This window comes from Ursus maritimus, unplaced genomic scaffold (genome assembly GCF_017311325.1).
Source record: "Ursus maritimus isolate PB19 unplaced genomic scaffold, ASM1731132v1 scaffold_3, whole genome shotgun sequence".
Classification (NCBI taxonomy): domain Eukaryota; kingdom Metazoa; phylum Chordata; class Mammalia; order Carnivora; family Ursidae; genus Ursus; species Ursus maritimus.
In genome coordinates, this window is record NW_024425563.1 from 86,757,292 (window position 1) to 86,829,380 (window position 72,089).

The window sequence follows — 72,089 nt, forward strand, 5'->3', positions numbered from 1 at the left end:
ACTGACTTGACCATCAAATGCCCCACCTATACTTCATCCTATTCTTAGACTCATAAGTCCCATGAGGTTAGATTATACTGAACATCATTTGTTTCTTGCAAAGCAAGATGAACAGTTATCCCCAGAATTAGTTTGTAAGGCAAGCCCTTGCCCAAAGAAAATGAAAACGTTAATTCAAAAAGATCTATGCACTTCTATGTTCATTGCAGAATTATTTACAATAGTCAAGATATGGAAATAAGCCAAGTCTCCGTAGATAGATAAACGGATAAAGAAGATGTGGTATACTGGAATATTACTCAGCCATAAAAAGGATGAGATCTTTCCATTTGCAACAATGTGGATGGACCTAGAGGGTATAATGCTAAGGGAAATAAGTCAGGCAAGGCAAATAAAATATACTATCACCCACGTGTGGAATTTAAGAAACAAAGTAAGCAAACAAAGAAAAAGAAAGAAAAAAAAAAACGGACTCTTAAATGTGGAGAACAAACTGGTGGTTGCCAGAGGGGAGGTAGGTGAGCAGATGGGTGATAGATAAAGGAGATTAAGAGTACACTTATCATGTTGAGCACTAAGTAATGTACAGAATTACTGAATCATACCTGAAACTACTATAACACTGCATGTTAATAATACTTCAATTTAAAAAAATAAGTAAATAAAAATTTTTTAAAATCTTTAATCAGTGGCACACCTGGGTGGCTAGGTCAGTTGGGCATCTGACTCTTGATTTTGGCTCAAGTCATAATCAGGGTTATGAGGTCAAGTCCTGCATCGGGCTTTGCTCTCAGCATGGAATCTGCTTGAGATTCTCTCTTTCTCCCTCTGCCCCCAGCACTCACACTCTCTAAATAAATAAACAAACAAATAAAATCTTTTTAAAAAATAAATAAATAAGAGTGTCCGGGTGGCTAAGTCGGTTAAGTATCTACCTTCGGCTCAGGTCATGATCCCAGGGTTCTGGGATTGAGTCCCACATCAGGCTCCCTGCTCAACGGGGAGTCTGCTTCTCCTTCTCCCTCTGCCCCTCTCCCCTGTTCATGCAGTCTCTCTCTCTCTCAAATAAATAAAATCTATCAACTAAATAAATAAAATCTTCAACCAGCCAAAAAAAAAAAAGTACATTACGTGCTATGACTGGTCATACAGTTGAGGTCAAAATAGACAGTTCCAGATGGTGACACAACCACAGAATAAGAGTTAACTATTTGTCAACAGGGGCAGAAACAACGACCTTAAAAGATGGGAGTTTAGCTGGTTATGGCAGATGTTGTCAATAACCCACTCATATCCTCTTGGCCCAACCACCCCCCCAACCCAGGTCTTCAGGAAATGGTTCCCACAATATCAACAGCTTCCAGCCTCAAGCGCCTGTGTCTCTCTTCCGAACGGCATGCACAGGCCAAGCCCAAGAAGGGCCAGAAGTGCAGGAGGACTTATGCAGCCAGGAGCAACCCCCCACCAATGAGGGATAAATAATCAACATCCTCCCCTGTCGGTAGGCTATTCCTGGGGCTGCTGCACATATTTTTTTTGGAGTATCCCAGAGGGATTGAGCCCCTGTGCCCACAGTGGTCATCAAATAGCCTTTATCGACCTTCCCCCACTCTCTGTCTCTCCATCTAATTCTATCACTCTGCTTCCTGGGATCCTTTTCCAAATAAACTTCTGGCACCCAAATTCTTGTCTCAGTTTGGAGGCTGTTGTTTTGAAGGAACATAAACTAAGACACCAAACCTTCCATTCCCAGTTTGTCCTCTCCTACATCTCAGTTTCTAAAGCTGAAATCTTTAAATCAACATGGCATCGTACTCCCCAGAAGAGCCGCGTAATAGTCAGCGCTTTGAGTCTGCCATTTGGGGAAGCCACCCAATCGTGCATGACGCTGCTTGGTAAGACTGTGTAAGTACACATGTATACACATGCACATAGAGAAGCAGCAAAATCACATGGGCCAACATTTCCCAAAATATATTCCAGAGAATAGTATTTTCATAAATTTTGCTTGAAAAATCGTTTTAATGTCAAATTAAATTTTTAATGACAAATTAAATTTTTTAATGTCAAATTAAATTTTGGGCTGGGTTGCTTAAAGGATAGAGAGGTATATTGTACATACCATGATTCTGTTGTGCAAAGACAAAAATGTATCTATTTGCTATAACAGACTTCTCTTTTTCTTGAGCCTCTAGTCTCACCAACAGGGAAGAATTAAACATACCAATTAGAAGTTCCTCAGTCTTGTCAATTTTTAAAAGTCTCTTTTGGGGGCGCCTAGGTGGCATAGCCAGTTAAGCGGCCAATTCTTTGCTTTGGCTCAGGTCATGATCTCAAGTTCGTGAGACTGAGCCCCATGTTGGGCTCCCCGCTCAGCACAGAGTCTGCTTGAGATTCTCTCTGCCTCTGCCCCTCCCCTCCACACTCTCTCTCTCACCTCAAAAAACAAACAAACAAACAAACAAAAAAAAAAACAAAAAAAGAAAAAGTCTCTTTGGGGTAAATATTCAGTTAACTCATAGTTCAGACTTTCTATCAGAAGTTTCTCTCTCTCTCCCTCAAAGGATCTCACCATCTCACATCCTAAGTGGTTTAGGGGCACAGAGGCAAGCACACATATCCTCACGGCCAAGAAAGGATGGAGACGGCATACTGCCCTCTGGAGGGACCCCTATGGCCTTGGCTGAAGTGGACCCAGCCGCCCACCAGAATTAACTGTAGAGATTTATTAAAAATGCAGATTCCCAGGTCCTCTCTCTGGAAAGTGTTGATTCAGGAGAATGGAGTAAAACCAACGATCTATGTTTTTGATAAGTTTTCCAGAGGGTTCTAACGTAGCCAGAGCGAAGCCTGGTATTTGGGAAATGCAAAGGTAGCCCGTCCTGTTGCCCACCAAGGTTTGAGCTTCCTGCCATACTATAAAATAGGAAAGACTTACAACCTATTGTCTCACACCGAGGTATACGATCAAGCACTGTTGTCATCTTTATTCGTCACGAGGCATATTGGGGCAGAGGATGTAAGGTTTCCATGTGAGTGTTGGCCCTGGTGGTAAATATACTGACACTGTAATTTAAATATGGTAATCATAGAATTTTTAAAGCAGAACTGAGGAAATAAAAGGAGAAAAAGATCCTCTGGTTATTAATTCCAGTCATTTCAAGACCATTAAGAAGGAGTGAGTTTTGGGGCACCTGGGTGGCTCAGTCAGTTAAGTGTCCAGCTCTTGCTTTTGGCTCCAGTCATGATCTCAGGGACCTGGGATAGAGCCCAGGCTCTGTGCTCAGCTGGGAGTTTGCTTGGCAATTTCTCTCCCTCTGCCCCTCCCCCCTGCTCGAGTGCACGCTTACATGAACTCTCTCTCTCACACACTCTCTTTCTCTCTATGATAAATTTAAATATCTTAAAAAAAAAAAAAAAGGAGTAAGTGCTAAGAAAAGCCACACAAAATCCCTGAGGGGAAAGAGGAACAGTTTTATGAACAAAGACCAAAAAAAAAAAAAAAATTATGTATAATTTACTTAATAAAATTTACATCTAAAACCCTGAAAATTACATCTCATTTAAAATCTGCTAGAAAAAGAAGTTGGATGTTATTTTTTCTATAAATGTGTACTTTAAAAAACAGATAAAATGCTGTTTCTTTGGTATTCTTTATAATAAAGAAGTTTATTCTTCTTTTCATCACTGTATTATCACTTTATCAGCACTTTTGAAGTTATTTTTAAGTTGGATATTGTATCTTAATAAATACATAGGATTGGTTTATACCACTTAAAGTTCCTATCAACAAAATCTTTCACCCAAAACAGCTTTGCATTTCAAATTCCCTAGAGTGAAATTTAACCTTTTAAAATCTGATCCAGAATATCATGTCAGCCTGTTTTTTCAAGGCCAACCTTTACCTGACGGAGCAGTGAGAACATGCTAGGTTGGATTTTGGTTATAAACAACTGCAAGATTTCAGTAGCCTGACCCACGAACAGTGCATTCCCTGCCCATGTGCGCACTCAACGTGAGTGAACTGGGGAGCTCTGCTGGTCCCAGCCTTCACAAGGTTGCATTTCGATGTGAACTCATGTGTTCCAAGTTTTCCACAGCAGAGGGGAGGAAACATAACGCTTGTGAAGCAGTTCTGCTCACATTTCATTGGTCAAAGCAAATCAATGATCATCTTCACTTCAAAGTGGGTGGGAGAATACGGTCTTGCCCACCGCCTTTTAGAACTGAAGACTCTGTCACTGGCCCTACTGACTGTCACTTCTGCTTTGTGTCCTACTCCTCTGCACATTGGCACCAGATAACAATCCACACTATCTATCCCTCTGTTTGGGACTCATAACAAACTTACATTATCAATCCAACAACAGCAAAATATTTCATCCTTTTAGACCCATCCTATTAAAAGCAAAATCTTTTTTCTCAAAACCAACATCCTTCGTATATCACATTTGGGTAGAGCCAGGGTACGTAGGTACGTTTTAAAAAAAGAGAAGTTGGTAGCCCCGCTGTGGCAGAGATGACTAGCTGGTCACCAGAGATGGATGACCTTCCCCATCACCACCACTGGGAGGTCACTGGTGAGTTGCAACAGAGGCTGTATTTCTCAGACTCCTGCAATAGGCGTAGTTACATGACTCAGTTCTGGTGCATGAAATGTAGATGGAAGAGTCATTTCCCACTTTCACGCCCTGCCCATAAAAATCTCCCGTCCCATATGCCACTCTCCACTTCGGCTGGATGCTGGCGCATGCGCACTCTAGAAAGCCGCATGTTGAAGACGGTAGAGCCTCTGTCAGCCTGGTCTCCAAAGGACAGCGTGACGCACGCTGCTGATGATACATATAAACGTTTTACTAAAAATAGTTTTATTTTTTACATGTATAAAAATGAACTTGGGTTATGATAAACTTTAAGATGGGTAGTATAATAACTGACAAAATACTCTAAAAGTATGATTTTTAAAAGTTTTGGTTGGCCTCGACAATGACACGATCAACTAATGTAACTCCTTAGCTATTTAGGAATCTCTCTCCGTTCTCTGATGCGTATTCTCAGGATAACAGCACCGCCTGATCAGAAGAGAACATCCCAGCAAACGCAGGAAGAACTGCACTGTTTTTGATGGTCAGGAGAAGGCTACAGGGGGACCGCCAGTGTCTGGTTTGGGAAAAGCCTTTACTTATCACTTAGCACTTCCCGTAGAGAGGAGATACCATCGAAACATCAGTGACGGTCCAGCGCGGATGGGCCACATTCTAAGTGTCTCATGACAGAATCCGTTTAACACGTGAACTGAGATACACGATACTACTTAAATTCTATCCTGCTGCTCAAAGCCCTATAGACGCTACCACGTTGCTGCAAACAGAATGCTGTTTCTTTTCCCCCCAGGGCACACAGATAGGCTGTGTTCCCCCAGCCACCCTTGGTGGTTTGGTGGGTCACGTGACAGAATTCTGACCAATGAGGTGACGACACAAGAGCTGTGAGCCCTTCTCAGACCCCATGGAGGCCTCAAGGCCCAAGGGGAGAGCAAACTGCTAGCTGGACGGAGCTGGTTCCCGAATGAACGCTTGGAACAGCGCCATCCGCACCCGACCAGCTCGGGGCTGTGAGGAGAGAAAGCAATAAACCACTGAGATTTTGTTCTGCGATTAGCACAGTCAGCACACCCTCCTGAATGTATTAGGACTGTTGCCTTTGCCCCAGAGAACCACGAGCAAGGTTAAAACTAAGGGAATGGCATGTAAATTATACCTCAATAAAGCTGTTAATTTTAAAAAGAAAGTTCAGGGGTCCCTAGTGATGTATTCCAACCTGGCCCCTACTTTAGTTTGGCTCTTCCAAACTAAAGTTGAACAACTCCGACAGAATGCTGCTTACCGCCACTGTCAGGAATACCAGGCCTTGGCCACAGCCCACCCTCTCTTGTCCTCCTCTTGCATTCTAGGCTACTTAAGGAAATTTCAGTTTTCTGAACTTTGCCTGCCTATATTGTGCCCTCTGCTAGAATGCTCTTCCCCCCTCACCTCTGCCTGCCCAACTCCACCTGTGCTCCCTGCCACCCCTACTGAGGCCTTCCCTCTGGAGGGCTCAGATGGGAAAGACAGCTCTGAACTCCTACAACCCTTTTTTCTGGACAGCTTTGAGGGTTCACCTATGTTCCCCCCATCTCATCTATGTGTGATGACAGTAGGTGGCCATCTCTGCCCTGCTAAGGGGCAAGCTCCCTGCAGACAGGGACTCCATCTGCCAGCACACGGACGCTATTCAATAATAAACATTAAACGAATGCATGCTTCGTGGGAAGCAGACGTGACTGATGGTCCCGCACTGGCCCCCACCCGGAACGTCCAGATTCACAAAGCAAGGAGTCTGCCACGAAGGTGGAGAAAAAAGAAGAAAAACACTCTTAATTAAGAAAGTATGGAATGTAGCTTAAATTTTAGACATTTTTAAAATAAAAATGACCTTAGGTAAATACTATTTTTGATCTATATTGATGTGTAACATGCACACAGCAAAGTGACCATCGAGGGTAGAGCTTGATGAATGCGCAACAAAGCGGTCGCCCGGAGCAGCCCGCGCATCAAGAAACAGAATGTTCTCAGCAATCCAGAAGCCCCTCCCCGCTCAAGTCAGTAAATACTATTTTAAAAAAAAGGAAGGAAGGGGAGGGGGGCAGGCATCCACTTAAAAAGAAAATGAGAAACACTGCGACAGGCAGGGGGTGGGGGCGACTCACGCCCTCTTGGAGACACGCCCATCGGGGCTTTTCCGGACCCGTGGAAAATTCTCACGGGATTAAACAAACCCACAAGGTGGGTAATAGCAACGCGGTGGGCGGAGCTTTGGAGGCGAAGAGGATTCCTCATAGGCGCCCAGGCAGAGCGAGGCCGCGGGGGCCGCCCAGTCGGGGCGCCCAGCAGGGAACGGAGTGCGGGATGGGAGGGCGGGCACGTGACCCCGCGCCCCAGGTCCCGTCCGCTGCCCAGGAGGGCGGTGGCCTCGCTGCGTCCCCAGCCGGGAAGGGCTTGGCTCGGGGCCAGCGCTCCCGCCCCACTCTGAACCTGGAGAGGCAGGGCATCGTCTGCGCTTCCTTCCAAGGGGATGTGCCTGCGCCAGATCCTAAGCAGAGAACCCAGGGCTTTGGAAGGAACAAAGTCCCCTATAAAAGCCTGAGAAGCAGCTTCTGTTACAATGTCACTGCAGGCCTGGACCAGCGCTGGAGAGCAGGCTCTGTTCAAGCCTGTCTGCCGAGCCTCCCCTGTGCCCTGGAGCAGGGAAATCAGGAATCATCTTTGGTTTGGAAGCTTCGCTCCCTGTTGCCGTTTTGTCTGTCAGGACCTCGGTATGTGAGATAGAGACAGGCGTGTGATGAGAGAGTAGATAGGTGTGTAGGTAGTTAGATAAAAATTCTAGACTGTCTACAAGTAATTCTGAAGGCAAGGTCCCAGGGCTGGGGCTGGGCCACCACGACATAGATTTTTTTGGTTTACAAAGATGGGTGGTACAGGCAGTTTGGGGTCTTATATTTCAGTTCCTTATATTAAGGGAACAACAAAGAGAACTCATAAATTGGATCAGGCAGAGGGGCAATAAAGGGGATGTTTCTAAAGCATTATAGTTCCTTACAATCTTAAACTGGGTTTCTTCCCACTTTCCACAGTCTGCACACCATTTTCCTCCCTTATTTCCTGTTCTGAAGTTTCCAGAGGAGGCTTTGGGTTACTTGGTTAGATGGGAGGAAGGGGATGCCTGGGTTTTGTTGATTCGGGAGACTTCAGGAGGATCACCCAATACTCCTGTTGCATCCTGTAAATGCAAGGGAATCCACTGATTTCCTCCTCCTCCTTTTTTTTTTTTTTTAGGATTTTATTTGTCAGAGAGAGAGCAAGCACGAGCAGGGGGAGTGGCAGGCAGAGGGAGAAATAGACTCCTTGATGAGCAAGGAGCCTGATGCGGGACTAGATCCCAGGACTCTGGGTCATGGCCTGAGCCAAAGGCAGACACTTCACTGACTAAGCCACCCAGTCATCCCTCCACTGATTTTCAAAACAGAGATATTCTACACAAATTATCCATTCCACAGATATTTATCAAGGCTCTTGCTTTGCATGTGTCAAGCACTGTTTTAGGCCCTGGGAAATTCAGTGATGAGGAAAGCAGTCACTGTCCCCAAGAGCTCACAGTCTGGTAGAGGAGACAGCGCATTAAAACAGTTATCGTTCCCTGGAAGAAGCACTGTGACAGCTGCCACTTCCCAGCTGTGGGACCCGGGGCAAGTCACCTAACTTTTCCGTGCATTATTTTCATTATCTGTGAATGCGGATAATAGGAGTGCCCCTCCTTGCGATGTTATGAGGATTAAATAAAGTAATGTATTTAAAGTGCTTGGGATAGGGGCTCCTGGGTGGCGCAGCCGTTAAGCGTCTGCGTTCAGCTCAGGGCGTGATCCCGGCGTTCTGGGATCGAGCCCCACATCAGGCTCCTCCACTAGGAGCCTGCTTCTTCCTCTCACACTCCCCCTGCTTGTGTTCCCTCTCTCACTGGCTGTCTGTCTCTCTGTCAAATAAATCAATAAAATCTTTAAAAAAAATAATAAATGAAGTGCTTGGGACAAAGTAAGTCACAAAGCAAGTGGTATGGGAGAGTTTGTTCTTGTGGGTGATGATAGTATTGTTATTCTGGGGTGCTTACTGATGGAGAGAAAAGCTTCCGTCACTCTGTGCTTTCCTAAACCAGAGAGCCCTCTCCAGGGAGATCAGGCAAATGGGGTACTGAAGAAGAGGAGTTGGTCAAATGGCTGAGGGGATCAGGGGACAGGGAAAGAGTGGGGAGGGAAGACCAAGGGGAAGAGATACAGCAGAGAGGACAGACTGGAAAGGCACAGAGGTGTAGAGAGCACAGCAAGTATGAGAGCAGAAAACGGTTTCATTCACATGAGAGCGGATTTAGAAGATAAGGCATCAAGTTCAGGTTAGACCCTAAGGGACAGATCACAAAGGGTCTGATGCATCCTGCTAAGGAACTGGGATTTTACAAAATCCATTTACAGAAAAACCTTTTCTAGAAATTTGTGACGTGCTTACTCAGCTGTATCAGCAAAAGTGAGTGCCCTCCAGGGCCAGTTTCTGATAGTAAGAGTGGAAAGTGCGTGGAAGGGCCCACAGGTACCTGGCTCTGCTTGTAGATCCTTGGGTTTGTGTTGACTGTGATGAGTTCCCGTAGCTTCTTTTCTGTACACCTGGAGTGGCTTCCCTCTACGCACATGGCATGATAATAGCCTACCTCCCTAATGGCACTCAAGGCTCTGACAGACCCTCCTGCTGTCCTTCCCAGCACCCCTTTGTCCTTACTGTCAGAGCCCTGACATTTTGTTCTGGTGTCCACACTTCTCTGCCATCCAGGAACTCAGCAGAGAAAATCCTGATTAGCTGAGGGATAGGTGGGCACTTGCCACAATTCTGGCCAGGGACAAGAGGGAAGCCAGAAGCTTCTGGGAAAGTTCTCTCTCTGAAAAAGAAATGCAGACGCGGGCATACCTCTTCTTCCTCTGTGTCGGTTGAGTGACACCTGGAACTGTGTGTCCTCCAGAACACCCAACACAATGTGTTGCATAGTGTAGTTCGATGAGTTTATCTTCCGTTGAGATGTGAAGATTTACAACAACTTCCTATGAGATAATTAGCGTAGTTGTTATCCGTTTGGTAGATTAGGAAGCTGAGAGAGATGAACGAGTAAATATCAGGCCCAGAGAATAAGCAGGAATGAACCCAGGTCTCACGATTGCTAGTGTTTCTACAACACCAGGATGCTTCTCTCCCATCTTACCAGACATGGGCCAAAAAGCTTCACAAAGATTGGAATTTGTGCCCAGACACCAAAACAAGGTATCGAAGGAAAGTAAATTGCTATAGTAAAATGACTTTTGCATTTTTGCTCACATTGGATAAGCCATCTGAGGCTGAACTAAAACATGTGAAAAATGGATTCTGGTACTTTTTCAAGCCAAAGAAATACCCACGTGTCTCCATCAGAGAGCTGCCCCAACCAGGAACAACAACTAATAACAGAGCTTGCCAACGAATGTGCCCCCAAAAGTACTGAGGCCCTTGGGAGACAGGAACTGTCTCATGGTTTGAGAAGCCTCTTTGCTTGACCTCAGTGGCACAGTCAGTTTGAGCTGCTATCACCAAGTACTATAGACTGGACGGCCGATAAACAATCGACATGTATTTCTCACTCTTCTGAAGGTTAGACATCCAAGATCAGGGTACCTTTTGCTCAGGTTCTAGTGAGGGCCCTCTTCCAGGCTGCCATATTCTCATGTGTGCTCACAAGGCAGAAGGGGGCCAGAGAGCTCTGTGGGGTTCCTTTTACAAAAGCACGAATCCCCAAAGGCCCCCACCTAATACTACTACATTGGGGGTTAAGATTTCCATACCTGAATCGCCAGGGGGACACAAACATTCAGTCCATCGTACCCAGTGCGCCATACAAATGTTGTTACTATTCACATGTGCCAGGATATGAAATATGTTTGGGAAGCACATGCCAGTCTTCCCATGTCTTTCCCCAAATCTCTGCATGTCCCACTGCTGTCTTTCATAAACCCCCCCATTTCAGCAAACTGATCTATTCACTGTCCCCCAAATACTTTGAGGCTTGGAAACCTTCCCCTCTGATTCCTCCTCCTACCTTAAATCCTAGGCTTCCCTCTGCATATTAAGAAAATTTTTAAAATCCCATCCCAGGTGATTTCCTCCCTCAAACGGTTGTATTTTTGTAACAAACATTATATAATGTACTTAATCTGACCTATATGTACTATCATACTGTGCATCTTAGCTTTGCTTCTGTACATCTTCTCTCTCCAACTAGACCGTAAATAATCTCTCTGAAGGCTATCACAATGAGCTTTCCTCATAGCAAATGATTCATTCTTAATCTGTTTATTGACCACTGACAGATCTTACTGGGTTTTTTTCTCATTGGTTCTACCTTCTCATTCCTGCGATGGTTGGAAGCGATATAGAAGGTCATGTATGTCTACTGATAATGAAACATGGTTCTAGATGCATGGAGATCCAAAGAAGGGGGGGGGGAAGAGAAGAGAAACATATCAATAAAGCAGGTTAATGATGAAGCCTAGGGGTCTTATGAGGATGAAAGAGGCCCTAACTTGTAAAGGATTCCTCTGCAAGGAGGAAGCATCCACAGAAAGGAAGGAGACATTGACCATGTCTTCTGCCTTGGAACGCTTATGACATATAGTCAAATTTTAGTGGCTATATTAGGATTTGGGGAAGGGCATGGTATTTTTAATCTCAAACCACCAATAAAGCCTGAACTGTTTGCGAGTTTAGTCATAGAACAGACAATATTTGCATAATCGGACTTAGCTGAGTAGTTCTTCAGCGGCAAGGAGACCCAAGAGCCAGCGTCAAGCACTTCGGAATAACTAATGTGTGGGTATGGGGCACGGGGCACAGGGTGCGGGGGTGGGGGTGAACAGGTTGGGATGTGGCCCCCTGAGTGTGACTGAGCCAGGGCTAGGAAGGGATCTATTGAATGGTCTGGGAACAGAGCTGGCCAAGCTCGTGGTCCCTCTGTGGTTAGCTCACCTGCCCCCATCAGCCCCTCCTTTGACACTCTGGGTGAAGCGCAGCTTGGACAGCTCCTCCAGATGGGTCCTTGGACAGAATCAACCAGAAGGGCCAGCTCTGAGGCTTCTAAATGCCACCCTCCTAAGAGAGTATTCCTAAGTAGGAATATACTTTGGGGAGCTGACAAGATCCTTCTAAATATTTGGGAAGTAGTCTTTGAATCAAATGGTTTGCCTGCTGCTGTCAACGATTATAGGTCCTATTTGAGGGTTTGTAGAGACTATTTGCAGAAAGCTAAGACCCAAGGGGTCTATGTGAAAGGAGATCGATCAGATCAACAGTAATTTATCTTGATGTCAGGGTAATTCAGAGAACCTCTCAATTACATACCTCCAAGAAAGCTGTGAGACCAGCGCCATCCTCCCTGTTGTTCCTGGGGCTCAGCTGGCATCCAGAAGAGCCCAGATTGGGGATGAACTCTAGTCTAGGAAACCCTGGGTTAGAGGAGAGGGGACACTGCTTCAAGATCTGAGTGGGCTCAGGGGTTACAGAAGGAAATGAGGTCCCCTGGAAAATATAGAACTGCTCTAAAAATTATTTAGGATGGCTTTTCTATGGCTTCTCTACTCCCATGGGACTCAGGAGCGATCTCTCAGTGACTATCTGATGGTGTGACAGTGCTCTGCTCGCCAATTCTCCCATGACACCAAGAAACCTATTTTTTCTGCAGCCAATCATTGCTCACAGTAAGTCTCCCCCTACAACACACATGGACACACACACACACACACACACACACACACACACCAGTGATATTTTGGACCCTGAATGCTCTGACAACATATAGAAAGGAAGCAAGCTCCCAGACCTTGTCTTTGAAAATGTTCAGCTTGATAACTCAGGCCTTTAGATCACTAGGTTTCTCTACCCCCCACCCCTCAGTTATAGCATATAAACAAGGGTTCATTTGAATTCCCATGAAAAAAAAATTAATTCAATGAGCTTTGCAGGACTAATGGGTTTAATTTGGCTCTTAAAAGTCTTCTTACCAGGCTGTTTCTCTAATACTGTGGCTGTTAGGCCTTTTCTTCTCCAAAGTATCTAGAAAGAGTATTTCTGTCTCATGTGTATATGTCTTATGAATGTGTATTTTAATTTGTTTCAGTCTCTCTCCTTCTAAAAAGTTCGTTCAAAGAGGAGAATATATATATATGGTAAACATTGTTCACTCTCGTGCTTCACTCTGTGCTATAACAGGAAATGCATTTCTGACACTTTTAAAATGAGCAATCACACGTATAATCAACTCGGTTAAAACTTCCTTCCTGGTAACTGCAACACTTCCTCTGCATCTGGATACGAAGGGAGACCCAGAAAAGCAGAAGAGTTTAGAGGCGCACTGGGTAGATTAGAATTTGTTTTGTTTTCAAAAATTAAACAAATGATCCTTCAGCATCATCACCTCCGCTGCTTTATCAGGTATTACTTCCTTCTATTTTTTGCCCTTTGTTGGGTCTGACTCAGAATAGTGACACTTCCGTCTCAGCTAGAATATTGTTATCTGGAACGGTTGTCGGTTCTTGCGACACCGCTGAATGTCTCCATTTCATTGTCTAGTCCAACCTAGACGTGTGGATATCCACAAGGTTCCGGCAAAAGCTTTTGCAGGTGCATCTGTACTTTTTGTTTTGTTTTGTTTTGTTTTTGTTTGGGAGGAAGGGGGAGGGCACTGGAGCTCGTGCCAGCCGGGCTCCAAGTTCTTACAAGTGCATGCTTAGTGCCTGCTGTGCCTAACGGTGTTTCTGACGCCTTCTCTTAAGAGCAGAAAGCTCCGTAGCCTCAGCCATGAAGGAAAGCCGTGAGTATTTAGCCAGCCGGTTTTCTTCTGCATCTTGTATCTTGTAAGATTGTTTGGTATCACTGAGGCAGAAGGGATGGCTGTGTATTTGTCTTTTGCCTCAACTTGGACTTGGTGTCAATATAAATATATCTTAGGTTCTTGTCTTTGGCAGTTAATCTATAATGTAGCAACAGCCCAGACAGTGAATTCAAAGCTGCAAGAGATAGTCCTTTGGGACAATTGATTTTGTGTCTTCACTAAATATAACTTCATTGTATTTGAAGAGAGGGAATATTGACTTTAAAAGTAAGTTTAGGTCAAGATTTGAATAGAAGTTTGGAACAAATGAAACTTGTCTTTCTTATCTTTTAATCAAACTCTCCTTTTTGGTATATATCAAATGGCCCGCTATTTCTTGAGGAAATAAGTAGTTATGAATCTCACTAACATTAGTCATTTAAGAGAATAAATGGTATTTTCTGAAACATTCATTTTTGTTTCAATATTTGATTCTTATTTGGAATATATCTTACAATGCAGTGATACTAAATATTAAAATCAAAACCCCTCGTTTGTATTCCAATTTTAATATTTTTTTGTATTTGAAGTATTTCCTATTGCATTCTGTCACATTTATACTGAAGTGCTTTGGAAAGCGTAGGTACTTATTAAAGATTTAGGAAAGAGTGAACTGATGAGAATAAATTGGTGAATTCTCATTACAGAAATGAAAATATGAGGGCAAAAAAGAAGTTAAATTATCTACTGGGGTCCAAACAGCAGGTCAGTGGAATCCAGAAATCCTTCCTTCCATCCTGTGGCTTCTCCACTATGGAAGGCAGAGCAGATGGAATGAATTGGTGCAAAATTACAAACATCTGAAAATTCCTACTAGACGCGTACGGCCTTGGGTGACTCCCCCAAGATACTGCCTTAATGTTGCCGTGACAGCCGGGATGTGTACACGTTTCCCAATTCAGAAACTTAAATACCTGCAAATGTTCTTACTTTGCAACTTCACCCATTCTGATGGTTTTGAATATCATCAATGAAATTACCACCTTTCCTAACTAGAAAGGAAAAAAAATGAAAAGAAATAGACAGGAAGTTGGCTAGGGAGTAGATACCTAATCCAGACAGTTTGAAAATCAAGAATGTGCAGGGTGGTTGGGTGGGGTGTCTGGGTCCCAAGGAGAAGTGTAAGACTGAACAAAGAGGAAACAAGTTGAAGGCCTGTTTTCGAAGTGGGGGGTTTCAGCATCTCACACTGCACCTTGTAAATTAGAACTCGGCCCTTTAACTGGCTTTTACTCCTCTATCCATTTCAGTAACTTAAGAACAACAATTACCACCTGGAGCCATTGTAACATGTCAGGGACCGTGCGAAATGAGTGCTTTCCATCTCCCTCGCTCTTTTTAATTAAAATTTCAGACATAATGAAAGTACATGATTAATGAACCCCCATATACCCATTGCCCATACTGAACAAAGATATTACCTTATTTAATCCTTACCTCACCCTCCGAGGTAGTCCTAACCCCAAATGACAGGTGGGAAACAGGCTCAGAGATTATTGAACTAGCCCCAAGGAAGCCGGATACTAAGTGGCGAAATCATGATTCATGGGCCCCGAATCCAACCCCACCCCCCATCCTCTTGCGCGCATCATTGCCATTCTTCGCCCTTTTCCTTCTGCCACCTCGTCGAAAAACGCAAACAGAAAGTGCCTTCCCTGTGACAGAACCCTCTGTGTCTCTGCTCCCAGGTCGCGTAGGGCATGGAGCTGGAGAACTATGAGCAGCCCGTGGTTCTGAGAGAGGACAACCGCCGCCGGCGCCGGAGGATGAAGCCGCGCAGCTCCGCGGCCAGCCTGTCCTCCATGGAGCTCATCCCCATCGAGTTCGTGCTGCCCACCAGCCAGCGCCACAGCAAGACCCCCGAGACGGCGCTGCTGCACGTGGCCGGCCACGGCAACGTGGAGCAGATGAAGGCCCAAGTGTGGCTGCGCGCGCTGGAGACGAGCGTGGCGGCAGACTTCTACCACCGGCTCGGTCCGGACCACTTCCTCCTGCTCTACCAGAAGAAGGGCCAGTGGTACGAGATCTACGACAAGCACCAGGTGGTACAGACCCTGGACTGCCTGCGCTACTGGCAGGTGCTGCACCGGAGCCCGGGCCAGATCCACGTGGTGCAGCGGCGCGCGCCCTCGGACGAGACGCTGGCCTTCCAGCGCCAGCTCACCGCCCTGATTGGCTACGACGTCACCGACGTCAGCAACGTGCACGACAACGAGCTCGAGTTCACGCGCCGCCGCCTGGTCACTCCGCGCATGGTCGAGGTGGCCGGCCGCGACCCCAAGCTCTACGCCATGCACCCATGGGTGACCTCCAAGCCCCTCCCGGAGTACCTGCTGAAGAAGATTACCAACAACTGCATCTTCATCGTCATTCACCGCAGCACCACCAGCCAGACCATCAAGGTCTCGGCCGACGACACCCCGGGCACCATCCTCCAGAGCTTCTTCACCAAGATGGCCAAGAAGAAGTCTCTGCTGGATATCCCCGAGAGCCAAAACGAACAGGATTTTGTGCTGCGCGTCTGCGGCCGGGACGAGTACCTGGTAGGCGAAACGCCCATCAAGAACTTCCAGTGGGTGAGGCATTGCCTCAAGAACGGAGAAGAGATTCACCTGGTGCTGGACTCGCCTCCAGACCCGGCCCTGGACGAGGTGAGGAAAGAAGAGTGGCCGCTGGTGGATGACTGCACGGGAGTCACCGGCTACCACGAGCAGCTGACCATCCACGGGAAGGACCACGAGAGTGTGTTCACCGTGTCCCTGTGGGACTGCGACCGGAAGTTCAGGGTCAAAATCAGAGGCATTGATATCCCTGTGCTGCCCCGGAATGCTGACCTCACAGTTTTTGTGGAGGCCAACATCCAGCACGGGCAGCAGGTCCTGTGCCAAAGGAGAACCAGCCCCAAACCCTTCACGGAGGAGGTGCTCTGGAACGTGTGGCTTGAGTTCAGTATCCAAATCAAAGACTTACCCAGGGGGGCTCTGCTGAACCTCCAGATCTACTGCAGCAAAGCTCCGGCGCCAACCGGCAAGGGCTCCGCAGACACTCCGGGCTCGGAGGGCAAAGGCAAAGCTCAGCTGCTCTATTACGTGAACCTGCTGCTGATCGACCACCGCTTCCTGCTGCGCCACGGGGAGTACGTGCTCCACATGTGGCAGATCTCGGGAAAGGGAGAAGACCAGGGGAGCTTCAATGCCGACAAGCTCACGTCGGCGACCAACCCAGACAAGGAGAACTCCATGTCCATCTCCATTCTTCTGGACAATTACTGTCACCCAATCGCCTTGCCCAAGCATCGGCCCACCCCTGACCCCGAAGGGGACCGGGTGCGAGCAGAGATGCCCAATCAGCTTCGGAAGCAACTGGAGGCGATCATAGCCACGGATCCACTTAACCCCCTCACGGCAGAGGACAAAGAATTGCTCTGGCATTTTAGATATGAAAGTCTTAAGCACCCAAAGGCCTATCCTAAGCTGTTTAGCTCCGTAAAATGGGGACAGCAAGAAATTGTAGCCAAAACATACCAACTGTTAGCCAGACGGGAGGTCTGGGACCAAAGTGCTTTGGATGTTGGGTTAACGATGCAACTTCTGGACTGCAACTTTTCAGACGAAAACGTAAGAGCCATCGCAGTTCAGAAGCTGGAGAGCTTGGAGGACGATGATGTCCTGCATTACCTGCTACAGCTGGTCCAGGTAGGGATGCTTCTGTGCTCCACGGAGCACTCTTCTCAAACGGGTTATTTGCATGTCCGCGGGCTTCCCATGCAGTTGTCCTCAAATGCCCTTTGTCCACAGTGTCACAGTCAGTCACAGTAGATCTGATGAAGCCATGTCAGAAAGCAGTCAACTGTCCCATTTACCTTTTTACTCTCTTGGAGGGGTTGCCAATAAGCATTTTGAAAACGTAAGTAATTTTGCTTTTTAGGAAAACTAGCCCTACAGGAGTACTTTGTTCTCATTCACTGTATGAGTGACAGAGCCAATTTATTGAAGGATCCCTTGTGCCCAGACTCTGAGGCTCCAAGTGATTTGCATCTTTTCCTGTATTCTTGCATTGAATTCTCCCACCAACTATGATAGAGGTCAAATTAACATTTGCATTTTATGTATAAGGACGCAGAAGCGTGGAGAGTCTAAGTAATGTGCTCCAGGTCACATACTTGGAAAGAATCAGACCAGAAATCAAGCCCAGGAGGTCTGATTCCAGACCCTGCTCTTTTCACTGCCTCCAACATCCTGCATCAACCCCGTGTCAGGATGGTGTGTCCTGGAAAGAAAAGGTCAGCCTCTCTGATCACACTCCTCACCATGCATAGAATAACATCTCCTCTCTGAGTGGCACCTCAAAAGCCCCTCTCGTTAGACAGGTCTGGTCCAGGGTTTCCACTCCGGTTCTCACACCTTTCCTTGTAGTCCAGAGGGGCTAAGCGATTTGACTACGGTTTACCTAGGAAGTTGAAAGAAAAGAGACACGGTTCTGCACACAGCAGTTCCCAGATGGTATTGTGCTGCTTAACATGGAAGAGGAAGTAAAGGAATTGGAAGAGAAATGTTTATTTTAGAGTGCAGACATGTCCCTTCATTAATTCAACAACACGTACCGAGTGTTTCCCCCGTTCTGGATGCTAGATATAGAGCGGTGATCACAACAGAGCCCGTCTCTGCCTCTCCCTCCCCCGCCCCCTATAGCTCGTGGTGCCATGGAGAATATCGACAGTAAATGTATACACATACAAACAGATATTTCATAACAAATTGTGCACATGCTTTGGGGGAAAACTGCAGAGTATTATGAGAAAATAGGCAGGGGTCCTGGGGCTACTCGATTTAGCTGGAGGAAACCAGGGACAGTTCTGAGTAAGTGATGTTTGACCTGAATCTTTAGGATTAGCCAGGCTAAGTGTTAGACACTAAACTGTCAAATCATTAGCTATCATTAGAGGAAGGCCCTGGAGTTTTCTGATGGGCATTTTGGATATCCTCAGTCTTAACTCTGAAGCTTCACCTTCTCATTAGGCAGATACTTGAAACATGACACTCGACCTTTGCCTTCATCTATTAAATGTACCTAATACTGTTCTCTGCCAACTGGTTCAGATACTGACATAACACAAATGAAAATTAAGGAAATTTAATTCACCGATGAATTATTTTTCATTGTCATTTTCACAAGTCAATTTTGCGGAATTGAAAAATGAATGGCATTCTTCTTGGAACTGTTTTAAATGAAAAGAGGTCAATAAGTAATACTAACATTGAATTTGTGGTCGTAAATCTGAGAAAGAGTCGTCATTTGTAAAACTACTTGAGACATTTTCAGATATGGCGGAATGACTCATTCCTGATGAAAATGGTCTGCTGGTTGAGATCTGCATTGTGTTTACAGAAGTGAAACACGAATAAGGGCGAAAAGACTCACGTTCGAGCTAGAAACTTACAACTGATTCTGAAGTCAGGACCGTGGCTAAATAACCACATTCTCAGAATTCAGACCTTCACGGCAGCTACAGACCCCTACTGGCCCACAACCATGAGAAGCGCCTTTGACAGCATGGGGATAAGAGATTATCACGTCAGTCTCGGTCATTTCCAAACTGGAAAACCAGAGTACGGACTGGAAATTGTACCAAGAACCCCACAGGCCTGAAAACATAAAGTGGAATGGGAATTTCTTTGGCTCCTTGGGGGAAAAAAAGATAGGCCATTTCTATTTGTAAGTGAAATACTAAGAGTATTTCTAATTTCATTTTAAGCCTCTGTGCCTACACGTGATATCCACCCTCTAACTTTTTGGACACATCTTCTTTGCTTGTCTTACGGCTGCTGAAATGATGAGCTTCTGCAGACTTACTGTAAATACAGAGAATGACATAACAAATATACACACCCACCATCCCTAGTTATTTTTTCCATTTTATTGGGGCTTTTCCTTCAGTCATAGAGCTGTCTGCCACCCGAGTCAGTGACCCTGTGACAGCCAAGGGATATGAAAGCTACTAACCCCGAAGGAGCATCTACCATCAGAGACTTTCCAGACAAAAAGCTCTGTCTACACTGCCACATGGCAGGGGGTAGTGATCACTCTGTGTGGACGGTCCAGGCCTGCTGTTTCCTTGCAGGAAGGGCCCGCGAGGCAGCTCGGTGGCTTGTCAGTGCGAGGCCAAACACACATCTTGAGCAAAAGGGGAGTGATAGGTTTTTAAGATCTTCACATCGAACAAATGTTTTTCTCCTTACCTGCACTATTATCTCCACTGTCCATTTTCTTTCCAACAACCTCTTTCACATTCCACTTTTGCAGACTTGTTACAGCCATCCCCCTACGTCCCCTCTGTCCTTCCAGTAAATCAAGTAAGCCCTTAATGGGAGCTTACTTGGGAAGCCCTTACCACTTCACCTTTGAAGTTATCAAAAGCATGTAACGGTGAGTAGAGAGTTCTGGCTTCTAATCCCAGGCCCTAAGCAAGTGGTTCACTCGGACCCAAAGTGTCCTCGAAAAGAAAGGGTGGACTTGAGTGACTGGTAAGATTCTCATCAGCCTAGCCCAGAGAGACCCGGGAAGGCAGGCCGTGTCCCCTGCATTCCCTTTTTCCTGATTAACCAGCACAGAATGCGGTCGTACCAGTGCCCATGTGTTCCTCTTTCAGGCCGTGAAATTCGAGCCATATCATGACAGCGCCCTGGCCCGATTTCTGCTGAAACGAGGCTTAAGGGTAAGTCCTTCCACTTTGGTCATAGTGGGACATTTCAAAAGTTAGCAAGAATTGACTGACGGAGCACGAGTCACAGTCATTTCACCCTTCTCGTTCCCACCCTCAGAACAAAAGAATTGGCCATTTCTTGTTTTGGTTCTTGAGAAGTGAGATAGCCCAGTCCAGACACTATCAGCAGAGGTTCGCCGTGCTCCTGGAGGCCTATCTGAGGGGCTGCGGCACGGCCATGCTGCACGACTTCTCCCAACAAGTTCACGTGATCGAGATGCTGCAGAAGGTCACCATTGATATTAAATCGCTCTCTGCAGAAAAGTATGACGTCAGTTCCCAAGGTACCGTGGCTGTGTTTTCGTGCTTCCCTTTCCAAAGGCCTTCATCTCCAAATGCCATCATCCCTGTGATTCTTCTGCCTCAGGGAGGCAAGTCACACCTTCCTAAAGGGAACCAGGGACCCATTTTTTAATCCTCTGTCTCCGTGGAATAAGCAAATTTAAAACTCTTCCTTTTACACATTCATATTTTTTGAACTATACACGTATACATGCTAACGATGAATTTATGATAATAGATATTAAACTCTTTGAAAAATTTGAAAAGCATTATGCTGATGTAAGATGTATTAAGAACAATCGCACGCACGCAAAGATTAGTTATTTGCAAATATTTACCTTTTTCTTCCCTTTCAATATATGTGTATAATTTTCAAATTTTCAGTCTTTTAATGAATCATTGAGAAACTAATTAAAAATTTGTATATACATATTTATATATGTCAATGTACTTAAACACCTCCTCTCTGAAGTCATTTCCAATATGATCCTCTTATCCCTAAGAAATCCTGCCCCTGCCCCTAGGAAAATCAATCACTCTTTCTCTGTATTCCCATAGCTTTGGATTGATACTGTATTAAATTATAGTCATTAACAAGTCTTTCTGGTCTGGTAAACTGCATGAGCCTTGCAACTAGGGGATATTTTTTATTCATTTTTGTATACCTAGTCCCAGCACTTATGGACCCTAATAGACACACTCTAACATACTCAGCCAGTACCTTAAACTTTTGAATATTCTGAATTTCCACTTTTTCCCTTTAATTCTTTTCCAATACACCAATAGTGCTCTCTCCTAAAAAATAATCATGGTAATAATCATCTTACTTTTATTTGTATTATAAGTGAGAAAGGGAAACACATGTCCTGGCCTCCAGTATGGTATCCAGGAAGTAATTTTTAACCTACATTTTTTGCCTTAGAATTTAGAATTCTGAAGAACGCTTTAATTTTCAGGCTATCATGTTGTCTCCACATAACCTAACTTCCCCTTTTGAAAAGAATTTACAGAACCCTAACCAAATGGCATTTAATACGGTCTTCAAATGTCTGTTCCCCAAACCACATGGCAGTTCAGAGTTTCACGTTGGAATGAAAACTACAGTATTCATTCCTCAGCATTACCCTCAAAATACCATCCCCTACGTGACTGGCTTGAGATTCCACAGATTTCGCTCCCACGCTTCTGTCCTCTGCTGTGTCACACGTCATGGTCGTATTGCTCCCAGTAAGCCTGACTAAGCCTGCCACCTCTATGGTTAGTTCCTCAAAGACAGAAACCTACACCCTGGGCTCCTGCTCCACATCAGACCATATGGATAGAATGTTATAAAGAGATGTGGCCTCAGGGAATGTTCTAGATAATATCGGTGGACTTCTTGAACTCACGTAACTTTTGTGCACTTTTGACCATTCCAGTTATTTCACAACTTAAGCAAAAGCTCGAAAACCTGCAGAATTCAAATCTCCCAAAGAGCTTTAGAGTGCCGTACGATCCTGGACTGAAGGCAGGAGCGCTAGTGGTAGGTATCACCCTGACGTCTGCAAGTGGTCTTTGTGTCTTGAAACTGTCTGTGCGCGCTTTACGGGGCCCAGTGGGTCAGAGCTGACGTGTACGTAGAGACAGAGAAGCTGGAAAGTCCCCAAGAGGGCTCCTGTCAAGGCCTTCTCGAAGCACTAGCTACTAGAAGCCTCCACACCAGATAATCTCCCATCCACTTGGTTTTAAATCAGCTCTCTTAAGGAATCATTCATGTACAATGAAATGTGTTCATTGTAAGTGTGTATAGTGCAATGAGTTTTGACAAATCATACAGGCACCACCACAATCAGGATAGAGAACATTCCCAAGGAGATGCCGCAGGAAAGGTTCTCTCATGTGCCTTTGCAGTTTGTGCTTCCCTCCTTCCATCCCCCATCCTTAGACAACAGATCTGCCTCTGTCACGTCATTTTACTTTTCCTAGAATTTCATGAAGTGGAATCATACAATATGTGGTTTTTGTATCTGGATTCTTTTCCTTTGCATAGTGCTTTCGAGCTCCATCCACGTCGCTGTGTGTGTCAGCAGCCTGTTCCTTTTTTTTTTTTATGACTGAGTGGTATTCCCCTATGTGGATATACGACCATTTGTTTTCCATTCACCTTTTGAGTAAATAATTAACAGCGAGAGAGTGGACTCATGGTACGTGTAGGTTTAATTTTATGAGACGCTGCCAAACTGTTTTTCCAAAGTGACTGTACCTTTTATATTCTAGCAATGTATGTGAGTTCCAATTGTCCCACATCCTCATCAACGCCAGTCTTTAATTTTAGCCATCCAGTGGTGAAGTGGTATCTCATGTTGCTTTTATTTGCATATCTCTGATGATGTTGAGTATCTTTTATGGGCTTTTTTTTTTTTGAGAAGTTTCTGTTCTCATCTCTCATTCATTTTTAATGTGGGTTGCCTTCTTATTTTTGAGGTTATTTATATATTCTAGACACAAATCCTTTACCTTTTTTTTTTTTAAGATTGTATTTATTTATTTGTCAGAGAGAGCACAAGCAGGGGAGCGGGAGAGGGAGAAGCAGGCTCCCCACTGAGCAGGGAGCCCGATGCGGGACTCGATCCCAGGACCCTGGGATCATGACCTGAGCTGAAGGCAGATGCTTAACCGACTGAGCCACCCAGGCACCCCACAAATCCTTTGTCCTTTATCAGGTATACATTTTACAAATACCAGTCCATGGCTTGCGTTTTCATTTTCTTAGTAGTGTATTTCAAAGAGCAGAGTGTTTAATTTTGATTAAGCCCAACTTACCACTTTTTTTTGTAGTTTGTTTTTTTGTGTCCTAAGAAATATTTGTTTAATCCAGTAATTCTCAACTAGGGGTGACACCCCCCCACCCAATACACACACACATGCGTGCACGTGTTAATGTCTGCAGCTCTTTTTCATTGTCACAACTGGGACAATTCTGGCATCTAGTGGGTGGAGACTAGGGATGCTGCTAAATATCGTACAATGCACAGACCAGCCCCCCAACAACGATAAATGATCTAGCCCAAAATGGCAACAGTGCCAAAGTTGAAAAATACTAATTCAACGTGACATACTTTTCCTAGAAGTTTCATGGATTTCACTTTTATATGTAAGTCTTTGATCCATTTTGAGTTAATTTTTGTGTACAGTGGGAAGTAAGGATCAGGTGTGGATTTTTCAGAATCGAATATCCAACTTTTCTGGTACCATCTGTTGGGAAGACTAACGTTTTCCTGTTGAAATACTTTGGCACTTTTGTCAGGTATCAGCTGACCATACATAAGTGGGTCTATATCTAGATTCTCCAGTCCACTGCATTGATCTAAATATCTATCCTTGGGGTGCCCGGGTGGCTCGATTGGTTGAGCTTCCGACTCTTGATTTCAGCTCAGATTATGATCTCAGGGTCATGAGATCAAGCCCTGCATCAGACCCCACACTCAGCGGGGAGTCTGGGATTCTCTCTCTCCTCTGTCCCTCTTCCCACTTGTTCTAAAATAAATAAATAAACCTTTTAAATAAATAAATAAATAGATACCCTTACATCAATACCACATGCTCTGGGTTACATTCAGATGATAAACCAGTTCATGTTTGCATAGGAATCTTACAACAGTGTACTTCCATTACACTCCTCCTATCCTTTGTACTATTTTTGTCATGCCTTTAACTCCCACATATGTTATAAACCCAATAATAATAATAGTTATTATTATTGCTTTAAACAGTTAAGAATAGATTTAGCAGATTTAAGAGATGAAACATTTTTTATATTTACCCACACATCTGCCACATTTGGGACTCTTTATTTCTTTGTATAGGCTCGTGTGTCCATCTGGCATCATTTTCCTTCAGCCTTAAGTACTTCTTATAGTGCAAGTATTCTGGCTAGAAATTCTTTCAGCTTTTGTTTGTCTGAGAAACCTCTTTATTCCACCTTCATTTTTGAAAGATGTTTCCCCTGGATATCGAATTCTAGGGTGATTTTTGTTTTCTCCCTTTCAGCAGCATTTTTTTCTGGTTTGCATATTTTCTGATGATAAGTCTCCTGTCATTCTTATCTTTGATTTCTGTACATGTCTTTTTTTCCCTAGGCTGCTTTTAAGATTTTCTTTTTAGCACCGTGGTTTCTAGCAATTTGATTATGATGGGCCTTGGTATGGTTTTCTTTATGTTTTGTCTACTAGGGTATGTTGAGCTTGGATAAACGGCAGAGTTGCTCTGTATTAACGGGCCCATGGGAGTACCAGGGCCCTGTAGGAGGGGGGTGCACGGAGGTTTGGATCTGCCCTTGCATCTTGGGTACCTCCACAGACTCTTAGGGTTCCTTGGAACACAGTTTGAGAATCCTTGCTTTTAGGTGTTGCAACCTGCTCTCATAGAGCATTTCCAGATTTGGTAGCAAACGCTTTCTGTATTTTCACCCAAATCATTAAACATCGTTTTCCAGCTAGGGCTTTGTAATACTGGTTGTTTATCGTCCTGCTGGGCAAGAGGATGTATGTCTCCACATTATGTATTCATTATGTGTAGGAAACATGTGACTATTTCCTTACAGATTGAAAAATGTAAAGTGATGGCCTCCAAGAAAAAGCCCCTGTGGCTTGAGTTTAAATGTGCTGACCCTACAGCCCTATCCAATGAAACGATCGGAATTATCTTTAAACACGGTGATGATCTGCGCCAAGACATGCTCATTTTACAGGTACGTTACCGTTCAGGAATTTTTCCTTCAATTACCCAAAAAAAGAATTCCATGTTAGATCTACAAAAATGCCTCCTACTGATTCTCCTCCCATTCTCCTATTCCGTCCACACGCGGTGATCAAAGATTGAGTAACAGAGAATTTTCACGGGGGAAACATGGCTGTGGACTCTTAGATGTGCAATTAGTGAGCATCCCAGTTCCGGCCGTCCCTGAGAAGAGGCACAGCCAGCCTTCCCCCATAGCCAGATAGGTGCCCCTCCCCTAACCCCTCTTGTACACACCCCGTTCCTCGTATGGTAACATAAAATACAGACCTGTTCGCCCCCTGGCATCCACCTTGTGTGTATTTATAGACGAGGCTGTGTCCCCACAGGTGCCCTCCTTAGACACATCACCTTGATATACATCCACACACAGACTCAAGTGAGTGATTTGACAGGAAGGAGAGCAAGAGAAGATGAACAGGCAGGTGATTTCAGAAATCGTCCAGTTAAGTAGCGAGAGTGAACGGCTTACTAGAGCAGAAGGTGCATGGTAATCGACGGTAACCATCTTCCGTATTTCCTAACATTTCTGGGTCACTTTCAGCTTTGCAAACCGGTAATGTTCTCCATATTCTAGCTCACCATTGTAGAAATACCATTTCTAATGTTTTTAAAGATTATTTAAAATAGGCAAACCCCATTGATTGAAATGTGGCCTATTTAAAAACTGGTCGTGTTTTCCATTCTCTGTTTCTGCTTGCACTTATTTCTAATATGGAAACAATAATACCTTTTGCTCTCTTTTCAAGAATCCTATGTGTATTGTCCCAGAAGTATTAAAAAGAAAGAAAGAAAAATAAATCCTTCAAACCTTTTGGAGGTTTGTTGCACTTCCCATAAATCTGTAGACTCCTTTAAATTATTCAAAGCGCTTCAGAAACACGGGGCATCACTGTGTCATTCCTCTCACTTTGCGGGGAGGTTTGCACTTGCCTTTTATGTCCTTGTTTTGATGCTGAGACACACTGCTTGGCAGGCGAGGGCAAGGTACGAAAGCTCGTGAAGCCTTTGTCTCTCCACCTGCAGAATGGGAATGATAATCACACTCACGTGATAGGGTAAACACAACGGATGGACATGAAACAGTGCTTGGTAAATGAGCCAGCATTCTCATCCCTGTTAGTGTTGCCTTGGGTTAGCCCAAGAGTGCCTTATGGGTAAAAACTCGTAAGAACATCAGAGCAGAACAGTTTTTGCCGTGGTGATAAAATACACATAACTGGAGTGGAACCCCTGAGCAGCTGAAACGTGGTTGCCACCTCTCCCCACACCAAATCCATTCATCCTCTTTCCCAGAGAACATCTCCAGGCCCAAACTTAAGAGGCTCCCAAGGAAGGAGAACTTCAGGGCACCCCACTGATAACTAAAGAATAGCGTTACTTATAGGGTATACATTAATGTATATATTTCGTGTTTCCAGATAAGACTGTCGGGTTTTTTTTAAGAGGAAAAAAAATACATTAAAATATGTATTTCTAATGGAAACGTTTTTTGTGTTCGATGTCTAGATTCTGCGAATCATGGAATCCATTTGGGAGACTGAATCTTTGGATCTGTGCCTCCTGCCATATGGTTGCATTTCAACTGGGGACAAAATAGGTATGTGGTCGCCTCGGGAGCTGAATGTACCGCTCAGCTCGTCGTAAAGGATCCTAAGTCCTTTAGGGTAGGCATTTAATACCTGAAAAATCACAAACATAATCCATATAAAAAGGAAGGCGATGTTCCAAGGCTGGTGCACGTTACTCTTGATTTAATGTGGATCTGTTGAAAATACAGAAATGTGGGATTCCAATCCTGTGACTATACATGGCAGTGATTTTAGTAAGAACTTGTTCCCTCCTCTCTGCTTCTCCACATCTCAGCTGTAACTCGTTTCACTGCACATTAAACTTCTCTCTCACAAATAACTTTTAAAAATAGACAGAAAGACCTGTCACTTACTTCAATATCTTAGAATTCACATTATTGAAGCGATTACATACTCGACTCGTAGGTACTTTTATAGACATTTAACATTTTTGTTTCAGCCACACATCGTTTTATTCAAGCTTCTGATCCGAGAACTGTATAAAACCACTTCCATTTGACCCTGTGATTCAAAAAAGGAAAAGGCGCTGTTTGCCAAGCACCAGCGCTTATCACCTTTCAAAACCAACCTCTCCCTTTTCATCCAGGGACACTGAAAGCATGTCCCACAGAACTTCCACATCCTCCTCCTTCCCTTTCTGTCCCTCTTAAGAAAACCACCAGCACAATCCTGGAAAATAGCCCCCTGGTTGAAAAGCCCTCTGCCCTCCCGTCAGCAGAGACCCAGCCTTTCACCCTCTGGTTCAGGCACCAGGCCCCAATTTACATCAGATTCTGTGCCTCCTCCCACAGGAATGATCGAGATCGTGAAAGATGCCACAACAATTGCCAAAATTCAGCAAAGCACAGTGGGCAACACGGGCGCGTTCAAAGATGAAGTCCTGAATCACTGGCTCAAAGAAAAATGCCCTATTGAAGAAAAGGTGAGCTCCTGCGTTTCGCAGCGCGGAAGGCTCCTTGCAAGCTTGTCATGTATGTAGCCATAGTGGGTTCACGTTTTCAAAGGATCTACCAGTGTCATGCCTCCAGATGTTGGGTGAGAGCCCTTCCTTGCAAGGCCGAGGGGTTTTAAGTGCCTTCCCATGGGACACGGCAATCTGTGTAGAACGCGGGTGCTACGTTCAGAATGCCGCGAGCATTTGCTTCTCCTTTGGTTATCAGGCACGCTTTGCATGAAATTTGGTTCTATGAAATAATGTGTTGGCCCTTTTTGGGACAGTCTGTTTTTGTTGTTCAGAAAAATTTAGTCACCATGTATAAAGCCCTTCCTACCTGGGAAATGCACGTATCCTATAAGCGAACTTGCCTGCCAATCTAAACGGTGAATTATGGCTGCGGGAAGCGTCAGTGCCAGCACCCTCCTTCTGAGGGACATATGCTGCATCCTTGACAAGCTGCGTGGCTGGGCCGTCTGGCTGTCGTTTCAAGTTCTGCACAGGATTAGTACTACTCATTTGCATGGTTAGCGGCCTTTTGGGGAGGAAATATAACTAGCGGCCTTTATTAGGCTGTTATACATGTGGATTTGTGAACCCGTGCATACTTGAAGTGGTCACAAGCAAAACATACGTGCACCGACGAAGGAGAAATGATTACGGGTTCTGTGGAGTTGTTGGCAAGCGATGCATGGAGCGGAAATGAACCCTTTGATCAACTGCTGCTCTTTGACTCTTGTTTCCTCCTCCTGCTCTTGCGCTTCACTGAATCTTCCCCTAAAACATAAGGAGAGCAAAGAGAAAGTCGGCACTTAGTAGATAAGATGTTAACGAAATCAGGCGCAACGCTCTTGCTCTGAAAATGGTTCCCAGAAGGGTGCCTTTTCGGAAGTCCTCTGTAATTGACTCACGCGCTCTTTGCAGTTAGAACACGGCTAATATTCGAATGCCTTTGACTTAGTTTCAGGCAGCAGTGGAGAGATTTGTTTATTCCTGTGCTGGCTACTGTGTGGCTACCTTTGTTCTTGGAATAGGCGACAGGCACAACGACAATATTATGATCACAGAGACAGGTGAGTTTATTACTTTTTTATTGTGGTAAAATATATAGAAGAGAATTTACCATTTTAACCAGTTTTAAGTGTATACTTACATGGCATTAAATACATTCACATTGCTGTGCTGCCATCACCACCATGCCCAGAACTTTCTCACCTTCCCCAACTGAAACACCGTCCCCGCTGAACTAACTCCCGCTTTTCACCTTCCCGCAGCACCCAGTAATATCTAAACGGGGGTCAAGGTGGGAGCACACATCTAGAAGTCATGACCGTGCACTATGCTAGGACCACCCCAGGGAGTAAGGGAAGAAGATGCCAGAAATGAGACTTCAGAAGGAAAAGCCAGAGAGTCGCTAGAGAGCTGGGGTCAGGGCATATCCCAGAAGCTGGTGAAGGCGGGTGTGATCCCTAGTGTCCGACGTGGCAGAGAAGTGATGACAAGAACTCCCAGATGTCCTTACATCTGAAACGCTCTGCCTTCCTAACCTACCCCTTGTCACTGGTTCGCTGATGGCCCTGACAGTGGTCAGTACTGGCCACCGTGCCAGGAAAGGGTTCTCTAAGAAATCTGGACCAATTCAAGAGTGGAGCCTGGAAAAAGCACCAGATTGGGGTAAATCGCTTACTCTCTGTGAGATGCAAAAGACAGAATGTATTTATGGACTGTGATATGGACATGTGATACGGGCTATCTAACGAGAAGAGATGATGGTAATCGTGGTGGTAAAAGTGACAGTGGTAGAAATGGACTCAAAAGAGATTTGAAATGGTTTATTTCTATGGTGCTACTCAAAAGCAAAAGGTGAATGTCCTTCCCTGAAGCAGCACGAACCATCCGTCTCTCCTGAGTCACATAAAGGGCATAAGAGAGTCCCAGGCATAATGATGACAGACTAGCCAGAGAGTTTGGGCTTACATTTCTAAGAATAATTCTGAGACGAGTCGAGAATTTTTTTTTTTAATGGCACTTGGCTGTCATTTAAAGAACACCAGAAGGATATCAAAAACACACTTGGTTCAAAGAGTGCTTTGTGGTTACTACTACACACACCTGCTAAGCCGAAAAATATCACAAGCTGATAAAACAGGGTAAAAATAGCTCTCTCACCCAAGATAGCTCATTTTCAGGCAACTTAAAAAAATATTTCAGGAAATAAACAAACCAGAGTGTTGTTACGAGCGATTGTGCCAGTGTAATGATGTCAGACATTTTCTTCTCTGAAGGAAACCTATTTCATATTGACTTTGGACACATTCTTGGGAATTACAAAAGTTTCCTGGGCATTAATAAAGAAAGAGTGCCGTTTGTGCTAACCCCAGACTTCCTGTTTGTGATGGGAACTTCTGGAAAGAAGACAAGCCTACACTTCCAGAAATTTCAGGTAACTGGCCTCCTCCTTCACAGCCTCCGGGAACACCCACCAGAGGGTACTTACCAGGCACAGCAGCCCTTCCCTCCTCGGCTCCACTAAGGCTTTTCTGCCCACCCTCTCTGGCAGGACCATCCCCCCCTCCTCCCTGTGTCCTCCGTTCCATCCCCAAGTACAAAATGCCACTCCTCCGTCACCTCCCACCTCAAACCAAACAACAAGCAAAAGCGTTCTGTCATCAGTGGGCCAGGCAGGTACAGAACACCAGGAAGGCCTATGTAATGAAGAGGGGCTTGATGGAGGAGCACCTCCGAACAGTTCTTTCTCTGTTCAAGGTAGGGCTTAGAAAATCCAAATTTTACCTGTTCCTTTCAGGACTCTCAAACAGGTTGAGCTTCTCTTGATGTTTGCTACAGGTGTGTCTTTATCAAATTACTGACAGAGGGCATAGGGGCCATGCCACTGGACTCTTGGTGAAGGACAGAACATTCTTTCATTTGAAATCCTGTCAGTGTGTCTACAGGTGGTACACCCAGCTCTGGCGTGGCCTGCTTACTGGCCAACGAGCCCTGACACGGGTCAACCCATCTCCCTAGGGGTGTTCACATCCTCCTTTCTTTTTCATTCCTTCCTGGTCTCCATCCACTTTTGACTACCAAATATCTCAAACCCCCAAAGAGCAAAATTTTCACACTTGCAAATTTAATAACTGCGAATGAATAGAAGTGAAAATTATTACCTAATTGTTACATAAAATACCTACATGGTACCCCCTACAAACACAAAACAGATCAGTAGAGGTGAAGAGTGATTACTTAATCTGCACCTGTGCCTTGGGTCCCCTTTAAAGAGCCCCCTCACCCCGTCCCCCAGCCTTAGGGCCTCTTCAGCACAGTTTGGTTTGCAATGAGCATTTCAGGAACCAGTCTTTTTTCCAGGCTCTCTTCTTGAGTCCCTGTGATCCTTGGGAGGCGGCCTGGGCCCTGTAAATTCCATGGAACAGGAACTGGGAGATACATATTGTTTTGAAAGCCGTCTGTTCTTGTTTGTTCTCCTGGCTGATTTCGATTTGATTATAGGACACGGTTCCAGGAGTGTCATCAGAGAAACTGAGAGCTCAGGGGCCAGATGGTCTTAGGATTTTTGGTGTGTGTATGTGTGTATGTGTGTGTGTGTGTGTGTTTCTATGTAAACTCAACTGGGTTTCAGACTATTTCCAGGGATCTGACATATTTCAGTCCTGTTTTTCTTTAAAGTTAAAAAATGACATATTTTGACAACTTCCTGGAAGAGAAAAATGGTTAAAAAAAAAAAACCTGGAAGAACTTTACCATTTAAAGAAGAGGGGGACCCTCAGTTCTCCCCTCCCAGGGGAGGGGGTTCATCTGAGTCTCACGCACAGCAGCAATCACGCCATTTAGTCTGACACGCGGGAGTCCGCCCCACAGACAGTCTTCCCTGCTGTCTCCGTGCGTGTTCGCTCTCTGTCAGTGGTCTTCCCCAGAATGACTGCCCGTCTCTCCCATTCCTATGGACCCCACAGGGCCCATGCCACCCCTAAAATCCCAGCAGCACTTCCCCCTTTACTCTTCTTCATTGTTACACTTCAAAATATTCTTTAATGAAAAGACATGGGACGTGGGAGGCCAAGGAGAGTTCGCTCCCCGTGCCGGGCGCCTTCCACCCAAAGCAACAAACCTCTGCAGGGAGACTTTGCACTGTTCTCTGGGTCTGGGACCATTTCTCCGTCCTCTGGGACCAAAGCTTCTTTCCCAAGCCTCTAGACCTCCTTCTCCAAAGTGACATCTAGGCAGCATGCACCACTAAAAACACAGCTTCCTAAATGTTACTATACTTACGTGTCGTGTTCTGGAGGACTGGCCTGCATGGAAGTGCCTGTGAATAGAGGTACTTTAGGCCTTAAACCCTGATCCAGAACAGCACGGCAGTGGGAGCATGGGCTTTGGAGCAGACAGGTGAGCCTGAATCCTGGCCTGCTCCTTAATATCTCTGCCTGCGATACAAGTGCTCACCTGTTCAGAACCTTGGATTCCTCTTCCGTAAAAGTGGAATTGCCTGAACAGAATAGGTAGACTGTTCATCCCAGGGCCTAGACCACAACCGAAATCCAGTACACAGCAGCCCCCCGTGTTACCTATATCGCAATGGGTCTTCTAACTGAAAACTTTTACGTTGAGAAGCCCTCTTAGAAATGAGACCTCAAGCACAACAGCAGTACACAAAACACAAGAAAGTGGCCTTATTCTGGTGAAAGAGCAAGGGGGGGGTCCAAGCCTGCCTGCCCCCCCACCTGCCCCCCTGTCTGCCCCCCACCTGCTATCCCCCACGCTCCTCACTCACAACAGGAAAAGAGCTGGCCACAAACACATGTGTGTGTACAATTAGACACATACAGGCTTCCTAAAGTTTCCAGCTTGACAAAGATGAACAGCAGATTTTTCATCATTTGACTCAGACCTTGTGACAATTTTTTTTTTTAACATACTACTAAGCCTTCCGGAAGTTTTTCTGTTTCTTAGTTTTATGTTCCCTTTTTGAGACGAAGTCCTTCAAGCTCTGGGAGCACGTCTCTGAACTCTCTAAATAGCGCCCCAAGCTCTTGTATAATAAAGCTGCCATTTTTAGGCAGGCCGGGAAATGTTGTATATATTTACATTTTGAATCAAAGGTGTCCTCATTTCCAGCAAACCGCTAATTTGGAATGGTAAGGTTAATTAACGCACGCAGCACATTTGAATAACCTGTTAGGGAGAGTGGAGAAAAGCTGACCCACTTTTCATTAAGGGTGAGGTGAGCCTTCGCCACAAAGATGCGAAAACATACCTGGCTCGTGGCCGAAAGCTTGAAGGCCGGAAACTGAAAGAGGAAGGCATTGCTTTATCCCCCCCTTCCTTTTATCCAAAATATTTGTTGAGCCCAGGACCATCTTAATAAACTATTTCTAGAGTAGGGCCGACTTCAGGAGCAAGCTATAATCAGACAAAAAGGCACAAAACCAAGGCACGCTTACTCTTTGATCCCAAGAGCACCCGTTAGCCTTCAGAGCAGCATCCCAGACACCGGCTGCTAAACAGAAGCATTTCGGTGATGACGATTTTGAGAAATAAATTCTCCTTTGAAAAATCTTTCCCGTACCAAAGAGTGAAAAGACAAAATCATGTTTTACCCAGTGACGATTTTAGAACCACTGTGCTTTAAGTTTCCCTAAATGGTTTTAGAAACTTCATGACATACAAATACATTTATATCATTAGCAAGTGAAATTTGGCTCCCCCATTTTTTACTATAAGAACGTGGGAGTTTTTGCCTAATTTTAATGGTAGTAAATGGGTTTTTTTTAAGCCAGTAAAATATTTAAAATATCAGGAAGGTACTAAAAACCCACCTTCCAAAAATAACACTGTCAACATGTGAGTGTTTTTCCTTCATTCTATTATCTTTGAGAAGGTGGCAAATTAATCAGAATTTGGTTAAAAACTGAACTGAAGCAATAGACACAGTATTACTCCCTAGAAACTTCCGCAGCTTCTCACCTCACTTTGAATCAAATCTATCTACGCTTGCTCTACAAGCCCTCTCCAACCAGACCCCATGGCACTCTCCCCACACTCTCTCACTTGGTCAAGGTCACGGCGGCCCTCTCCCTGGAACCCCTTCAGGTCTCAGCTGCAGTGTCATTGCTCAGAGCAGTCTCCTCGGTGGGGGCCCTGGCGTTATCCTTTGCCCCCTCCCTGCACGGTGCCTTCCCAGCTCCTGGGACAGCATATCACTGTCTGTGCGAGTCTATGGCAGCCGGGCCACGTCTGACCTGAATCCCTCCTGTGGTGCCTGAGACATAGTGAGCACTCAGTAGGTATTTGCGGAGTAAAGGAGAGAGGGTAGAGAGGCAGTTCCTGCCTGTCCTTGGTACATAGTAGGCGCTGAGCAAATATATGTTAGATAAAGCTAAAGAAACCAGGGGAGTCAAACAACACCTTCCGGGGCACATTGATGGCAAGCAGGCAGCTGGATGAGCATACCTGAATGGCATTTGCCCCTAGATGTCACTCTTAAGAAGTGTTTTGTAGGACAGAGTTCTGGAACCTATTTACTGTGTTATTTTAATCTCGGGTGCCAGCTTCATCAGGCCCTGCGTGGTGTCCACCACTGGCTGTGCTGTCCCCACACCGGCGCGTACCCAGGCCCCTCAACCCTCCAAGCTCAGCCCCGCACCCGGTCTCCATGCAGAGTCCTGACTTGGGTTAAGAACCATCTCTGCTGTCATCTTGCTTTCATCTTGGATCCCAGGTTCTTTTAACAGCTTCTGCCTCAGTTTCTCCAGCAGGGCCCTGCTTGTTAACCTGCCTCTAGGACCGGGGCCCTGTTCCTTCCTGCCATTTGCCTTGCTGGAAACTCAAGTACTGTCCTAACCCCTGCCACAGGGACCTTAGCATCTGACACTTCTGAGGACTACGGCCACCATTCCTGCTCTCTGACTGTCCTTCCTCGTGTGGTAGCCCTGTGTTTGTCTACACTGAGATCTGTACTTACAACCTGCCAGGCTGGGCTTTCTCAGCCTCCTGTTCCGTCCTCTTGTAGTCACCAGGCCCTGCTTTTCCGTATCCACCATAGCAGCACACTAGTTCAATACACACGTACTATCCGTATATTTCAGGCACCGTGCCAGGCCCGTAGAAGGCTCAGGTCCTGTGCTAGCAAGGCAAGATGACTTTACAGTTGAATCCCCTTCCGGTATGATTGCTCCCTAATCCGCCCTCATCTTAAAGCAATGACTCTTGCCAAAATTGAACTTGGCTGCTGTGCATTCAGCATTGATTCATCATGTGTTTGCAGACTACCTATGTGTGCCAGACTCTGCTGGGCCCAGGTGACAAGGAGCAGAGGCACAGCCCCAGCACACAGCAGAAGACACACACACACACACACACACACACACACAGCTTTGTTCAAAGGATTTCAAAAGTGGTTTGCAGAGGGAGCATTGAATCCTGCCCTGGGGAATAGAAAGGGACTGTGAATGAAGGGTTTTTATCGGGCCTTGATGGATAAGATCAGTTCCATTTTGCTAGGCAGATACAGGGAGGGAAGGAACATCCAGGCAAAAAGAATAACATTAGCCAGGGCGTGAAGTTGGTATTTAGTATCAGTATTTAGGAACAAAAAGTACAGTTGTCTGGTATGGATGGAACACAGGTAGAGATGGGAATGTGGTGAAATTTGGGTCAAGGAAGGAAATTTGCGTCCAGATTGAAGCAATGTAAGGGCTGTATTGGGGGGGTGGGGTGACAGCAAAGCAAAGGAGTCATTTGGAGCTCAACTGATCAACCACAAGTTACTGTAATAGAGGCCTATTAAAGGTCAACAGGGAGATGACCAATTTATGAGTCCAATTGCCCAGAATACACTGAGTTGAGAAAGGATTCCGTCTTGGGATCTGCACCCTGGACCACTAACAAGGTCAAGCTCAGCCTCCTCTCCCCAGGCCTGAATCGGATGCTCAGTACTGTACTATCTGCTGGAAGATAGCCTCAGAGAAGGGTCCAGCATCAGTCGCTTGTAGGCGTTGGAATCCACAGGTGTGGACTCTGCTGCAGACGCAGCCTCGAAGGATGGCCTTGAGTTGGACTGATGTGTTAATCCGCCAGCACGCAGGGTCACTCAGTGCCTGAGATACCGGACCCCTGTGACTTTTAAACATCTAGCAAGAATAGCCTTCCAACTGGCATCTTCTCCCAGTGTTTAGTTTCTTTTAGAGAATTGTTTTGTCTACCCAAAGAGTATTATTGAGGGTGTTATTGCCTGTATTACAAAATGTGTACTCTTTATAGAGACCCTCTTGCAAAATCTCTATCAGGTCATAGTCTCCAGAAGGGCTGTGTTTTTCCTAAACAAATAGTTTCTTAAAATCTTCTGAACATTGGATGAAGTAATGGGTTTGATTTTCCTTCTGGCTACAGATATATTTGAAGATCGCCCATAGCAAGTATATAGTGTTTGTGATATATAGCGTTGAACTGGTCTTTGTCCCAAACCCACTGGGATCATTTCCTTTGTCCTTCCTTTCCTTTTTCTGCCCGGTTCAAATTAATATTATTTTGATTTCTGTGTATCCAGATAATCCACCTTCAATCCTTTTTGGAACAGGCTAGAACACACACACACACACACACACACACACACACCCCTACATATAGTCCATTTAGAATATCTGACTAATGCAGGACAGTGTAATTGTAACCTGCAGGTTTCTAACAGGCCTCTAAGTATTTGAGAACGTGGCAATAGAGCCCTTCCCATGGTAGACAGAGCTGGTCTGAGAATCGTTTTTTGTGTTTTTTTTTTTAAAAGATTTTATTTATTCATTCGACAGAGATAGAGACAGCCAGCGAGAGAGGGAACACAAGCAGGGGGAGTGGGAGAGGAAGAAGCAGGCTCACAGCGGAGGAGCCTGATGTGGGGCTCGATCCCGTAACGCTGGGATCATGCCCTGAGCCGAAGGCAGACGCTTAACTGCTACGCCACCCAGGCGCCCCTGAGAATCATTTTTAAGAGGTCCTTAGAGAGAAGATTCCTAATTCAAACTCAACAAATGCACAGCCAAGCGTCAGACACACTCTTCCTTCAGATTTACCAGAAAATGCTTCCTTCTGCATTATTACATCTGCTAACCAGTGTCTCTCTTTTGCCAAAATAACTTCTAAAGGCATCACCTGGCCAATTAATTGATATTTTTTTTATACAAAACAAAATCCTTTTTTGACAGAAGTATTATTTCTCTCCACTGTCTCCTTCCTCTAGCAGACAGAAGCAGCCTTACTATTTAGAAAAAGTCAGTGGGTGAAGGACGTTGCTTTTCATTGATGTATCTTTGTGAGTTTTTCTCCTCTCTCTCCTCTCGGCCCTGGAGTTCCTGTTTGTAGTCCTGGGGTAACTTCCTCATTCTTGTCAATATGTGTGCAATAATATTTCACTTCCACTTTGTTTCTAGATGAGAATGGAGGAATTTGTCTTAAGAAAAAGTAGGCTTATTCCATATGAACTTGGACAGTCTGAAGCAGCCAGAGCTCATTGGTGGTTAAGAACTTAGTAGACTGGGGCACCTGGGTGGCTCAGTCGGTTGAGTCTGCCTTTGGCTCAGGTCATGATCCTGGGGTCCTGGGTGAAGTCTTGCATCTCCTCAGGCTCCCTGCTTAGTGGGGAGCCTGCTTCTCTCTCTCCCTCTGCTCCTCCCCCCTGCTCGTGCTCGCTCTCTCGCTCTCTCCCCTCTCTCTCAAATAAATACATAAAATCTTAAAAAAAAGAAAAAGAAAGAAATTAGTAGACTGTATGTAGAAAGCTTTCAGTTTAGTGAACTACTTTGGGCCCAATTAACAAAACAACTCCAAGTTTTGACCCTGAAATAGTAATGAACTCCTTTGTTCACAAGACTTACAGGAGAGGTAGCTTTGTAAAAACAAGCCTTTCGTTTGGTACTAGATGCTATACTTAAGGCTTTTGAATCAACTATGAAATTAAGAGCTGATGTGCTGTGTAGGCTCAATCTATTTCTTAACTACTCGTGGATAGCGTTCTGGCTAACAGTAACAATATTTCAGCATTCCCCACGTTCACGCTCATTAACTAAGTCCATCACACCAGGTTCCTGAAATCAGACTCTTCCTTTACCCCTTCTTCTCAGTCTTCCCCAGGCAGCAGAGAAGGAGAGAATGAGGATGTCTGAGGTCAGTGCCAGGCAGCCATGGCAGAAGGGAAAATTCTGCTGTTCCAGCCAGTCACTTCTGTGTTCTGTGTTTCCCCCCTGAGCTCCCCAGGCCACATCCTCAGTCCCTCAAACCGCAGGCCTCCGGCCCAAGGCTGCATAGCCAGGGTGCTCTCACACACACCCTGTGGCTCAGTACAAAGGGCAGAAATGAAACTTCTGGGGCTTGAGGGGGCGGAGCCAGCACCCAGCTGTGCCCCTCCAGCAAGAGAACCACCGGCAGGTGCAGCCCGGCCACTATCTGCTTCCAGCTCGCTCCCCACCTCCGCCTCGGGAAGTGCGTGTTCAATAATGCAACCTCGCATACTATTAATAATAATTGCCAACCACTTGCACAGTCCTTGAATCGCACCACAACCCCATGACGGGTCTTGTTATTATTCTTCTTATTCTACAGATGAGGAAACTGAGCTCCAGAGAGGTTAAGTGATTTCTCCGATGACAGTGTGTCTGTAATAAAGCCAAGAGTTGAATCCAGGCAGCGAAGTATGACTCTGCACTTCTGACCCCCAGTCCGTACTATCGCTAAGCCAAAGAGAATTAAATCTGTCACGAAGGCTCGAAGTCTGCACTGCCAGTCCCAACTTACACATCGTGTCTGCCCAGTACAGGGCACGCAATTTGGGGATGAAATTTCTTCCTCACAGACATGACCCCCACACACAGTGAAAGTCAGCGGTGAGTCAAGTCAGGCCAGCAGAAATGCCTTAGGTAGAGGAGATGGCCTGAGAGAGAAACGCAGGACAGTTCTTTTCCTTTAACATGTGTCTGTGTGTGAGTGAATCCATGGGTTGCCACTTAGAAATATACACTGAGTACCTATGGATTGATGTTAAAATACCTTGGCCCCAGATTCATTTTCCTTCTCAAAAATTTTCTACTAAAGAGTTTGACCACACAGTGAGCTCAGACAGCAAGGGGTGTGCCTGGAGCCCCCAGCGTACAGAAGGATAGAAAATAATTAAAAATCAGAACGTACTCTAATTCAAAAATCCAAAGACATCCCCATCTATGCCCTTGTGAAAATCGTGCGAGCTGACAAATTAACGAGCCATTTGCCCAGGGTGAAGTCTGCCCTTCACCTGTGTAATTACCAAGAAATGAGAGCGACTTTGGTGGGTCCTCTGGATGATTTCCAGCCATAAGTGGAGTCACTGAGGACGCAGGAGCACCCAGGCACTGGGGCCACTGCTGGAACAGTTCAGACATCTGGGTCTGGGAGTCTCCAGCTCCTGGGCAAGTAGGCGGAGAGAAGATACAGGGCGAGCTCCGATCCAGACCGGGAAAGGAGACAATCTACTGAACGGACGCTGTCTGCCGGCCCCCGTGCCAGGCATTTTATGTATATTGTCCTGTTTAATGCCAGAATCGTCCATGGGCTCTTCTACTTGGACGGGGTGAGGCGTCCATGGTCCAGCCTTGCCGTACAGAATGACACGGGCATGGCCACCATCACCGTGGCTCTCAGCCGCCCACAGACGAGATCATCTAAAAGCAAAAAGGAAACTCACTACCTCAACATTTTGGCCTGTGAACCTTACAGTCTTTTTTCCTCTATAAATATCTTGTGTCCATTTACCAACATGGGCTTACTACTACATGTGTTGTTTGATGCCCGCTTTTTAACTCAGACGCTGTTACACGGTCATTCCATATTCCTGTCCAGTCTCACTCCAGCAGTTACAGAGCATGGGGCTAGAGGGACTCTGATCAGTCCTTTTTATCAACCCCCACTTGTAGGATATCCAGGTTACCTTCAAGGTCCTGCATTTTTAAACGATGTTCTGCTGAGTATTCTTGTAGACTGAGCACTGCCAAAATGATCCAATTTTCGTTTAAAGGTAAATTTCTAGCATGGAAATTGCCAGGCAAAAGGATACAGACGTTTTTAAAGTCCAGTTTATTGAGGCATAATTCACCGACAGCAGAACTGGGCCTTTTTACGTGTGCACTTCTTTGAATTTTGATGAATGGCATCGGGCATGTAACCACCACCGAAATGCGGTTCTGTAACACTTATTAGTAATTTAAAGCTTTAGATGCACGTTATCAAATTTTCCACTAGTTAAATTATACCTATTCCCATTTTCTGTCAGCCCGTGAAAGGTGAGCATTGGATATTATTCTTTAAAAAAAAAAATTTAAGATTTTCCAATTTGGTAGGTGAATGTTTCCATCTTGTTTCGTTACGTTTGTTTACTAATGAGGTAGTATATTTTTTCATGTTTATTCTCTGTTTTTATGTCTTACAGTGTGAACTCACGTTTATATCCTCGGCTTATGTGACTAGCCAACTATTTATCCACGCTTTCTTACTGATTTGTAAGAGCTATTGGGGAAGAAATGATTTGTCGTGTTGCAAATGTTTTCTCTTGCTGTTTATCTCTTGTATTGTTGTTTATAGCTTTTTTTTTCCCCTCAGTAACGTTTCCATAATCTCTCCACCTTTGCCTTATAGACTGTACCTTGGAAAGTGATCTTCATAATGGCCTTTCCCACTCTATGATTATTAAATGTTTGTCAATTTCCTAGGAAAGAAATTGACATAAAAGGTAGAGTAGGAAAAAAGATGAAAGGTAGCGTAATCTTTAATGCATCGGTAATTTATTTTCACATGTCACACAGGGTAAGCCTTATTTGTCCCCCAAATGATAGCCAATTGTACCAGCCCCATTTATCCAATAATAGGTCTTTTCCAAATTGGAGAAGTCACCTTTGTTATACATGTGGCATGTACTCAGGTCCATGTGAACTTTCCATCCTCGTCTACAAAATGTCTTATTTATTTATTTGGAAAAGAATAGATGCTGTTTCCCACAGTCTTAAATACTGTAGTTTTATAATGTCTTAGTATCTGGCATGCCAAGCACGGTTTTTCATTACTGTCTTTGTTCAAAATGTTCTCCCAGGTCCTAATGATTCCAGACAAACTTAAAACCATACCTGAGTTTAAATGTCCAATAGGAATTTTTGATGACATTTCATCATAGATGAACTTGAGAAGAATTTGGATCTTTATAATAAGCAGTCTTCTCTCCCAGGATCATGCTACATCACTCCACGTGTTAAAGTTTTCATTTACGTCTCTCAGTAAATTTTTGCACGTTTAAAAAAACGGGCTGTGCAGGTTTTGTGCATGTATTTATCCCAGGAATCATGGGGGGTTTGTTGCCATTATTCACAGCAACTGTCTTTTCACTATACTTTCTAACTAGTGGCCCCTATTTATAGCATTCTATGTATTAATTTTATAAAAAGCTAGTTTAATAAAAACTATTTACTGTTTTCGTTTTTTCCCCTCATTGTTCCCAGGAGACAGTGAAGTTATTTGTAAATGCTAACAATTTTACGTTTTACATTACATTTTAGTTACATATTAAGTGACATGTTAATTTTAAGAAATCAGAAGTGGAGGCGCTTGGCTGGCTCAGTTGGTAGAGCATGTAATTCTCGATCTTGGAGTTGTGAGTTCGAGCCCCATGTTGGGTGTAGGGATTACTTAAAAATAAAATCTTAAAAAAAAAAATCAGAAGTGGGTTTTAATACAGTACCTTAAGATGATCTATCCTTGTAATTTTGGAATAAACTCTCTTTGATGATAATGTATTTTTTCCTTTAGCATTTTACTCCACATTTTATTTGAAATATTTACATCTGTAATCATTTTTTTTAAAAGATTTTATTTATTTATTTGACAGAGAGAGCAAGACAGCATAAGTGGGGCGAGCAGTAGAGGAAGAGGGAGAAGCAGGCTCCCCGCTGAGCAGGGATCCTGATGTGGGGCTCGATCCCGGGACCCCAGGATCATGACCTGAGCTGAAGGCAAACGCTTAACCAACTGAGCCACCCAGGCGCCCCTATATCTGTAATCATTAACTTCAGTTTTCTTTAACATGCTATCTTTGCCAAGTTACAATACTAGGGTTGGGTTGTTCTCATGCTGTAAAATTGAGAACCTTGTGATTTCTTCTATACTTTGGGACCATTTGATTGGTGTAAGCATGCCTCGATTCATAAGTGGACGTAACTCACCTGTATCATCTGCTCAAGGGCTTTTGAAGGAGGCACCAGCCAAAGCATTTGTTTAAAGTCCTCTCTCTCACTCAGCATTCAGAATTTGTATTAAAATTCCCAAGTTTATTCAACAGTTTTGAGCGTCAGCAAAGCGCTAATACATCTGTTTTCTTAGAATAGGACAAATAGTTAAATAAAGATGAAAACAAAATCTCCAACACCACATTTCCATTGTTTCTCTGGGTTCCATTAGCCCTTGGCAAACATTTACGCTTACATAAAGTTTATTGCTTCCAGTATGGTGTTCAAAAACTGACTCATCCCTTTTCAGAGACTACAGAAATTTCCACCCTGCATTTCCTAGGAAAGAAATGGCCAGAAAAGGCAGAGTAAGAAAAGAGATGGAACATACCGTATCAATTAGTCTTCCTTGGGCACACCCTGGACATGGGCAATGACACTAACGTGTTTCAGAGAGTGTAAACACGGTCTTACATTCTCATCAAGGCTTCCATCTGAAGGGGGGACCTGCCCTGTTCGTGACGGTTTCCATCCACGAGGACAGGCTAACACCATGTAAATTCCAGGGCAGCCCCGTGGTCTTCAGTCCACTCAGTTACCACAACAACGTTAACAGCTTCTTTTCCTTCATGCAGGACGTCTGCGTCAAGGCTTACCTAGCCCTTCGTCACCACACAAATCTGCTCATCATCCTGTTCTCCATGATGCTGATGACGGGAATGCCCCAGTTAACAAGCAAAGAAGACATCGAATATATTCGGGATGCCCTCACAGTGGGGAAGAACGAGGAGGAAGCTAAGAAGTATTTTCTTGATCAGATCGAAGTTTGCAGGGACAAAGGATGGACCGTGCAGTTTAACTGGTTCCTGCACCTTGTTCTGGGCATCAAACAAGGAGAGAAACATTCAGCCTAATTCTCCAGGCTAGAGTTCAGAACAAGTTCGTGCCCTAAAGCTTTAAGTCAGCATGTCTGTCTTCGAACTTGGATCTAAAATGTAACAGGACATCGCGAAGGCGGGCACCTCAGAAAGACAGCCCCATTCCTCGCGGAAGTCTTCACTGGAGGAAAATACTGGCGTGTCACATTGTTTGTTAGAGTCACGTTCGGCTTTAGGCTTAGGTGCAGGTTGGTTTTTTTTCTCATTTGCCTCCGTGATGTCGGAGAACATTCTTAGTTTAAACAAACTAATTACTTCCTCATCGTGCCTGCTGATCTATCTTATTATTGAGTGCTTCTTGAGAATAATTGGTGACATCTATTTTCGTCTGGGTTTACTCTCAATTTTGGTTATTCTTGGGCTCCTCAAACCCTTGAGAGAAAAAGATGTCATCACCCTAGCCTTTCTCTCATTCCCCAAAGAACACTTCCAAACGTCCCCCTCCACATCCGTGGAGGTTAGCAATTTGCTAAAAGCAAAGGAAGGCGAGTTAGCCTTTTCAGTGACTTTTGTAATGAGAGCCTTTTACAGTATACAACTGAGACACACACACACACAATGGAAAACCTGAACCTTTGTGCCCTGGCCCTTCCCTGCTGGTCTGGCTGCAGGGTTACAAAGAGCAATAACAGAGATGAGACCAAGAGGAAATTGTCAAGTACGGTTACTCCAGCCTTCACTAGCATAGAAACAGGAGGAAACTCAAGGGACTCATTTTTTTTCTTAAACCTTTTTATCTTCCTCCCTGCCTCCCTTGGTCCTTAATGGCTAACCCTTCCACAACTTTTTACCCAAGTTGTGAAATCCTCAAGAACGCATCTACCCTGGAATTCAAAGAGCAGTTGAAAAACAATTTCTCCTCTAGGGTTACTGGGATTTTAGGTACTTATTTGTAAAAATGTTTGGTGGAGTTTTTTTTTTTTTTAAGTATATTATTAAAGAGGACATTCTAGGAAATAAGGATTCATTTCCAAATGCTTAATTTTAAATTTTAGTCTAACCAGATTTTTCTTTCTTTTTCAATGGAAGAAGGTCTTTGAGATCTAAACAGTACTTCAAGTTAGGAAGAACACTACGTGCCCTGGCCATCTCTCAGTTGAAAGGACTTTGAAACTCTGACAAATTCTTCAGATTTCCTAGCAATTGAAATGTCGTCTTTAAAAACTATTTTCATTTCCTCAATATTCTGCTATTTATTGGAAGCGTTGTTTAACCTTAGAGAAAGATCGTTAAATTATTTATAAAATATTTTAAAATTATGTATAGTTAATACCTTACCTAGAAATAACTCTGTTAACAGTGTCTACATTTAAACACGATCAGATATAAATAGATATTTAAAATTTTTCTAAATAGATACCTGTTTGACTTCGGTGTAACTCAAACCTTTCTTTTTGTATATTCAAAAGCCCTTTGAAGGAATAGGCAATACTGCATCCTTGCTCGCTTGCTGAGCCTTTCCCCTGGCTCATAAGGGGTCTAGAAAGAACTCTTCCTTGACAACTTGTCCTTTTAAAATCACACTCTATCCTCCTGTACAGAGGACAATGCCCTGTAATGAAATGTTTAATCCTCTGTCTTAATGGAAGGTAGATGTTTTATGGTATTTTTATAACAGCTATTCCCTCACTGTTCTTTTGAGGAAGAATAGGAAGAATGATGCTTTCTAATTCAGAAGAGGATGTATTCATTATTCTTATAAAGAGCAGCCAAGCTTGGCCTTGTACATATTCTGTTTTTTATTTGAATTGCTGGAATAATCATCTTTGATAGAAGAATTACAGAGAGATGTATTTATATTTAGCTTACTGGCCCACGGGCATACCTATTTTCTCTTCAAACCAGCAGGTCCTTAAACACTGGTATATATCCCATTGGGCTCGATTCCTCCATATTTCACTGAAGGTAGGACTTTAACTCTTCAGACTTGCAGATAAAAATCAGCTTTGCGTGTCTCCTTCCTTCATGACTCTCAAGGGAATCCCATGACCCACAACTTTTAGATCTTTGAAAACGTTCTAGAACTAGGGTCATCTCTTCCTGGGAGGAGATTTCGGGGAACTACCCACAACTCCGTCTTCACTGCCAGATGAAAACAGAGATTGTAGGGGCGCCTGGGTGGCACAGCGGTTAAGCGTCTGCCTTCGGCTCAGGGCATGATCCCGGCATTGTGGGATCGAGCCCCACATCGGGCTCCTCTGCTGTGAGCCTGCTTCTTCCTCTCCCACTCCCCCTGCTTGTGTTCCCTCTCTCGCTGGCTGTCTCTATCTCTGTCAAATAAATAAATTAAAAATCTTAAGAAAAGAAAGAAAGGAAAGAAAGAAAGAAAGAAAAGAAAGAAAGAAAACAGAGATTGTAAGTCAGATGATTCAGGTCAAAGCAGCTTCTGTGCATGTCCGGGACTAGCTACATAATTTGCAGAGCTCATTGCAAAATGAAAATGTGGGGCCTGCCATTCAAAAATTGTTCGGAAACTCGAGATGGCAACTGCACAGCATGAAACCAAGCACAGGACGACACGGGTCACAGACCCATGAGGCTGGAACTGCATGTATTTGAACAATGGCTTTGGTGCTCAATTTTACATTTGGACTATGCATGAGTTCAGATAAAGCGCCCAGATCAAAATGTTATTTCTGTTCTGATTAAAATACTTCACCTCTATGGCTGTACCTTAGGACTTAAAACACTGGTCCATTGTTTTTGGACTGGAACCGAGGCTGCTAAAGTAGAGCAAAGCAGGGGTTCGAGCCCTAGCCCCAAATGACTGTATTTGACGAGCTCTGGTGAAAGTGTGAGGGAGTGGAGACATTACAGATAAAATATAGAAATCCCTGGAGAAAACGCTTGACTTAAAAAAACAAAAAGTAACTTTATTAAGTATATATTTTACAGGAGATGAATTATTTTTTAAAGAAAGGTTAGATAAAGGAATTCAGGATAATTTGGAAGCTGCAAGTCCTCTGTAAATGGAAATTATTTTTGGAAATGAGCCAAAAAAAATAGTTTAGAAAGTAAGTTTCTAAAGCAAATTCTGGCATTTGGTAAACTAGGCTGTATTTGCCATGGCTGTGAAATAAATTGTCAATTGTGTTTCATGATACAAAGAAAAAAATGGGGGGATTTTTAAGGGTTCTGCTGCCTTATTTCTGTTTAACCCAACATAATAATCCTGTTCAATAAATGTGGTTCTAGTCTGTGTACTCGTCTGCATGTTTGCAAAGACTCATTTTTAGGACAGGTGCTGGGGGAACTTAAAGCACGCTCCTTGGCAAGCATACTCGTTCAGAAAGTTCAGACATTCCCTCTTCTGGATAGTCTAGGTCTCCCCAATTGTACTTGCATCTTAACTGTTAAATGTACATTCAAATGAAAGAATCAACATCTTGTGTTCTCTGTATACATCTTTTAAATTTCTGAAAGGCCAGAGATTCCTGAAAGTCAAATTCTTTAAGAAATCTATGGAGTTCCTACAACTTACTAGACTCGGTGCTGAGTACTGGGGATTAGAATATAGAACAAAACTGACCCAGCCTCAGTCTTTACAGAGTTTATACTTTGCTGGCAATAGCAGACACTTCATAATGGGTGTCTCTCGTGGGTTGAAATGTGTCCCCCAAAAAGATACGAAGTCCTAACTCCTGGTATCTGTGAATGCAATTTTATTTGGAAATAGGTTCTACAGATGTAATAAAGTTATGATGAGGTCATGATGGTGGGCCCTGACCCAATAGGATGGGTACTCTTAAGAAAGAATGTAACAGAGGTAAAGATTATAATGTCTGAAACCAAGGAACACCTGAGGCTACCAGAAGCTGGAAGAGACGAGGAAGGGAAGGGAAGGGTCCTCCCCTAGAAGCTCCTGAGGGAGCACGGCCCTGCCAACCCCTTGACTTCAGATTTCTAGCCTCTAGAACTATGAGAGAATAAATTTCTACTGTTTGGAGTCACCCAGTTGGTGATATTTTGTTATGACATAGAGTGTCAACAATCATCAGTTTTGTGGGGGGGTTTTTTTGGGGGGGGACAGAGTTTATGTAAGTAAACCTGTTTGATATTTTCTGCTGATACCAAAAAGATTTAATTGCATGCAAAATATGTGACAAAGTGCTAATATACTTCATATATAAAAAGCTCTAATAATTCAATAAGTAAAAAATAAACACCTTACCAGAAAAATATCAAATTCACCAAAAAAATACATGTGGCCGATAAGCATATGACAGTGGACCCCAAATCACTGCTGATTAAACAAATGCAAATTAAGATAACTTAAGTTTCCTTTCACCATCAGATTAGCAAAGATCGGCAAAGCCCAGAGGAGGTGATAATTTGGGAGGAAAAACGCTCTATCGCACTGTTGAAAGCAGAGCAATAAATTTATGCATGGTGTTTTGTCAGATTTTATCAAAATTAAGAAGGTTATCTATTCTCTGACCCATCAAGTCCAAGAATTTATCCCTTAGAAATTATTGGACAACTGAGAAAAGACTTAACGGCAGAACAGTTACCAGCATTCTCGGTAATACAACCCCAAATTGGAAACAGCCTAAAATCCCTCAATAGGGGATTGGTTAATTAAATCACAATCATATGGCTACAGTGAAGCCCCTGAAGAGATAAGAGAGATGAAAATGTATTGGCTTCCATGTAGCTCTATGACTTATTGAGTGAAACAAGGTGGTTACAGGCCAGTATTATGGTACAGTCCTATTCAGGTAAAAACGTAGGTTTGTAGCAACATTAAAAGGCTGGGAGAATATATTCACACCCAACAGTCAATCATGATTTTTTTTGACCTTGCGTTTTTGTTTTTTCTCCTGAGCCTTCAGAAACATGACCTTATATTATTTGAATTTTTTAAAAAGGCAAACAATAGTCTTTTAATTTTGGAAAAACAATGCAATCTGCATGATAATCCTATCCTTCCGCTTATATCAAGCCTCACTAAAAGCTCAGAAAATTTTCTCAAAGGGAAAAAAAAAATCATGCAAAGTCAATAATCAAGTGGTGACATCCAAGAGATTGTCAGAAATTTCTGGCATTTAAATGACTATGTCAAGGTTTCTTGCCCTACCCAACCTTACCTGACTGTGATCTTTTGTGCACTAAGGCAGGCCTGATCTGTCCCCCAAAATGACAGTGCTTTTAGAGAAGCGGGGCCTCCGGGGATGCTGTTTAGTCAGTAAGGGATGTCTTGCCGGGTCCAGCTCTTAGCTCTACAAATCTTCTACAGCCCGTGTCCACACTGAACTCTCTAGTTCACACATGAGGTCCCCCTTGGAGGCGCAAACCGCCCCATTTTCACTTCTCAGGAGTGTCAGATTTTTTCTATACATGCACACATTAGTACAAATCAAATCTCCCTGCCTGCTGCTTTGGCAGGACGTTTTCCTTCCGGGAGCCGGCCTCCGGGTCTGGGTTCATAATGCACCAGTCATCGGATTGGGAGGCTATAATGGGGACAGGGGCACAGCAAGGAATATGGAATCCATCTGCAGACCCTCAGCAACACTTCTCTGACCTCAGAGCAGAAGGACGGTCCTCTACGAAGTTTTATACTCAGAGACTCAACCTCAGAATTCTTTTGATTACCCTTCAGTGTTGAAACGGGTCCCTACTCTCTTCAGAGATGCCCCCCATTACCCCCACCACTTCCAGCCACGTGCAGGGCTGTGGCTGAACAGCACATCCCACTACCAGATCTGTATGGTGGCCAAAGCCACTCAGGTCCCCGCCCCCCGCCGTGTCTTTTTTTTTTTTTTTTTGTATCGTCACCAAACACCTGTTCTATAAACTAGCCAGGATTTCCACTGGGAAAATCCCATGGCCACAAGACACTGCCAAATCCCTGACCTCTCCCTGGCTCTGCTCTCCCCAGTCCACGGTTCTGGAAACCACAAGAGAGAATTCCTCTTTTGAAGCAACTCCTTGCTTAATAATTGTTCATCATGACAAAGCACATTCCGCAAGTTTTCCAATAGCGAAGAAGTTGGACTCCTTTAGTCTATGGAGATTGAAAGAAGTCTGAGACTTGAGATAGCCTGATGGAAATGCAGGGTAAGTGTGCGGGCGTGTGGCTGCGGATACCCAGTGGACCGGAAGCCGGCAATCTGGAGGTAAGTGACGTCAGGGTCTAAGTCAGATGCTGTGGGAGCAGCTTAGAGTAGGTGAGGCAGTAAAAACAGTAGTTAAATGGCTCTGGCATTGGATCATTCCAAACTCCATGCAAACTGCCCATCTGAAAGACTTTCCAATCTCTCTAAGCTTTAGCTCTCTCCTCTGTAAACTGGGAAGACACCCAGTACCTCATTCACAGAATTGCTGTGCAGATTAAACTAAATAATGAAAGTGAAGTCGGAATGTCTGGAGTCATTGCTCAATAAATGAAAGCCATCATTTCCGTGCTCCTTCTCAAGGAAGGCTGAAGAAGCTCCAGAAATCAAAACAAAAAGTTCTAAGGCACGAACCTTGGAATGTGACTTCTCGGAGTTCTTTAACTGATGGAGATCTGAACAACTTTCTAAATATGACGTCTTCCCAGTAGGACTTCAAAGGAGAAATAATTTCCACTCTAGGTCAATGTCAGATACCAAGGATATCTTTTAAATAACATCCTTCTCTGACGAGTAGTCTAATCAGTGCACATGATCCATGGGTTCTGGACCTAAGTTAGAGGACACAGAACCAATTGACAAGGCTACTAACTCTTTGTTTGTTTCTTTCAAGCAAAGTCTTGTTTTTTTATTTTTAGAGACTTTATTTATTTATCTGACAGAGAGAGAGCACAAGCGGGGGGAATGGCAGGCAGAGAGAGAGGGAGCTGCAAGCTCCCCACGGAGCCGGGAGCCCAATGCAGGGCTCGATCCCAGGACCCTGGGACCATGACCTGAAGGCTACTAACTCCTACTTAACTTTTTCCCCCATCAACTTTACGGAAAGTTAATTTATATAAAATAAAATTCAGCCATTTAAATGTACAATGTGATGAGTCTGACAAATGTATACACCCATGTATCTGCCACCACAGTCAAGATGCAGTCCGGTCCCATCACCAGAAAGTTCCCTCAGGCCTCCGTGTAGTAAGTTTCTGCCCTTGTCTCCACTGAAATGCTTTTGGTCACTCTAGTTTTGCCTTTTCTAGAATTGCATAGAAATGGAACCATGCCATATGTGGTCTTTTGTGCCAGGCTACTCTGACATTGTATAATGGTTTGGAGATTCATCTAGGTTGCCTAAATAAAATAATTTAGGAAGGCTCACTTGCTGGACAGATTTGCTCTAGTTCACTCCAGAGCCGAACACCAACTTTCATGCTTGTCCACCATCTGTGACAACGTGTGCCAGTGGTTCCCATTCTACCTTAGATTACAGAGAGAGACCGTTGTTGGTTATACAAGACGGTAGGTGACAAGAAGCTTTTATTTCAGGGACTTCAGTTCCTCTGGTTTTCAAATTAGTGCAGAGACAGATAATACTCCCCACTAGTGCTGAAGGGCAAGCAACGAGCCACGCCAGCAGACAGAGGAGCGTGGGAACACCTGTGGTCATCAGAGAATCTGGAAAAGGGACCTTCTAGGGCAGCCTTTCTCTGACTTCAATGTGCACGCACATCAGCAGGCATGCAGATTCTGACTCCATAGGTCTGGGAAAAGGCTGGACGTTCTGAATTTCCAACAAGCTCCCGGGCAAAGCCAGTGCTGCTGGTCCCCGAACCACACTTTGCAGAGCAACATTCTAGAGGACACAGAAGCAGCTCCTGTGGGTTGGTAGGGACAGTCAAAGCTTTTGAAAACATGTACTAACTCTACACTTGAGAAATATGGCTCAGACACATGAATTTTCATCAATACATACATATACATCATCATTCATCTCTGTTTTTTCTACCAGCATCTCAATTTTCTCATCTGTAAAATGGGCATTAAACTATCTCCGTGGTAGGCAGACCTCCGGTATGGTCCCCAGTGATCTCTGACTCCTGGTGTCACACCGTTGTGTGGTTCCCTCCCTTGAGTATGAACTGGGCCTAGCAACTTGCCTCTAACAAATAGAATAGGGCAAAGATGATGCGACATCACTTCCAAGATGAGGTGGCAAAAGCCTGTGAGTTTCATCTTTCTAGCATTCTCTAGCTCACTCTTTCCCACCTGTTCAGCTCGATGAAGCCACCTGCCATGTCATGAGCCACTCTCTAGAGAGGTCTATGTGGGAGGCCTCTGGTCCACAGTGAGAGATGGAGTGAATTCTGCCAGCAACCACATAAGTGAGCTGGGAAAGGGGTCTTTTCAAGTCAAGCCTGTGAGAGACCCAGAGCCAGAGGACCCCGCTAAACCGCACCTGTGTTCCTGATCTGCAGACACCGTGAGATAATAAATTTTACGTTTAAGCCAAAAAGTTTGTGTAATTTATCATGTGGCAATAGATAACTAATACATCTCAGAGTTGTTTCGAAGATTAAAAAAGACAAAGCAATTAACGTATGTGAAGGAACTTAGGACAGTGCCTGACACAGAGCGCCTGCTTGGCAATGTTAGTCGAATCTAAAAACAGCAGAGTCATAAACATCGCCAGGATCTGTAAACAGCAGCTGCAGCCACTAATTTAAGAATAATCCATGTGTATAAAATCTGCCACTTTCAGCCTTGTCAGGGGACCTGCAGACCAAAAAGTTTGACGTGTCCCTATAAATACAAAGACATAACTCATGCCACACGTGTTTTACATATTTATGCAGATATCCCACTTCTGAAACGTGAGCTTGTTGTTTCATGGATCTTAGGGCCATCCTCACATACCCCAGCAGGGAGGAGGAGGAAGAGAGAAAGGGGGGGGCCACAGGAACACCTGAAGTCATCAGAGGATCTAGAAAGAGACCTAGAGCCGCATTTCACTCTAGAAGAGGAAGAGGAGGGGGAGAGAAGGGGAGCACCCACGGAACCATGGTTGGTCAAGTGGCATTCCCACTTTTTCTTCTCATTCTCTCCCTCCTAACTTCTAGTGGATTTGAAGATGCAAGTTCAACAGCCATCATCAAGCCAAATGCAAACTCTAAGAACCACCTACGGGGAAGTCAGTCCAGGCCCGAAGCTGCCACTCCAACAGCCATCGCAGCCCTTCACCAAAACGGGAAGCTCAAATCTATATTATGAAAATCACTGTGAAAAGTGTGAGAGCATTTCAACGTGAGACCAAGTCCACTCTATTTCACAGACCTTTCGGCAGTGTTCACTCTGCGCCCGGCATTCAGCCCTCCTTGGGGATCTCGGGAAACAAAAATAAGTAAAGCGCCATCTGGTGGACGGAACAGGCACAGTCACACCTGACTGCCCGGGAACACCGCGGGGGGGGGGGGGGGGGGGGGCTCTGTTGCAGGCTTGGGAGTAGGGGCGGGGCCGTAACGCTGACCCTTGACTAGAGAGCGAAGACAGGTTGTGACGTGTTGTAAAGAGGTATAAAAAAAATGAGTCAAGAAAATACAAAGATGCCAAAAGTTCGTTCTGACTCAGGGCCCAGGAAAGGCTTCCTATTGAAGGTAACATGTGAGTGTGGTTTTGAGGAATACATAGGCTCTCACCATGTGGGTAAAAGCATTCCAGACGGGGTGAGGGTAGGAGTGGCACAGACAAAGGCAGTGCGATGGAAAAACGCGCGGTACGTCAAGAAACGCTAACAAGAGCATCGCCACAGAAGCGTCAGCTGTATGGCAAAGAGTGGGAAGCAAAGGCTAAAATGGGGAAGATCATAAAAAGCCTTGAAGCCGAAAAGAGGCTGGATTTATTCTGCATGTAATAGAAAAGCGTGAATACCTCTTAAGGACAATAGCAATTTGGCCATGCAATAGCCAGTACGCTTTAGGTGGCCAGTGACTGAAACCCAATTCAAATTGGCTCAAGCAAAAAAGAATGTATTAGTTCACTCGACTGGAAAGTGAAGAGGTGTGTCTGGAGGCGGGCTCAGCTGGTGCCACAGAATAAGTGATATCATCTCTCAGGACTACTTTCCCCTTCTTGACTTCTTTCTCATGGGGATCCTGTCCGCACTGTGGCAAAGATGGCCATCAACAGCTTAAGACTTAATCCCAGGGGCTTGGGCTCCCCCGTGCGAAGAGAGTGCTTCTTCCCCAATAGTTCCATCAAAGGTCTGGTAGCTGACTCTTTCTGGATAATCAACATCACCCATTACCAACGTAAATGCTATGGCCAGGGGAATGCAGTGCCCATCTTTGGAGACAGAATGGGGGTGGGAGGGAGGGTCTGCCCTACCCAAACCCCACTCACTGAAGGGGTCCTCAAAGGAAAATCCAAGGGCTGTTTTCAAAAGAGTGAGAAATGGGTGAAAAGCTGACAAAAAATAAAACAACAACCCAAAAACCAATACCCTGTCCATTGCAAAATAAAAGAGGAATTCTAGTAGACAGTCTTTTGGAACAAATGCAGTACACAGGTTCCCCCAGAGGCCCAAAAGCCTCTGCAACAGACCAGGCAAGACAATGGTGTGAACCAGACACACAGTACAGGCATGACAGGGACAAAACAGTGGCTCATTACCTCACACAGAGTACTGAAGGGTCAAGAGAGAAACGTTTTAAGTAAATTTGGAAATCATGTGTGCAATCAATGTGATTTAAGGGGTCCTGTGGTACAAAGACGAAACAGGTTTTATTATGTTTCTACCCACGTGAAGTAAGTTCAGGTTATCATGGCTTATTTGCTGTCAGAACAAACACGGGCTAAGATAACTTAGTTTGAAATTAGACAAACAATACATCCAAGTCTACTGGGGGGGGAACAATTACTCATTCACTTTACCTATGGACTCATTTTTCTTCAATTTGCTTTAAAAATTAAATATCTAATTTCATTACAAGCACCATAAAGATCCCTAGCCATATCTGGGGTATAAGTACTTTATTAGGTATATTTCAAAAACAGTGCAGAAGGCAAGATCTCAGGTGAAAGAGTTCAGAACGCAGCACCCCAAAATATGCCACTTTGGCATATGGATTATTTTTAACTGAAAGCACTTAAGAAACAGCAGATGCAAGAATGCTCTGGGCTCCGCTTTTCTGTAAAAGCTTCCTCGAGAGAGGTGCCCGCCCTCCCTGTATTAGGAAGAAAAGCACATCCTAATCACCCAAGACTTGGAATCACCACTGAAATGCATCTGTACAAATACACGAAAATAACTCTCCTCTTCCACTAACTTCCCTCACTGATATATCTCTTAGTAAACTCCCCACAATATACTACCCCTAATCCAAACCCCTTTGCCTTGCCATTTCTTCCCAAATGTACTATTTCCTTATCTAAAAGATCTAAAGGCTTTCTGTTCTGGTCACTTCTTTGGGTCCTCATTCTCTTGTGAAGTGCTCCACGTACAGGTAAAAATTTAATAAAACTTGGATGCTTTTCACCTGTTAATCTGTCTTATGTCATTATAATTCCTAGGCCCAGCTGGAGACACTCAAAGGGCAAGAGAATTTTTTTCCTTCCCTANNNCACAGGAATCTAAATATTCTTTTCATGAAGAAAGTGCTCAAGGCAGAATGGGGTTGGGGAAAGAACACCCTGCTGGAGGTGGGGGGTCCTGGCTCCACCTCAGGGCAAACCAATCAGCCCCCCTGGGGGGTCAGGATTCTCATCTGGACAAATAAGAGGTAGAGCTGGACTCTGCCTAAGGTTCCTTCTCCATCTACAATTCTGTGTTTTTGAACCAAAAAGTCCCCCTAAACCCAGAAGTCTGCCTCCCAGGGACAATTCTGAATCTCCTCAATGCTAGTCCTTTTCTGGTCAGCCTGCGGGGTGGCAGTTCTATAAAAAGCCTCATTGACACTTCCACCAGAAGCTGTCACATGAGTGTGAAGCATTTCTGTGCAGATGATCCAACCACACCCAGTGTGAAGCGCATGACTAAGGCCACACACCCACCTCTCAAATGGCCAGTGGAGGAGGTCAGCGTCCTTGCAGTACCACAAAAAGGACACTTACCACAGCACCCAGGCAGTCAGAAATGACAAGACCCCAAACCCGCAAACCCAGACCATGGAAAGACATGTGGTAAAAGCTGATTCTAGCAAAGCTGAGTGTTTTATGAGAGGCCTTTTAATTGGAAGTAACAGAAAACCACTCTAACTTAAGAACAAAGTGGGATTTATTTTAAGGATATAAATCTGTCTCATAAAACCTTGGATCAAGAAGTACATCCAAGCTTCCCAAAGAAATGGGAACTAAAAAGCATCAAAAAGTCTTTCCAATCTCCCTCCCTCCCTCGGCCTTACCTTTCTCCTCTGTGTGCTTGAATCTCCCTTTCTTCCTGCGGACCCAGAGCCTCTCCCCTCCTTGGTTGAGCAAGTCGCTAAGCATGGCCACATCTCAGCCCTCCTCTGGTTGGAACATCTAATTTAAACCTCCAGCATCTTCAGGTTCCAATTAAACCTCACTGAAGGTTATGATTGGCTCAGCTTGTCCACATCTAGGCCAATCAGTTACGATCGGGGAGGCGGGGCCACGTGGTGGAAACATGGCTGCCAAGACCTACACTTACTACCCTGGAAACCTGGGCAGGGTAACACACCAGGTTTCTGAAGGTCGTTGGCCATGCAAGGGATTATGTAGGTGTAGAAACACTTTGGCCAAGTTTTCTGTGATTTTTTCTTGCTTAAATATTTCTTTACATATTAAACAATATACAGAAAGACATTCTATTGTCTACATAGTCTAATGTATAGAGGATCTAACTGTTAAGACACAGCTGCTCAATTCGAACATGACTATCACTTCTTAGTATCCATCATACTAACAGGGAAGAAAAGCAATTCAAGTAACTGGAGGTAATCTTCCCTATCTTTCACCCCACAGATGAACCCAGGTCACTTAATTCTCACCAGCTGAGTATGCAGCTGACATTTTAGTGAAGGAAGCATAAAAACGATTTCTGGCTATGTAGGTGTGTTTCATGCAAACATTCTTCTTCAGAAGCTCCTGACTTCAAATGAGAACTCCAAGCACTAGCTGGCACGTTTTGTGCTTAATACATTAAAGAAAAAAGAATAGAAGTTATATGGTTTCCCTGGAAACCTTTTTCTGAAGAAACTAGCACAAGCACCTTCTCCAGAAGCAGGTGCTGCTGCCTGAGGATTCTTTCCCACTCCGGGGCCATTCATTACAGGGTCAAGGCCAAGCCTCTGCTGGCTGTAGCTCCAGGAGCAATGGTTGAGCTTAGAGTTATTTAATATCAAGTGTCTCTTTACTACCTGGTTCTATGAGAAAAATAAGCCCTGGCGGCTTTTGGCATCTTTAAAAGCATTTGCAAGTACTGGCTTATCCAAGGGAAGTGGAGGAAGTCCCATAGTGTATATCAGAATGGGTGATGGAGATTTCTCAGGGAACAAGAGGGGATAGCTCCCTATTTACTATAAGTGATTTGAATCTGAATTCTCAATGCAGTCATGTTCAGATTAGAATAAAAATGACCTGGGAAAGAGCAGTGGAGATCAGTATCAGGGCCTTTTTCAGTAGCTGTGGTCTTTTAGAGTTCTGGGGGAAGGCACCAAAAAAGGAACTCTCAGGTCTGCAGAATTTTCTGGATATTATTGATACCTTGATTCCCAAAGTGCCATCGGAGCCAGGTTGAGAATGATTCCTACCCAGCCTAAAGGGATATATTATGAGCCACCAGCTTATATAAGTAACTCCTTCTTCCACTGCACATTTCACAATCCTCCTGTTTCCTCCCCCTCCCATCTCCATAACAACCAGGGTTGGTATCAGAAAGAAATCAGCCTGCCTCTTTGACTTTGTCTCTAATTTAGGAATGCTTAACTTGGGAGGTTTACTTTATTTCTTCCTTGGGAACTCTTCACATTTTAAGGCATCAGTTCAATATCTTGGTTTCAAGATCTTCCACCATGTCCAACATCAATAGAGCAGATGAAAATCCAGCAAATCACATCGGGAAAGGGGTATCATTCTAAGATACAGAAGAGACTGCAAAATTCCTTTTAATAGACCAGGACAGGCAGTACAATTATAATATTGACTAGTCTTGTATAGGCAAGAGAAAGAAATGTTAGCCAGAATAGCACTCACTCCAGACTCCCTTAATAAGCAAGGCCTCCAAAACAGTGTCCCCATTTCCATTTGAAGTCATCCTCAACACTTGAGATGCCAAGAGGTCAAGACTGAAAGTACCCAATCTACTTTTAAGATAATGTCCTTTCTCTTTCAATATGATTATCAAACATTTATATGCCAGATACCATGTGAAATCTTTGGAATTCAGAATTAAGAACACACAATTCCTTCAGAGAAAGAGTCATTAAGTCTCCTCCCTGTATTTTTTCTAGTTCATGTTTAGGGAAAAATCATGTTCCCTAATTAATCTGGATAAAATATTAGCTAGGAAAAACTTTCTTGAATCAACTGGCTTTCTAAATTCCCTAAAACATAAGAGCTCAAGTTCTTTAAATGTTTATCACTGATGAATGATTCTTATTCTTCCCGGCCTTTGCTCTTCTTAAAAGGAAAATGCAGTCAGAAATCCAAATTAACATAAGATTTGTGTAAGCAAGAACTACCATCAGTTCACCTGCACAGCTCAATAAAGGCTCATCATTCTGTAAGGGGCCCTGCCCTCTAAATTCAACCCTCTGTTTCTGCAAATAACATGAAATATGCTGTTGATTGATAACTAAAACTGCGTTTCCTTTTCCTCAAATTTCCTGGAGCTCTCTTAAAATGTTATATTTATCTTAGTGAAATGTGTAAGGCATATTTTGAATTCTTGTAATATTTTGTCTTCACCAAGCATGTCAATTGACTTTAGAATATTTTGAAGCTACACAAATCTGGATGGATACAGAAACTGCAGAATAGAATGAGAGATTTCAGGATGTCTAACTAGACTAAATAATCAAATGAATAATATTGTGACAACTAGAATTGCTAGAATCTAAATGTACTCAAATTAAACGAAAATCCTCTCATGGACTTTCTCCAGACAGCCACAAAATATATCACGGACACTTGCAAATCTAACATCCAAGAGTTCAGCTATTGTAGGGCAACTCTGAAGGTCTGTGGTATGTACAACTGATCATTTTTTGTAGGAAGCCAACTTTGAACCCAAGCTTTGAGGCTCATGTGAGGAGTTGAGGCCCTTAGCTAATAAGTGAGTCTTCTAACCCACCTTATTCATATCTCTACAGTTCTTCGGGGTGTAAATAAAAGCGTTCACAAGTGCAATATCAATGCCATTTGCATGGTTAGTAGTTATCAGTGCTATGCTTTTGCAGTTGGAAAATCCATTTATTCCCTGGTGCACCAAAAATTAGTGTTAGTCATTAGAAATTCTGTAGTGAGCAAATACACAAAAAATCTCTGTTCTCATGGATTCACACTGTGTAGTACAGACGGTAAGCAAATGAGATAATTACAAATTGTAATAGGTGTGATTAAGGCAATAAATTTGGCGATGCAAGTAAACGTAGGAGGACAACCGTATATAGATGGGTCAGGAAAGACCTTCTGAGAAATGACATCTAAGTCAGAATTAGAAGGAAGAGAATTAGGGAGCCAGTACTTAGTTAAGTATTAGCTGTTGCTGGAGAAAATTAAGTACAAATAGAAATAGACAATGCTATTTACCTGTTCCGGGAGATACTTAAGTATCAAAAGCCCCCTATGGGAGGGATATGACACGTTTAAATGCCTTTGCATTATGCATCTGCTTTTTGATGAGATATTTCAGTCCTCAGGATGAAACAGAGCCACTGCTTGGCTATAATGTGTTATTTCATTAGCACAATCTATTTAGAATAAACCGTACTTTTTGTAGGTGTTTTCTGTTACCAGAATAAGTGTTACCTTAGAGCAAAAGTGAATCAAATGTACAAAATTCAACTGTATTTCTATACACTTTCAAGGAACAATCTGAAAATGAAATAAAGAAAAAAAATCCATTTACAATAACACATGAAAGAAGAAAATACCTAGGTATAAATTTAATAATGAAATGCTAAACTTAGACTCTGAAAACTATAAAACATTGTTGAAAGAAATTAAAGGAGATCTAAATAAATGTAGAAGCATCCATATTCATGGATCAGAAGACGATATTGTTCGGATGGCAATACTCCCCACATTGATCACAGCATCAACCCAGACTTCATCAAAATCCCAGCTGGCTTTGTTGAAGAAATTGACAAGCTGATCCTATTATGGACATGCAAGGAACCCAGAATAAATAAAACAATTGCAAAAAGGAAGAACAAGGTGGGAGGACCCACATTTCCCAATTTCTAAACTGACTACAAATGTACAGTAATAAAGACCATGTGGTACTGGGAGAAGGATAAACATATCGATCAATGGACTAGAATCAAGAACCCAATTTGAAAATGGACAAAGGATCTGAATAGACTTTTCTCCAAAGAAAATATTAAATAGTCAATAGGCACATGAAAAGATGCTCAATATCATTACCCTAAACCCACAATGAAATACCACTTCCTACCCACTAGGATGGCAATAATCAAAAAGAGAATAATGAGGTTGGTGAGGAGGTGGAGAAATTGGAACCCTCATACACTGCTGGTGGGAAGGGAAAATGGCACAACCACTTTGGAAAACAGTCTGGCACTTTCTCAAAAGACCAAACATTGACTTACCATATGACTCAGCAATTCAACTCTTAGGTTAGAGAAATGAAAACCTATATCCACATAAAAACTAGTACAAAATGTTCATAGCAGCATTATTCATAATAGCCAGAAATTAGAAACAACCCAAGATTCACAAATTGATGAATGAATTTAAATGTCCAATGGAATATTATTCAGCAACAAAAAAGAGTGTCATATTGATACATGCTACAAAAGGGATGAACATTGCGAACAGTACACTAAGTTTATGTGAAAGAAGCCGGTCACAAAGCCCACATATTGTATGATTTCATTTATATTAAATGTCCAGATTTGGCACATCTATAGAGACAGAAAGTAGATTAGTGGTTAGCAAGGGTGGGGGAGGAGTGGTTGGGGGCGAAACAGGGGGTGACTGTTAATGGTCATGGGATTTCTTTTTCAGGTGAAGAAAATTAACTAAAATTGATTGTGATAACGGTTACATAACTCTTGAACATACTACAATTGTACACTTTAAATGGGGGGATTTTATATATCAGTAAAACATTTATATTAAAAAAGGTAAAGAAAAAAGAAAAGCCAGAGACAATACCAGGAAACATCAATGGTCCAGAAGACCAGAAGAGTCAACAAGAATTACTTATTTATATATTTAATTTATTTGGTTATTTTAGAGAGAGGGCACGAGCGCGGAGGGGCAGAGGGAGAGGGAGAGAATCTCAAGCAGACTTCACGCCCAGCACGGAGCCAATCCCATGACCCTGAGATCATGACCTGAGCTGAAATCAAGAGTCAGACGCTTAACCAAGTGAGCCCCCCAGGGGCCCCAACCAGAATTTACTAAGTCAACTTATCTACCTTGCTTTTAGGTACAACCTCTGTGTAATAACATTCGATGAAAATCTGTTGTTTTTAGGCCCTAAAGTAAAGGGGTATCCGTCGGGCACTTCAATAAACCATTCCAGTTGTGACAACAACTCCAGGAATCAACAAACAAGAGTCTTTTCTAAGACCAACCGCATGTTAGATTTTAGGCTAAGATTAATCTCCCTTGAGGAGAAAAGATTAATACAGTAATTACTGTGTTTCCTATTTTTCTGGGTGTTTCTCTTTCTAGTCTAGAAACAAGACCCTTGTACTAATGTATTACGCCTTTGCTCTACTGGTTCCATTTGAGGCTTGCTTCCTTACTGCACAGACTGAGTGGAAGTCTCCCATTTTAATTTAGGATAAGAGAGATACTGTACAAATGTGTTACTTTCTCCCTGCTTTCATGTCTCTCTGTTACTATTTCTAAAATGAGGTTATTTGAGCCCATAAATTTCATGGGCTCCTGTGTGATAACTGAGCTCATATACAAAAGGAAAAGTATGACCCAATAACAATAGTATCATTTTTTAAAATGATAAGATATCAGTTATGGTTTTACAGTTTTCCCAAACCAAAAGGTCCTTTTTCTTTTCCCAGCCATGCTTTCAAGGGCCTTAATTTAAGGTTCTTACCTTCTCTTTGCCTGATGCCTTAAGTACGTTAGTATCAGCAGATTTTTACATTTACCACAACCTTATGAAAATCTGAAACCAGCAGCTGGAGAGTGTGCGGAGAAGAGCTGCAAGGACAACGACAAAGAGCTCTCCAAGAAGACAGGAAGGAGGAAGTGAAGGGTGGAGGTAAAAAGGAACGAGGCTTTTAATTTGGAGCTCTGCCAGTTTTTCTCTCTTCTACCTAACATATTTAGACAGTAGGCTGCCCTCAGGTTATACTCTCTATAGGTCGTCTCCAAAGCTGTTCTAGAGAGTTCTGGCTGAGCTATCCTTCATCTCAGAAGTTCAATAATGGAATAATTATATATTATTTTAATATATATTATTTTAATGCTATAAGAGCTTGTCACACTGAGAGAGCCTTTTGCCCCGATTACATTGTTTACTATGTGCTTCTTTCAGAGCCCTTTGCTGATAGGATCCTAATTTTTCCAAGAGAGGAAATTTTTGTCTTTAAATGAAAGTCTGTTTCAGCACAGTGATTACTAAATACTATATGAAGCACCATGGGGGTTCAGAACTCAACTTAGACACAACCCTCAAGGATCTTAGAGTCTAATGAGTTGAAAAAGGGCACAAATAACTCGGATACAAAACAGAGCAGGACAAGCGTCATCCATCGGCATTGGTATTTAGTTGGTGGTTTCCCAAAGCTTTCCTCCTGTGTTTATTCCCAAGAGCTCCTAAGAATTCGGATAAACTGCAAATGATAAACAATCATCTAAATATGAGCTCTTCTGTTCACAGTTATATATCATTTTCCTCCAGTTTGATTTCCTGGTAAAGACAACACTCAGGTCTTCCAATGCTCTAGCATTTAGATCTCTTTGCATCCTGCAAAGAAAAGGACAATGGTAAGCCTGAAAAGCAGAGAAAGCTTTCAAAAGTAAGCCGGAGAGACTCTGGAGAAAAACTACCTCATTCTTTATGATCTTAAAAGATCCAGGTGTTTTTAGATTCCCTCAACAGTTGAATGTTCCTGCAGACAGCTCTCACAAAAACACAAGTAACACTAACACCTTAAAATTCGCCTGTGTTATGCATAAATATTTGAGACATTCACAGACAAATGCAAAACTCCAACTCCCTTTCTACACCGCAGAATTAATGGAGTGCTCTCCTAAAACAAACAGTGAGGTTTCTCCCTGGCAGAGTTACAGGAAAACATTTCCTTTTAGGAGATGGGTAAGTGGGGGATGGGAGAAAAGATGGTTTGTACTCAGAACCCCAAAGTAGACATGGGTTTCTTGTCCAGGAGCAAACATCAGAGGAAACCGAGAAAGCACTACACACATGATATCATTCGGAGGATGTAGCAAATGTATCAGCCGCAGTGCCTGTCCCACCACAGTCCAGCCTAGGCAGCTCTGCTTTGTTCCAAAGGACTGTGACCTCACGGGACTATAGTTGAATATAGCCTATCCATAGCTTGGCTAGTGACCTGTGATGGGTCTTGGTACAGAAAGTTGATGAGTCTTTCTCTTGAAAAGTTAAACTAAGAAATATTGAGACAATAAGAGAATAAGCACCTCACTCTCGCAGTTTCTCGTGTACATAATGGGAATGGTAATAAAAGCCTTACAACACAGCAGAAATTAATCAGTAATATTAAAGCACTTAGAGTAGGACCTGGCACTTAATAAGCATGCCATAAATGCATCATCACCATCGTCATTATCATCATTTTGAGTAGTTGTCTTCTATTCAAGAACCTTCCATGAGAGGGGCACCTGGGTGGCACAGCGGTTAAGCGTCTGCCTTCGGCTCAGGGCGTGATCCTGGCGTTATGGGATCGAGCCCCACATCAGGCTCCTCTGCTATGAGCCTGCTTCTTCCTCTCCCACTCCCCCTGCTTGTGTTCCCTCTCTCGCTGGCTGTCTCTATCTCTGTCAAATAAATAAATAAAATCTTAAAAAAAAAAAAAAAAGAACCTTCCATGAGAATGCGCACAAAATAATATACATGTAATAAGCTGAAAAATGAAAGTAATGAGGGATGATTAGCCTTACCAGATATGAAAATAAAAATAAAGCCACTTTAAAAAGATAAGGGATTCATGCAGAAAGAGGCAGATAGAAATCGTTCCTAAAATTGACCCAAATATATACGGGAATTTAGTGTACGATAAAGGTGGCATTTCAAATTAGTGAAGAAAATATATGTTATTAAATTATTAGTAAGTATTTCTGGCACAACAAGGTAGCTATTTATTTGGAAAAATAAAACCTCTAAATTGCTTCTTGTATCAAAATAAATTCGAGGTAGGTCAAAGATTTAAATCTAAAAAATGAAAGAAACAGTAGAAAAGTATGTGTGAGAATTTTTATAATATTAGGGGATGTTTTTCTAGGATTAAAAAAAAGATTCCGAAGGCATTAAAAATTGCTAACTATAATTAAAAGCAAATGTTTAGGGGGAAAGTTGAAAGCAAATGTTTGGTGGGGGTCCAAAATCATGAAACCGAAAGACAAACGGCAAATAGAAATATCTACAACACAAGTGAAAGTCTAAGGACTAATGTCCATAAAATACAAAGAGCTCTTAAAAATCAGTAAAAGAGCTAAACTTTCAAGAGAAAAATAAACATTTTATTAATCATGCAAATAATTAATAAATATAGGAAAATATTCAACTTCTTTATAATTAAATAAATGTATCTCTGAAACAACAATTAAATATCAATACAACTATCAGATTAGCTACTTCATTTATACCCATCAGTGATGTTGAGGATGTGGAAGAAACAATTTGATTTACTGCTAGTGGAGCATAGATTGGTACAGGGGTTTTAAAGGCAATTGATAAGATATTTTCAATTAGTAATGTACATTCCTTTTTACTCAGCAATTCTACTTCTAGATACTTGGACAGAAATGCAAAAGTATGTATAAAGATGTTATTGCAGTATCGTTCATAACAACAAAATACTAGAAACTAAATGCCTATTTAGTTCAATAAATCCTGTACACTAGAATCCTATATAACCATTAATAAAACCAAGGGTAGATGTCTATATTGCATGCAATGTCATAGAAAATGTCCATGATGTATTTTTAATGGGAAAAAGAAAATGAGAGAAAATAATGTTTAATATGAATCCATTTATATGTTTTAATATCAATATAAATATAAAAAATATGCCCCATTTATGTATTCATATGTACATAAATATATATATTAAAATACATAAGTGGGGCATGCTGTGCGTATATAAATAATAGATTAGTTATATTATGCATATGTCTATAAGTAGTCGTGTGCATATGTGTGTGTGGTGGTGGTGCTGTTTGTATACCTTCAGAGAGTATCTGTCACCCCAAACTGGTAACATCTGGGGAATGGGATGGGAAGGAAGACGATCAGGGAGGAAATAGAGAATCTTTACTTTTTGTTCTTATATTACATGCTTCTGTGCTGTTAAAATATTTTTATAATGTGTATATTACTTTATAATTTTAAAAACTCACAGAAATGAATTTCTGAGATCATGACCTGAGCCAAAGGCAGATGCTTAACCGACCGAGCCACCCAGGTTCCCTGAAATTAATTCCTTAAAAAAAAAAAAAAAAAAATCCAGGGATGCCTGGGTAGCTCAGTTGGTTAAGCGTCTACCTTCAGCTCAGGTCATGATCTCAGAGTCCTGGGATCAAGTCCTGCATTGGGCTCCCTGCTCAGCGGAGAGACTGCTTCTCCCTCTGCCTGCTGCACCGCCCACCCCTGCTTGTGCACTCTCTCTGTTTCTCTATCCAACAAATAAATAAAATCTTTTAAAAAATAAAATAAATACTATGCTCTGAGCAGGAAAAAGCCTGGAGTTTATTCCCTGGAGCAGGTAAAATTGTGGGTCTCTGGATTAAGGTGCACTGGATCCTACTAGGGTCGGGAGTAAGTGAACATGGATGCACCCTGGATGCTAAGACCTCTTCTGCCCCTCGGGTCCCAGAATGCTGGCCAGGCCTTCACTGTGCAGCAGCAGACTGGAAGGTCTCCGTGGAATCTGGCCAGTCGAAGAGGAAAGACGTGACAATGCTGCCATCAGAGATTACCCAATACCATGGGGCTTGGCCAGATCACCTCACAGTGAAGTTCACGGTCAGCAAGCACCACTTATGTGTTCAGATTTAGTTTTTCTTTTTTTTTTTTTTTAAGATTTATTTATTTATTGGATGGAGAGACAGCCAGCCAGAGAGGGAACACAAGCAGGGGGAGTGGGAGAGGAAGAAGCAGGCTCCCAGCAGAGGAGCCTGATGTGGGGCTCAATCCCAGGACCCTGAGATCACGCCCTGAGCCAAAGGCAGAGGCTTAACGACTGCGCTACCCAGGCGCCCCGCCATGATTTATTTCTAACATAACTTTGTTTTCAGCCTCATCTTCTATAATGAATTGCCTTGCCTTCCTCTTGCCCCCTTCATACCCTCATTGGTAATCCATCTGTCTGCTCTTAGATCCACTCCCTGCCCTTCTCCCTTTGCTCTGTATCACAGCAAACTACATTTCCCAAGCTCCCTTGCCCTTGGCAGGATATGGAAGACAGGAGTTGGAAAGAAGCCAGAGTATTTCTCCTCTCTCTGCTTCAGATCACCGTCTCTAACACTGAGTGTGTCCCCAGTTGCCATGGGATGTGTTCTTTCATGGACCTGTTGTGATTCCTCCTCCCACAAGATGGTCCCAGGTCCCAGGCTCTGGTAACAGCGCTCTGTCCCTTCAGCACCAGGGGATGAAGCAGTTTCCTGCCAGTGCTCAACTCTCAGCTGCCTCACCACCTCTGTTGGAACTTCTTAGCTCTTCCATCACCTTTGAAATACCTAAAGGGTTGCGTGTTTTCTGGCTAGGCAGCGAATGATGCACTACGCCCTCTTCCCGCTGTAATAAAATCCCAACACAGTCTGCCCTACCTTGCTGCAATAAACACAGTAAGTACTTCAGTGCCTCTGGGTGTTCAATTGAGTAACTCGCTCTGCCTGGGAGGTCATCCCCTTGTCTTCCGGTCTAAGGCTCAGCCCAAAGCCTGGCTTCTCCAGGAGCAACCCTTTTATCCTCACCTATATCCGCCCCCAGTCTACATTCCAATCTCATCTAGACAGCAAATGGGGATCCCAATGCACTTTGTGTCAAGTATTGAATAAAACACCCTAGGGACCAGCACATCTTAGGCCCATCAACTGACACCTGATTGGCATTGGGTTATCTTATCTTTTTTTCCTACTTTGAAAGGCTGAGAAGTAGTCATCTAATCATAGAGCCTTTTCTGACCACCCTGTATCAATGCTTTCCCTTTTCCCAATTCCCATCCCACATTTATCTCTTTCCAGCCACCTAGTGAACTTTTGCATCATATACTGTAAAAGAATAATCAGATCAACGTCTTGGTGTTCACTAGAATGTGAAAGCCACACAACCAGGAATTTTGTCTGTTTGGTTCCCTGCCATCTTCTGAGCACCTGGAATAGGACCTATATGTTAGATGAATAAATAAATGAATCACAATGACCTTTGCTTCGGGTCATGGGAGGCCGGGGGAGGAATGAAAATCATTGGTAGAAGGATACCACTTCTGTCTCTTTCTAGACTCATCTAACTTTCTCTGCCTCTAGCTTGAAAAGCTCTGGCCTCACTGGCCTTTCTCAGATTCTTGGACCCAGTAAGATCTTTCCAAACTGAAGCTTCTTTTCATCTATAGACCTCAGCTTCAATGTTTCCCATTTTTCTCTCCCCCTTACTTGTTTACTTCATCATGTTCATGAAAATTTGTAGTCATGTATTTGACTCCCTCTTTAGACTATGAGGTCATGAGGGTTAGGGCCACGTATCCTTCAAATCTTTATCTGCACATAATAGGTACTCAATGAAAAAAAAAATTAAAAGATTGTTGCTGAATGAGCCACAGATAAACTCTGCTTCACAGTTTCGATCACAGTCTACTGGGTTGTCCATGAATTATGGGGGTCAAGCCAGAAAATAGAAAATTCCCTGGTAGCGATACTAGGAGGCTTCTACTTCCCACAGTTGAATGCAGACTGGAAAGCTTCCCTCCTACCAATCTCTTTGCACAAACGAGACCCCAGTCATCAAATGCCACTGCTTACGAAGAGTTCTCTGCTATGGCAGCGATGGTTCTCTCAACCAGTGGCTGAATATACACAAAAATAACAGGCAAACGCTCTGAAGAGTCGGAGACCATGCTCCTGAGCCAGGACCCTCCTTCACACGCTCTGCATTTGCGCTGATTGCTGAAGACGATTTCAAATTAATTTCGTTAACTTCCAATAACAAAATGAGGTTTTAAGTTGTATTTGGGGGACATGGCATTTGTAGCAATTCAACTCCCATTCTTCCACAGAGCTAAAGACTTAGCTTCTCCTCGGCCTTTTGGCTAAGATGGAGTGTAAAGAAATAGCTTCTGAGGCCTTACATTCCATCATCAGGTTTTCAGAGAAATGAGAAAAACACTGAATTTTTTGAAGCTTAGGCCCATATTCTGAATCTGTTTTTCATTCCCACTTATCTTGCCTTGTTAAAAAAAAAAAATTAGAAATTAAGATTTTGACATTGACTAATTCCACCAATTACCAATATGATCTTCTCCAGAGCTAACAGCACCATCCTTCTTCCCCGTGTGACATGGGCCATTTGACAATATTTTTAAATATACAAGGCACACATTCAATGCTTAATAAATCTTTAAGGAAGTACTGCTGTTTGCCAGTCATTTTGCCTTTGTGAAGAAAACTGACACATAATGACATTTTCATGATTTGGTAAATCATTTTTGTAAATTCTTTTTGGGTAATTAGAATTGCCGGTAAGTTCCCAAGTCCTTTGTTTTGTTTTATTTTTTAATGAGTTCACTTTTGCATTCAGGTGCCTTGTAATACCCCCTTTCTCTTCCGTTTGGTAGTAGGTGGCTCCACATTCTTGCTCTAGTTCAATGACAGCTCTTTTTAAAGGCAGTGCAAGCCAGAGTTCTGTGTGCCCTGCCCCAGCTCACACGTGCATTTGCAGAAAGCAACCCCCAGGGGTCAGAATTCACAAACTAGAAGTAGCCTCAGGCTTAGTTATTCACTCAAGAACCCTCAGCTCTATTCCTCTGGAGAGTAACCTCTTACCTATTGTGAGAGAAGTGGGGTTTTCTCCAGAGGATTTTTGACTTCTCCTCACCTGGTGATATAGGAGTAGGTCCAGATGACAAAGAAAGAACACATGTCAAAACCATTGCGGGTAGGCTAACGAACCTTTTGTATATTGCACAAAAATGTTCCTGACTTGACAATTTGGTAACTATTTTAGTCTTTCCTAATCCTTTAGCAATGAAGAACATTCTTTGCTGATATGCCAGCTTGGACCAAATAGACCCTATGTTCACACTGACAGAATTCTTACTCCTTGTTATGAGACCACTAAAAGTACCTTCTTAGAAAAAAATATGTTTTTAATATATTTTTTTAAATTATAATTGAGGGGCACCTGGGTGGCTCAGTTGGTTAAGGGTCTGACTCTTGGTTTTGGCTCAGGTCATGATCTCAGGGTCATGAGATCAAGCCCCACATTGGGCTCCATGTTCCACATGGAGTCTACATGAGATTCTCTCCCTCTGCCCCTCCCATCTCCACCCCCACTCACTCTCCCTCTCTCTAAAATAAAATAATAAATAAAATCTTTTAAAATATAAAATAAATAAAATGAAATTATGATTGATAAAAACTTCAGAAAACCGTCTTCACAGAAGTACATTTGTATGTGACATCAGTCACAAAGCGTGGCAAACGCAAACAGTTGAGAAGTGCTTCATGTTTAAAATATTCATTTCTCGGGGCGCCTGGGTGGCACAGCGGTTAAGCGTCTGCCTTCGGCTCAGGGCGTGATTCTGGCGTTATGGGATCGAGCCCCACATCAGGCTCTTCAGCTATGAGCCTGCTTCTTCCTCTCCCATTCCCCCTGCTTGTGTTCCCTCTCTCGCTGGCTGTCTCTATCTCTGTTGAATAAATAAATAAAATCTTTAAAGAAAAAAATTTAAAAAAAATAAAATAAAATAAAATATTCATTTCTGATTAGCACTACCTCTTGGTGGGTATTCCTGCTAGAGAGAGAGTTGCTTCTTTAGCATAGAATGGGAAATGACTCCTTTGGGAGGAAACAAGTCCCAGAGTCTCCTGCATCCCAGGTGACTTTTGCCCACGGAAGGCCAAAGAATGGGGGAGGCTGCCGTGGCGGGGTGATGACCCAGCCTGAGGAACCAATGTGAATCCAGGCTCCCTTCCACTTCTAGCAATCCAGCAGCCTCTCTGGACGTCATCAACATGGCAGACCCCTCCAATCATCTAGCCCCTTCTCTGTTTCGCTCCTCAGATCCGATTTCCCAGCATTCTCCTCCTTCTTAGGACTTACTGCTAACCTGTCATGCCCCAGTTGATGGTAAAACAAACAAACAAATAAATAAATAAAACCACATCTTCATTATTCTCAGCCTAGTCAGAGAGGTTCCCTGCCTTTCATATCATCTACTCTTCTTGCACAGAGGGAAGTTCTGCTGTCCCAGAGACGACCACTTTTCCATACTTATCTGGAATAGAAGCTGTTCTGTATTTTCAAGCTCTGCTTCTATGCAGAAATCTCCCATTTGCACTTCCAGGTCAGTAACACTTCCCACGGCCCCTGTCATTCTCACCTCTGACCTCACTACATATTCGCCTCCAGCTCGGGCGCTTGTGGCCTGGCTCCCTTCCAGACGACTTCCATCTCCATGCAAAAGGCCATCCATACACCACCTGAGTCTCCTAGTACCTTGACCTTTCAAGACAACACTGAAGTTTAATTGCCCCCTAGAATTGCTCCATCTCTGAAATCTTAGACTCAAATACCCACCCCCTGACCGCGTCCTGTTCTCCCAGATCATCACAATATAGCTGCCACTCAACCAGACTGGCACCTCAAGTTCAGTATCCCACCCACTCTCTCCATCCTGTCAAACCCCTTTTGTGCTCCCTTCACTCTTTTCTGCCCCCCCAGATTCCATGCTCAGTCCCTTCACTCTCTTACCCCTTGACCTACTATCTCTATCGCCTCACCTGTGTGGGCTACTTACCTTCCCCCAGCTCTTCCTTCTTCAATTTTCAGGTTTCCTACTCTTCCTGAGTGACCTCATCTACTCCCACAGTTTTAAGTGCTACTTACAAGCCGATGCTTCCCAAATCTCTCTCTCCAGCCAGATATTTTTCCTAAATTCAGGAGGAGGCACATACCTGAAGGTCTACAGAATAGTTCCATTAGCACTTGCAAACTCACTTAGTCAAAACTGAGCTAATCATCCCTCCCCCACAGTTGGGGTGGAAAAACTGATTCTCATCTCAGTGAATGGTATATCATGGACCTAGTCTCTCAAATCTAAAAGTCAAGTCATTCTGGACTTCTCTCTCTCCCTTAGCCACATGCGTTCTTTCAATCACAAATCAGTCGGTCGTACTTATTCCCAGGTGTCTGCGGAATCCACCCATTCCGTATTATATGAACCCTATTCATTTCCTACTTGAATCTGGCGTCAGGATGATTTAGTTGCAAGCAACGGAACCTAGCTCTGGCTAAGTTGGGATGAGGGATTATATATATCAGAAAGATACTGGGTAGTTTCCCTAAATGGAAGGAAAACCAACTAACTAGAACTTTGGAAGGATAGGAACCAACGGCTCACAGACGTAGGGAACCTCGTAAGGTGTACCATTAGCTGATGCAGCTCCAATCATCGTGCTTCTCTGCACCTCCTGACTAACCGCCCGTCATAACCCCTCCCACGTCGCCTTGACGCCCTGCGTCAGTAAACCTACAACAGAAATCCGATCAAGTCCCTCATTCTAAAAATCCGTCGCTTGCTCATCAGATGTTTCAGAATAAAATCCCTAAATCCTTGGCACTCATGAATTGGCTCCTCTTGGCCCCATCCCTGACCATTCCTCTCCCCCTCTGCCCCCCTCACACCCGATTCCTGGGTCCTACTCCCTGCAGGTGCCAAACTCCCTCACGTTCTGCTGCCCACTTCAGGAAAGATGATCCCGGCAGAAATAGAACACACCTGGGATGGTTCCGATGAAGAGTCTCGAATGAAAGAACCACTTTCAGAGGTATAGGGAGGGTGACGTGAACCGGGAAAGGAAGATGGAACACCTACAGACTAGCCATGGTGGGAAGCCATTACCAGACTGCGGCTGAAATCAAGGCAAGGGGAGGAAACGGCGGCATCAGAGCCCAGGGAGAGCTGAAGGCTCTGGGCAGAGGATCAACCCTTTGGAAGTGTAGTTGTTGAGAGGCGAAGCTACTACCAAGAGGTTAGAATGCCCACCTATATCCTCAAGTGATCCTGTTACTCTGTATAACGCTTATCATAGCGCTTTTCACACACCAGTGTAGCAGCTCGTTTCCCCCGCTGGCTTCTACATTTTCCGAGGACAGAGACTCTCCTTGCCTCAGCATGCCCCAAACATACACAGCCCAGTATCCGGCACATTGAGAGTGCTCTTCAAATGTTTGCTGAATGAATGAACAAATTAATGGATCCAACTAGTTTCACATTTTTCAAAGTGGAATCTGAAATCAGCGGATTTACAGGCAATAGAAGAGGGAAGGAAAGTGAGAATTGCAGGCAGTTTGGGGATAGGTTTCTTGAGATAAGAAAGGTACCACTCACCGTGTTAGGCTCCCTCTGCCTCCAGGATTAGGTCTCCCAAAAAAGTGTTTTCATGTTATTAAATTAACATGAAAACAACTATTTGCTGAGTCTGACTTTCAATGGAAACAATGAGCAAGAACCCTACATTCCCACAGTGCACAAGGTGAGGGATGGCGTCCGTC

The 72,089-nt window shown here is 43.6% G+C and overlaps 1 protein-coding gene across 5 annotated transcripts; it reads left to right on the top strand.

The window, feature by feature from the left end:
• The first annotated feature begins 6,980 nt into the window (after positions 1 to 6,980).
• PIK3CG (phosphatidylinositol-4,5-bisphosphate 3-kinase catalytic subunit gamma) lies at positions 6,981 to 44,440 on the top strand. Of its 5 annotated transcripts, none has more exons than XM_008703541.2 (11): positions 6,981 to 7,354; positions 15,219 to 17,225; positions 20,180 to 20,245; positions 20,352 to 20,577; positions 21,994 to 22,097; positions 25,158 to 25,304; positions 26,861 to 26,951; positions 27,735 to 27,865; positions 28,839 to 28,950; positions 30,163 to 30,320; positions 42,759 to 44,440. In XM_008703541.2, exons 2-11 carry the CDS (start codon positions 15,231 to 15,233, stop codon positions 43,035 to 43,037), a joined length of 3,309 nt encoding a protein of 1,102 aa, XP_008701763.2. In that variant the 5' UTR covers positions 6,981 to 7,354; positions 15,219 to 15,230; the 3' UTR covers positions 43,038 to 44,440. The 5 variants fall into 5 exon arrangements, with proteins under 5 accessions (XP_008701763.2, XP_008701762.2, XP_040500313.1 ...); XM_008703540.2 differs by lacking the exon at positions 6,981 to 7,354 and adding an exon at positions 12,948 to 13,091; XM_040644379.1 differs by lacking the exon at positions 6,981 to 7,354 and adding an exon at positions 13,149 to 13,280.
• The last annotated feature ends 27,649 nt before the right edge of the window (positions 44,441 to 72,089 follow it).

Bases quoted from the DNA above. Each gene is read 5' to 3' on its own strand.
- PIK3CG (XM_008703541.2), top strand. From the start codon at position 15,231: ATGGAGCTGGAGAACTATGAGCAGCCCGTGGTTCTGAGAGAGGACAAC. The intron at 20,578-21,993 runs GTACCGTGGCTG...TGACCATTCCAG, and splicing joins GTATGACGTCAGTTCCCAAG to TTATTTCACAACTTAAGCAA. The intron at 30,321-42,758 runs GTAACTGGCCTC...TCCTTCATGCAG, and splicing joins TACACTTCCAGAAATTTCAG to GACGTCTGCGTCAAGGCTTA.